Source organism: Balaenoptera musculus, chromosome X, assembly GCF_009873245.2.
Source record: "Balaenoptera musculus isolate JJ_BM4_2016_0621 chromosome X, mBalMus1.pri.v3, whole genome shotgun sequence".
Taxonomy (NCBI): Eukaryota; Metazoa; Chordata; class Mammalia; order Artiodactyla; family Balaenopteridae; genus Balaenoptera; species Balaenoptera musculus.
In genome coordinates, this window is record NC_045806.1 from 12,716,727 (window position 1) to 12,788,815 (window position 72,089).

General features: G+C 42.5%; 1 protein-coding gene across 1 annotated transcript; it reads left to right on the top strand.

Moving 5' to 3' along the window:
• The first annotated feature begins 10,829 nt into the window (after window positions 1-10,829).
• GRPR (gastrin releasing peptide receptor) lies at window positions 10,830-47,789 on the top strand. Its single transcript, XM_036839949.1, has 3 exons — window positions 10,830-11,394; window positions 45,435-45,786; window positions 47,219-47,789. Exons 1-3 carry the CDS (start codon window positions 10,982-10,984, stop codon window positions 47,606-47,608), a joined length of 1,155 nt encoding a protein of 384 aa, XP_036695844.1. The 5' UTR covers window positions 10,830-10,981; the 3' UTR covers window positions 47,609-47,789.
• Window positions 47,790-72,089: the final 24,300 nt, after the last annotated feature.

The following is a 72,089-nucleotide window of genomic DNA, read 5'->3' on the forward strand; positions in this document are numbered from 1 at the left end:
TGTAAAAGAGATGTTAATAGTCCTATATTATAGGGTGGCTGTAAGGACTCCATGAGGGAACACGTATAAAACATCTGGAGTCAATGTTAGTTCTTTCTATTATTTTATCCTTTGTCCTCGCCCCTTCCCATAGATCCTGTACTATTCATTATCTGGCAATTTACAAGAAAAGGATGAGAAAACTTGCTAAGAGAAATAGAAAGGTAAATGCTGGTAGTAGATTTCAAGCAGGGGGAAAATGGAGTGTTTAGTTGTCGTTGAAGTATAAGAAGGCCCTTTCTAGAATTTTAGCATAAGGGTCTAAAACAATCATTTGAGCCTATACAACTCATACGGGAAAATAGGGATATAGGCAAAGCCACTTCTAGTTTTTTGGACTCCTTGATAAAGAGCCTGGGTTAGGACACCTAGTCTTAAAAAGGAATTTGGTCTAAAAATTGGTCTCACATTTTTGAGTTCTGTAGGACACAAGCAGAATTTAAAATACACTAATGTGGCCATGGAGAGGAACGAGAAAGGATATGAGAGAGAGAGAGGGACGGGGTAGTAAAAAAAAACCAAATCAGTCCATTTCCCCACTGCATCTAAGAGGCATTTTCCTAAGCTGAGAATCCAACAGCCACTCTGAAATCAGTCCCATCCCAAATCATGTGTGCTCCATGCCACTTCAATCTCGGGTCTCCAGATTGATGTGGAATAGAGGAAATGCATATCTGAATCGCCAGAGTGATGCTGCTAGCCTTCTAGGAAGCTCCACTCTATGCCAAGTTCTCAAAGATACATGTGTAGTTACTTGTTTGGCATTATTTTTCATGTTAATAATAAATTACATTTTTGATACTATTTAATTTAGTGGAGAATTTAAAACATATACAAAATAGATGCATTACATGAATCCCCACATTCCCTCACCTTTCTTCAACAATTACCTACTTGGCCAATCCTGTTTCATTTTTGCCCCTACTCACTTCTCCACTTTACATGATTTGGAAATCCTGGCTGTCACGTCATTTCACCCATAACTATTTCAGTAAGTTTCTCTGAAACAAAGGTTGGCAAACTCTGGCCCATGGATCAACCTCCTGTTTTACAAATAAAGTTTATTGGAACACAGCCACGCCCATTCCTTAACCTAATTCCTATTGGCTGCTTTCCCAGAGACCCTATAGTCCACAAAGCCTAAAATATTTACTATTTGGCCCTTTTAGAAAAAGTTGGCTGCCCCTGGTCTAAAAGATAAGGACTTTTAAAAACATAACTACAATACCATGATCGCACCTCAGAAATTAACAATATACACAGTAACTTAAAATTGTTTAGGAATCTATACCTTTTAAATGTCTTCATGTTTGTTATCTCATTTGAATCTCACAACAGCTCTCTGAGATAAAGACGGAAAACCTTAATGCCATGTAAATCCTTTTTATATATTGAAGAAAAGTATAAGCGCAGAGAATTTAAAAGTGACTTTATCGGGCTTCCCTGGTGGCACAGTGGTTGAGAATCTGCCTGCCAATGCAGGGGACACGGGTTCGAACCCTGGTCTGGGAAGATCCCACATGCTGCGGAGCAACTAGGCTCGTGAGCCACAATTACTGAGCCTGTGCGTCTGGAGCCCGTGCTCCGCAACAAGAGACGCCGCGATAATGAGAGGCCCGCGCACCGCGATGAAGAGTGGTCCCCACTTGCCGCAACTAGAGAAAGCCCTCGCACAGAAACGAAGACCCAACACAGCCATAAATAAATAAAAATAAATTAATTAATTAATTTAAAAAAAAGAAGTTACATTGCTAGCTTAAGAAGAAAGAAAGAAAAAAAAAAGTGACTTTATCAAAGGTAGGCAGCTAATAAGCAATTTGAGTAAGACCTTGTCTCTGATATATTGTGTTAAGACCAGGGGAAGCTTGAATTCTGCAGTATGTGAATGATAAATTCCCCGTGTATTTCTCAGTTGTTCCATTTTGAGAGTATTTGACTTGAAGAACCTAGTATGGGATATATATTTCAGACATGACTTGGAGTTCGTTTGAGGTGAGCCTCCTTCAAGCAGTAAAAATAACAGAGTTTTGATATTGAGTGAGAGTTCCCATGGAACCACTCTGAGTTTGAAGTGCTATAGTGGCATCTAGAGAAAAATCTATGGGTAATCCTGTTTCCTAGCATCTTCCTTAGAGAAGAACATGGTGTATTATTTCACAGGCCAAAGAAAAAGGGTGAAATGTGAGGTGTGGAGATTCGCTTTAGCTACACGAGCACTCAGAGTCGGGGGGTACATCCCAGCTTTTTTGGTCCCATAAAGCTGGCTGGATATAAAATAAAAGCCAGACTTTCTGATGAGAAGCCTGATGGCATTTTTATTGGTTTGCCTATGAGATTATACTTCACCTTTGAGAAGAAAATTCAAGAGAGCATATCAAAGTGGGAAATGGTCACAGAAAGTCCAATCGGACTTCAGAAAGTATAAGAAAATTAGTTTCCATTTTCACATGACCTAAAACTCTCTATACAATTAAATGTCATCACCAAAACAGTGTCCAGATTCTTTAAACAGAAAGCTTGCTTATGTTTATAAACTTGCTTTCTTTAAAGAAATTGCAAATGTTGTCCTAGTTAGGCAATTATCTCCTTGAGGGTAGGGACCATTGCTTGTTAATTTTTGTATTTCCAGGGTCTAGAACTGGGTCTGGTAGGGAATGACACTTAATATAAGTAATTTTGAATGGTTACATAATGTGAACATCATTACTTTGGGTGTGAATACAATCATATTTCTGGTAATTAAAAGGAATCTATCCCCCCTAAATAATAACTTTACAGTGGAGAATCCTGGCCTACACAGCCTTAACAAAGTGTTCAAGATTAACATGGCCACTGATAAATCATATGGATATCATGTACTCTGTGTTGGCTGAGTAATAGCCCCCAGTGATATCCAGGTCCTGATCCCTGGAACCTGTGACTATGTTATATGGCAAACCTTATGTGGCGGGACTTCCTTGGTGGCGCAGTGGTTAAGAATCTGCCTGCCAATGTAGGGGATACGGGTTCGATCCCTGGTCCGGGAAGATCCCACGTGCTGCGGAGCAACTAAGCCCGCGCGCCACTACTACTGAAGCCCGCATTCTGAAACTACTGAAGCCCGCACACCTAGAGCCCGTACTCCGCAACAAGAGAAGCCACCGCAGTGAGAAGCCCACGCACCACAACAAAGAGTAGCCCCCGCTCGCTGCAACTGGAGAAAGCCTTCACGCAGCAACAAAGACCCATCGCAGCCAAAAATAAATAAATAAATAAATTTATTAAAAAATAATAAAATTACTATTAAAAACAAACAAACAAACAAAAAACCTTATGTGGCAAAGGGCACTTTGCAGATGCAGTCAAGATGGGGAGATTATTCTAGGTTATCTGGGTGGGCTCAGTGTAATCACAAGAGTCCTTATAAGAGGGAGGCAAAGAAAGATTTGCCTGTGGAAGAAGAGGAGGCAATGTGATGACATAAGCAGAGACTGGAGTGATGTGGCCACCAGCCAAGGAATGATGGGGGCCTCTAGAGCCTTCAGCAGGAACCAGGCCTGCCAACAGCTTGATTTTAGCCTGTAAAACTTATTTCAGACTTTCATCCTTCAGATTGTAAAAGAATAAATTTCTGTTTTAAGCCACTAAATTCATAGTAATTTATTATAGTAGCAACTAATACATACTCCCTGATATGATGCGATGAGAAGAGCACCTCACCTCTATGGTTTTCTACCCCAAATTCACATCTCCAGTCTCACAATGAAAAGATGTCAGACAAACCCAAATGGAGGGATATTCTACAAAATTCCCGACCAGTACTCTTCAAAGGTGTCAAGGCCACGAAAAACAGGAATGTCTGAGAAACTGTCACAGATAAGAGGAGACTAAGGAATCATGATGCGTAAATGCAGTGTGGTATCTCGGATTGGATAATGGAACAGAAAATGACTGGTAGAAAACCTGGTGAAATCTGAATAAAGTCCATAGTTTAGATGATAGTCTTGTGCCCATGCTAATTTCTTAGTTTTATAGATGCTAACAATAGAGGAAGCTGGGAGAAGGGTATATGGGAACTCTTTGTAGTATGGTGGCAACTTTTCTATAAACCTTAAGTTATTTCAAAATAAAATGATTAAAAAGGAATTCATCCCAGCAACATGTTGTCTTGTCAGACATCTATTAGTAGAGGTATAGACATAATACAGGGGATGTGTTTCAGGGGGGCCTGGGGTCTCACTGATCGGATTCTTCCAGGAGAGAAGAAGAGCTGGAAAGAGAGATGGCTGAGGGCAGAGGGGAAGGTGCCACTTTATGTTGCCTTAGGTGCCACTGGGTGATACTAATGCCTCAAGTTGTCCTGAAGCATAGGCCAAGGGAAAATGCTCTGTATTTTATGGATGGGGAATCCATGGCACAGGACAGTTCAGTGGCAAATAATGTTCACTGAATTGACTTGACTTGCCCAAGCTCACTGACCAGATGGGGAAATGGGATATAAATAGTCTAATTTTCAGCTACATGGTGGCCAGGCAAGAAAGTTCAGCTCATTTATAATTTTTTAAAAATACACATATTTTAGCCAGATAAGAAACTCTGGTGGTACTGAATAACAAATGGATTTCGGTCTCTGTAACTTTTCTAGATTTGACCACACTTTCCTTCACACTCTAACCACTCAAGGTTCAACCTGGTTTATAGCACTCGCCTTTTCTGGTATTTCTTTTCTGTTTTATTTTGTCGTTTTGGTGGTTCCCCCCACCCTTCATCCATTCTACTTACCAGGTGTTCCACAGCTATCACTGCATAACAAATTACCATAAAGAAGTGGATTAAAACCAGAAACATTTATTAACTCACAGTGTCTGTGGGTGAGAAATTCGAGAGTGTTTTGACTGGATGGTTCTGGCTTAGAGTATCTCTTGAGATCGTGGTCAAGATGTTGGCTGGGGCTGCAGTCATCTGAAGGCTTGACTGGGGCTGGAGGATCCATTTCCAAGATGACTTACTCACAGAGCTGTGGACGGGAGGCCTCAGTTCCTCAGCCTGTGGATTTGTCCATAGGGTCACTTGAGTGTCCTCACAATATGGCGGCTGACTTCCTTCAGAGCAGGTAATCTAAGAGACAGTGCACGGAGGGAGCTGCAATGTCCTTTGTCATCTAATCTTGGAAGTTACACGCTATCACTGCTGCTTCATTCTGTTTGTTGGAAGCCAGTCACTGAGTGCAGCTCATATCCAAGGGGAGGAAAATTTATCTCCACCTCTTGAAGGAAAGAGTACCAAGAACTGGTGGAATATGTTAAAACCGCCATGCGAGGTGTTCTGTCAGCCTCGGGTCTGACTGAGAGTCTGGTCTTCCACTCCAGGCCTTCTCTGGGCATCGACCTGTCCTTCTGCAGCTTTGTGTGGCACAAAATGAAACTTGACTCTTTCTTTCAGAAGACTCCCCCCATCTCTCCTGAGTTTCCAAGCACCATGAAAAGTCACAGAATGTTAAGAAAAAAGAAGGGAACTTGAAGTGATCCCAGCATTACAGGATCTGGATACAGTCATCCGTCTCTTTTGTTCTTTCTGCAGTGCTAAAATTTGACATCTCTGATTCTTCTCAAGCAAGGGTTGCTGCAATCTTTTCAGCAGCTTCTCCATGGTGCTGCCACAAATGTAATATTGCAATCATGTTTGGTACCCACTGATTTTCAGCACATGACCTTTTCCTCAAAGCCTAACTTCACTTGATTCTTGGTGATTTCTCTGTACAGTTAAACTATTGTCATTCATCATCCTAGTTCCCAGCCAGTCCTCTTAATTATTTACCTCTCCGCCTCCAGACTTCAGCTGTCATTTCCGTTGACTTCCTTCCTTTCCCTTGTTCATATCGTGAGCTCGATATGCCTGAAACCAGATTCAGCATTTCCCTCCAGAGTGGCTTCCCTCTTGTTCTTGCTGTTTATACTGAGTCACAAGGCTAAAAAATTTCACCATCTTGGGCTTCTCCATTGCCTGTGTTCCCTACATTTGTAATGGGATTCTGGCCCCTGTCTTGTGGCAAAAACAGCTTGCCTGCCATGCAGTCTGGGACAACTCCCAGCCATTATCAGGGGGATATCAAAAACCCCAAATGACGGATTCTTCAGTCAGCTTCCAGTTGGTCCAGTTGCTGGTTTCATTCTGAACTTGAGATCCTAGTTTCCTGTCTGTTCCCAGTTCCTGCCCTGGTTTCTTAACCTTTTCTGCCAGAGCTCCCTAACGCCTAGAGCAGTACTTTTCAAACTTTAACGTGCACATGAATCCCTGGGGAGCTTGTTAAAATGCAAATTATGATTAAGGAGATCTGGGGTGGTGCCTGCGTTTCTGCATTTCTCACAAGCTCTACGGTGATACCCAAGCTGCTGTCTCAAGGACCACACTTTGGGTATCAAGGGCCCGTAGCAATAATCTCCTAAATGTGCTTCCTTGCTCACCCTCTCCCTCCGCAGAGGGCAGGCACAAGGACTGAGATGTTGCCGTGATCTCTGGGTCACACACTGCCTGCATCACTGTCCCCAGCGTAGCAGAGGGCTGGAATCCCTTCGGGACCTCATGAAAAACAGTGATTCTTGGGTTCCATCCCTGGAGATCTCATTCAGTAGGTCTGGGGTATGGCCTCAGAATCTGTATTTTTAAGAAGCACTCCAGGCAATCTTGAGTTTTTTTGAAGAACCAGTGTTTTATAGACTGAAGTCCAACCAGAGACCTTAAATGTAAAGTCTTCCCCAGCAGATCCAATCTCCTTTTTCTCATTTATTACTCTCCTCTACAGCTTTGTTCCAGACTATCTCACAGACAGACCCAAAGCCTCCCCTTCTCTTTACTCTGGTTCCACCTACAAATTCTACCCACTCTATAATTAATTTATCTTTTCTGTGTATGTTCATTGTCAGTCTACCAAGAATGCCAGCTGCTGGAAGACACAGTGCCATGCACATAGCTAGTGGGCAGAGACTTTGTCTTTACTCTCTTTGGTCCTGTTGAGTCCACCCATCCTCCCAAATTCTACCAAGTGACTGTGCCCCGCCCCCATATTAAAAAAAAAAAATCCAATTTTCTGGAAGAATGGAAAATGTGACTCTCTTGACTGAAATAGAAGTGACGCTCCTGCCCCGACACATAAGAAAGGATGCTGAGTCACACTCCAATTCTATTCAGAAACTGGAGTCCCTGAGGACGGGGACTTTGTATTATGTTTGTTCTATGTCATTTTCATAAATCAAAGGCATCTCATGCTCACCATTAAATAAAAAGCTAAGCAAATGTCTAAGTATGTTTGGTGATCTGCTGGAAGGTGACACATAGTGGTAGGGATGGAAAGAGTCATTATAGCTAATTAGTTGAAATGACATCAAAATTCTCTAATTAGCTTTTTAAAACATCCTTGCTCCCAGAAAATATTAGGTGTTGAACCTCAATATATCCTCACTCCTAAAATACCATCAGAACAGTCTATAGTGTTGTGGGACACCTAACACCAACAACAGCCATGAGGAATCACTGCTAACTCTCGGCATCAGTGTAACTTACACGGGAAGAAACACTAACAGCCCAGTTGGATTTAAGAGGTGTGGTTGACTCAGCACACGGGGGTGTCTAAAGAAATGAAGGGAAACAACAAAACAACATCTGGGAGTCCTCTTTGTGAACCAAAAACATGCCCTTCAGACCAAACTTCTTAACAAGAATACAAGATCCATCACAATTTCACCCAAACCTGCCTCAGGCTGCTCTTCACACTGCTCTTTCCCTGCCCCCTCTCTTCCAATCTGGATGCCCTTTCTGGGCTTGAAGCTGTTCCCTGCTCAATGCCATGCTCTTTCCGTTAAGCCTCCATCCTAGGTGCATACTATTTTCTCTGTTCAAAGGGTTCTGCCAAACAGCCTTTAAGATCAAATGTCGGGACTTCCCTGGTGGTCCAGTGGTGAAGAGTCCGCCTTGCAATTCAGGGAACGCGAGTTCGATCCCTGGTCAGGGAACTGGGATCTCACATGCCGCGGGGCAACTGGGCCCGTGTGCTGCGGCTGCTGAGTTCGCGCGCCTCAACTAGTGCCCGCGTGCCACAGACTACAGAGCCCACGCGCTCTGGAGCCTGCACGCCACAACTAGAGAAGAGAAAACCCGCTCGCCACAACTAGAGAGAAGCTCGCGCGCCTCAACGAAGATCCCGCGTGCAGCAACTAAGACCTGATGCAGCCAAAAATAAATAAAATAAATAAATAAATCTTTAAAAAAAAGAAAGATCAAATGTCACCTTCTCTGGAGAAAAGGGAGGGGATGGGGTCTAAATGCTGCGACTTTTTTTTTTTAAAGAAGCCAGTTTATTTCTATTTTAACAATACTCAAGGAACTTTCAGAAGGTTAAAAGGCCCAAAGGTGCCCGGGTTTAATATAATAATATAGCCAGGTTCTGGCTTTTGCTACCTCTGTTTCGAAATGCTCAGGACTACCCTGGGCACTTCAATGCCTCACTAATTCTTCTAGTCCAAGAGTGGTGAATTTCTCTGAGTTTTGGCATAATTCCTACAAGGCTGTCCCTCCAGTAATGACAACAAAAACAACGCCAGAAGCAATGATTGTCATTGAGAGGAAGAAAGGTAAATGATCAGAGAAGAAAGCCACCACAGCAATTTCAAGAAGCAGAATTATGAATACGGTATAGAACGAACAGAAGCATTTGCAGAATCTGTGTGAAAACCCTTCTTGGCATTATTCTTTGAAACCAGGTCCTCTGACTCTAAGCTTGAGTAGTTGGGATCATGACGGGTCTTATAATAACATGTATCTTCATGTTATTTTTCTCAGGCTCTTACACAGTGCCTGGAAACTGGCAGGTATTTGATAAATGTCTTTCAAGTAAATGGAGGACTGGCTGCTATGATAGAACTTTTAGCCTATTGATCTGAGGTCAGTCGCTCTTCTGACTTTACTGGGCTTTTCCAAAGTAAAATCACAAAAATAGTCTCTTTCAATCACAACAATAATAATAGGTTTAATAATAGCAGCTGATTATTACTTGAGCACTTACTATGTGCCAAATACTATGAAGTCTTAACACGGGTAATTTCATTTAACTTCACGAATTATCCCCGCTTTACAGATGAGGAGCTTGAGGCTTAAGACACCAAGTAACTTGCCAAGGTAATGAATGAGGGAGCCAGGACTTAAGTACGGAGTCCATGTACAGCATTATTAAGCTCTACTGCCTGTAACTCATCAACACCACTAGGCTTGTGGTTACTGACTCATTACTGGTGCTACTGATCACCACTGAGAAGCTCTTCCCCCTCCGGGCCTGTAACATTAGAGTCTCTACTGCTGGCTGAGAGGAGCACAAGCCCTTGGGTTTATGGAAGAAGCATGGCAGCCGCCTCAGTGTTGTAAGCTGCCGTTGGAAATTTCCATGACAACACACTTGGTGGGCCCTGGCATGGTGATGAGTGCAAGCTTCTTTATTCCTTATGAATCCTGAAAAACCAAACTTTCAGTGGCAGCGCCTGCTAGTAACTGGCTTCCTGTGATGTATCTGGAAGAGCTTGAAGAGCTTCACGTAAGTCTTGAAGATTCACCCTTGTAGTGTATTTATACATTTTTGCTAAAGGTCTAAGCTTAAATCTAATAGTACCTCCTCAGTAAAGCCTTTCCTGGCACCTGTCAACTCTAAGTTATTCTTTCCACTCCCCAATTCCTTGGTATTCTATCTGTAACTCCTTTACAGTTCATTTCCCACTCAGAGCTTACGAGGAAATTTGCTATAAAACGCAGCAAACATTAATTAAAAATTGCAAATAGCTGCACCAGAATGCCAATTCATGTACCTTTTAGATCCAATGAGAAAATTCCTCTGGAAAAGACTACTTATCTGTGAGAGTTAGAACACAGCTGGCTTCTGATTTTATTTCTCTCTGGTAAAGGGAAAAAGAATGGCCTGGCAGATCTACAGGACAGAGCGTGTGTGCATTCTGCTTTCTGCTTTCTGCTGTTCCCAGATGTCAGGTGCTGAAGGTTTAAGGCAGGAGTCCTGTGCCTATTTGCCCTCAGTAGCAGTCCCTGTTCAAATAGGCAGTGGGAAGGCTGAGTGGGCCCACTCACATGTGGACGCCTTGCTCATCTGTGTGCAATTTAATTCAGGGACAGACCTCATTTTATAGCAACCTTAACATGTCATTCTAATGTATTGGAAAAGATGAGAAAATGGGATGTGAGTCTGGATTTGGAGCCTAGTATCAGAAAGATTTCCAGTGCTTTGCAGAGTGCTGTGTCTGAAAAAGAGAAGCCCAAATTATCTGCTAGGACCCGCAGACTGCTGGGCTAGTCTCATCTGGGCAGAGCAGGCAGCCGGGCAGTGACTGAAGTGTCCAGCAGGGGGCTGGCACTCTCTGCCTGTAAGTAGCCCTGTTCCTTTTCAGAGCCTCAGCTCAGCAGAGCTGCCGTTTGCTGGTGAAGCCGGTGACGTGCAAAGCGTTCCTGCCTATAGCATTTCAGGCTTTCTCGGTGCAGTTTTTTTCTACCCTCTTTAAACCTTCAGGTTCTAAATATCGGGAAAGACGGGAAATGCCGTGTGAAAATAGCAGGCCAAAAGTTCTTAGTAAACTGCAGCCAGGGAGACTCAGACTACTAGAATGGAGGTAGAAGGAGTTGGTACAGAGTGGGTTTGATTCTAAGCCCTTCGGGAGCTGAGTTTTTGTGGGTGTTTTGCTGTTAACTTACTGAATTTAGAGATGTATTGCGTTGGTCACGTAAAGACCAGAGCAGCACCAGCATCAAAATAGTGACAATTTTGAATGCCATAGTCTCTATGTACTCAGAGTATTTTTATTAAAGAAGATAAAGAGCCCAGCATAGATTTTATCATCATCTTCACCAAACTGCAAAGTCAAAAGTTAAGCAACAGCATCTAAGGGCACTTTTTAGGTGGGAAAGAATCTAGAGGATGGCTCTGAATGACTGTTTGCTTCTAAACTTGGAAGTGGACCATTTCGTACACTGCAACATCTCTAATCACAGTGTGGATCTCCCCATGAACGACGACTGGTTCCACCCGGGGGTCCTGTATGTCATCCCTGCAATTTATGGGGTCATCATTCTGATAGGCCTCGTTGGCAACATCACCCTGATCAAGATCTTCTGTACCGTGAAGTCCATGCGAAATGTACCGAACCTATTCATCTCCAGCCTGGCTTTGGGAGACCTGCTCCTCCTGGTAACCTGTGCGCCCGTAGATGCCAGCAGGTACCTGGCCGACAGATGGCTGTTTGGCAGGATTGGTTGCAAACTGATCCCTTTTATCCAGCTTACCTCAGTAGGGGTGTCTGTCTTCACACTCACAGCTCTCTCAGCAGACAGGTAAGTCCTGGAGGACAGCGACCTTCTCTCTGAGGGTGGTAGGTGCCTCGGTAAATGAGCTACCACATCGGGACAAACGGGGCTGTTTGTGCGCAGGGAAGTTTCACTCAAACTCCAATTCCCTTCCAGGCATGTTTCTGTTCTAGGGACTACTTCTTGAGTTTGACATAATGGTTTCAGAAAGAAAAGTCAGTGGATGGGGGGTGGGGAGAAAAAAGATCTCTGAGTATAAGATTGAGGTGCATTTTCTGGAGACAGCTGATTTAGCCTTGCTTCTTCCTAACTTCTCACTCCCTGCAAAATTAATTGACTGGTGAGGAAAAAAAAAAAAAAAAATCACACCTAACAGAGTTTAAACCCCAGGTAAATGTTTCTTGGAAGCAATTCAAAGTCTTCAGAGAACAGAAAAGTCCCACTGCATTTCTTCTTCAAATATTCTTTCAGAAATAACCAAGAGGAGAAAATAAGCAGCATTTCCTTGAAATCCATTCTCTTCAGACAGTTTAACTTTTCTCACAGCTGATGTTGTATTTGGTTCTCTGGAACTGAACAGTTTGTGTGCTGGTTTTTCTAAGTATCTCTTAGGTGAAATCAAGCATTATTTGGATTTTTTCTTTCCTTGAGAAAGCTCCATTCAAGGTTGATTTCAAATTTTAGTATCTTTATTGATGTACTTCCATATACAATACTTCTAGGGTTTTTGTTTTTTGGGCGGGGGGAGGGAGTCCAGTACAGTGTTTTATTCTGGGAAGTATACATATTTGTGAACTGCATTTCTTGTGTGAACATATTGCTTAAAAATTCACATTTATTCATTCTTAAACATTCATATTCATTCTTTGAGCATTTATCAGGTGTCTATCATGTAAAAAACACTTCCTTGAAATAACCAGTCAGGAAATATCTGCAGAGTGTTCACATAAATTGCTGAGCATGTCTTATGTACTTCTGGGCTCTAGAACTGGACACAGTAATGAATAGGCTTCAGACACATTGTCGACCATATGGTCAAATTAAGAAAAACTGGTGCAAGGAACCAGAGACTATCAATTTTTATTTTAAAATCAACTGTATGTTATGGTGCTAAAGATACAAAGGGCTTTGAGAGTGTACTGAGGAAGGCATAGAAGCAGCTCTTGAAAATTTATACTCTGAAGAAAATGTCCCGCATTTTAATACATACGGTGCTGGCTTCTCACTTTGTAGAGGAACAAACAGTCCCCAGGTGATCTGGGTTTGTGGAGTAATGGACAAATAAAGATAGTGTTATCAGTATTTGTAGACATGTGTTTATACTTAGCTGCCTGAAGTACACTGCTCAGCACACACAACTTTTTCAGACTGAAAAATAATAGCCCAGGAATGAGGTTTGCACATGGCGCCCACTAGACAGGGTTTCTCGGTTCCTGCCACTCACCACCAGCTTGCTCTAACCCTGAACATATGCCCACCAAGGCCTGATGACCACAGGCAGTCTCACTGTTGAGCCAGGGCAGGCAAACTGTGGAGCTGGCAGCAGGTCTGTGGCTGGTTACCAGTGGCCAAGGGCACCTCAGGATGACAGTCATTTTCTTGATGGGATCATGAGATTTTGGTTTCCGGGTTGGTGAGTGCAGTGGTACAGATGGCGTTTCCTGTCTTCCTGGGATGGGGTGGGGAGTGGGGGAGAGGAAAGTGAGGGAGTGCAATGGAAAGATACAGCTGCAGGGAACTCTTCTCCAGGGTTTCAAAGCAGACCAAATTCCCCATCAGCAGAAAGGCTCTCTCAAAAGCCAGGCTGCACCATTTGGCAGCTCTGGTGTGTTCTCAGTAAGTTTACAGTTACCGCACGTCTTTCCCAAGTTCAGAAATTACTGTAAGCTACCATATAACTAACTTTTTGTGTTTTGCTAAGGCCTAAAAAAGCTGACCGATTACCTGAATCACAAGTAGTGCCTCTAACCAATTTCAACAAGAATAGGTATTGAGCTAGTTAAAATATATAAGACTGTACTTATCTATGTGTCTCATCTTTAAAAGCTATTGGAGTTTTATAACAACCTCATGAGGTTGGCAGGGCAAATACACACACGTGCACACACACACACACAATATCTGTATTTTTTCTTCTCAACAAGGTATAATTATATACAGTAAACTGAACAAGTGTACAGCTCAATATATTTTCACATATTCTGTATAACAACATAACCACCACCCAGACAGAGATATAGAACAGTTCCAGCACCCCAGGATTTTCCTTTATGTCCCTTTCCAGTTAATACCCAACCCCATAGAGAGGCAATCACTATTCTGAGTTCAATTACCATGTATTATTTTTGCCAGTTCTTTAATCTCATATACATGGAATCATACTTCTTATGCTTATCCTTATGTCTGGGATAGTCATCCACGTTGGTGCACATAGCAATGGTTTATTCTTTTTAATTGTTGTGTAGTGTTCCATTGTATGAATATACCTCAGTTTATTTATCCATTTTAATACTGATGGACATTGGATTTTTTCCAGTTTGGGGTTGATCATAACCTGCTCTGGGTATTCTTATTCATGCCTGTTGGGGAACAAAAGTGTTTCTCTTGGGTATATGCCTGGGAGAGGGATTGCTGGATCATAGGGGCAGGTATTTAGTAAATATTGTCAAAGAGTTTTCCAAAGTGGTAGTCTGTATCTGATGGATTGGCCAAAGGGTGAACCAGAAGACCCTCAAAACTGGATGATCATCGTAATCATTGGGGAGCTTAAAAATATGCAAGTTCTTAGCCCCCATCCTAAATCTACTGACTCAGGATGGATGATAGTCGTCCATCCCTGCCCCCTATAGGTTGACCAGCAATGCGAGTACTCATCCCAGCCTCCCTTCTGCAGCTTTCTCTCCCCCAGGTGAACTTGAGTCTTTGTTAATGTGAAAAGAATAACATTTTTCTAGAAAAGTTTATACTGGGGCACTAAAGGGAAACTTCAAGGCAGTCCCAGAAACCAGAATTCTGTGTTTCACGACACTGACCAATTGCAGATTTGCATTCAAACCCCTTCACTATTGGTCCCAGCCTCCCCCTTGCCCCATGCTATCTTCCCCTCCTTACACACATTGAGATCCTCGTACACGGTTGTTACACCAACAGGTTCCTGGCTCTGCTTCCTTGCTTATGCTGAGTCACATCCACTCTCCAGAATCCTTTCTCCTTTCCTAAATAGAAGACTCTTCTCCCCAACCCATGTGATGTATGGAAGTGGAATGGATATCAACAGCCCTGCATTTTAGGCTTCTTTTTTTCTGCCATTACTACCCATATAAGGGAGTCAGACCAAGTCTCTTAACTCTCTGACCTTAGTTGAATCATCTGTGAGATAATCGACTTGAGCTAGATTATTTCTAAGGTCCTTCCAAATTTTAAACTCATGATTTTTATCTGTCATCTTGCCCATCACTCAGATTCTGACTCAAGCCTCCTCCTTAAAGCCCTAAGTTGGACCATTCTAGTCCAGATTTTCTGGCCCTCTTCTAAACATGAGGCTTATTATCTGATGCATGAATTATCTCGTGACATCTTTCATCTTGCTGTTTTGAAGTATTTCATTCATTTCTCTTTTTTTAGTCTCTCGTATATTCATTGCTTTGACCTTTCAAGTAGATTATTAAGAATGTAGAAGGCAGAGATTTCTTATATATTATATCTTACAGTGCCTCAGATGGTTTCTTGTACCTAATGGGTGATCAAAAAATATTGATTAGGGCTTCCCTGGGGGTGCAGTGGTTAAGAATCTGTCTGCCAATGCAGGGGACACGGGTTCGAGCCCTGGTCCGGGAAGATCCCACATGCCGTGGAGCAACTAAGCCTGTGCACCACAACTACTGAGCCTGCACTCTAGAGCCCGCAAGCCACAACTACTGAGCCCACGTGCTGCAGCTACTGAAGCCCACGCGCCTAGACCCCGTGCTCTACAACACGAGAGGCGACTGCAGTGAGAAGCCTGTGCACCGCAATGGAGAGCAGCCCCCACTCGCCACAACTACAGGGAGCCCACGCACAGCAACGAGGACCCAAAGCAGCCAAAAATAAATAAATAAAATAAATAAATTTATTTTAAAAAATATATATATTGATTAGGGGCTTCCCTGGTGGCACAGTGGTTAAGAATCCGCCTGCCAACGCAGGGGACACGGGTTCGATCCCCGGTCTGGGAAGATCCCATGTGCCGTGGAGCAACTAAGCCCATGCACCACAACTACTGACCCCGCATGCCGCAACTACTGAAGCCTGTGCTCTAGAGCCCGTGCTCCACAACAAGAGAAGCCACCGCAATGAGAAGCCCGCACACTGCAACGAAGAGTAGCCCCCACTCGCCGCAACTGGAGAAAGCCTGTGCGCAGCAATGAAGACCCAACGCAGCCAAAAATAAAATTTAAAAAAATTTTAAAATAAAGTTTAAAAATAACTAAATAAATATTGATTAATTAAAAGTATGGTTAATCATCTGAAAGCATACTCTTAAAAAATATATCACACAGTCACCTGCTTCTTCTCTGTTCCTCTCTATTAAGCTCTCATTATTTGGCCAAATGAGAGAAAATCTATTCTTTGTGAGTCAGTAACTAGATTTGGGGGATGAGATGGGTTGATGGATGGATAGATGGAAAGAGGTGGATGGATAGGAGGTTGGATGGTTGGATGAGTGGATGGGCAGATGGATGGAGAGATAGGTGAATGTTTGGGATGGATGGATATATTTTTTACATACTGGTCTTTGCTACTAGATGCCCATCTCTATACTAGATGCCTCAGTATTATATAAGTGGAATTTAAGACCTAACAGGAAAAGGGTAAGGAGAGTTTGCGTTTTCTTTTCCAGTATAAAAGCAAAGAATAAAGCTGGATTTAATGTTAATAGCATTTATATTACATGCCCAAGTTATATTGTGTCTGCTTCAGTATTATTACTCAGTTTTATTTCTGCTAGAATGGGGCTGACAGAATAAATCCTAAGGCCAGATGTGCTCCACTGTAAAGTGATCCTTCTTTGATTCCATAGAAAAGACTTTTCCTAGGTTTTCCCCTCCCTTGTGATTTGGAATGTGTAAAGAAACAGGAAAGTATTACATTAATGCAACCTTCTTGAAGTACAGATTCTTTGAATTCACTGCAAGGAATTTATGAGATAATGTCGTTTTCAGCCTCTCCTGACATCTAGAGCTGCATGGTCCAACATGGGAGCCACTAACCACATGTGGTTATTTAAATTTAGATTTAATTTATTATTATTATTATTATTATTTTGGCTGCACCACACGGCTTGCGGGATCTCAGTTCCCTGACCAGGGATTGAACCTGGGCCACAGCAGTGAAAGCCCGGAATCCTAACCACTAGGCCATCAGGGAACTCCCAAGATTTAATTTAAATAAAACTAAAAATTCAGTTCCTTAGTCAAACCAGCCACATGTCAAGTGCTCAGTGCCACATGTGATTCTACTGGACAGCACAGATACAAAACATTTCCATAATTGCAGAAAGTTCTGTTGGACAACGCAGAAGAGAGTTTGTTCTGTGCCTTGGGGTCCAAATCTCTTTCCCAGGATCCATGTTAGCTGCTTTCTTTCATTGAGGGTATCAGGAATCCCTCAGGCAAATATCGAATGCCTCCCAGCTGCATGGGCTCTTCCTGTCTGTAAAATATCTTCTATTGGAAGATACTCAAAGATGAAGGGAGAAGAATACAGGCAACCCAATACAATCACCAGTCACAGGCTTGGGGAATTTAGGCATCCCATTGATGAGGTTTTGAGACTTTCTGAAGAATACCTGTGGGGTTCACTTTCCAGTCTGCGCTGTGAACTTCTGTCTGATCCTTCCATTCTCTTTTGCCGGGCCCTCTTCCATCTGCCAGTCTATCTTTTTACCTTCTTATCTCAAACTTCACCAAACACTGCTCTAGCTAAACTCTTATCACCTCCCATACATGCTGCCTGACTTCTACCCGCTTTTACTTCACTTTCCCCTCCCTGATGACTGGGCTCTTCCCTCCATCTATCCAAATGCTACCAATCTTTCAAGGCACAGTTCAAGCCCTTCTCTTCTATGAAGCATTCCCTGACCCTTTGGCTTTCATTGATATTTTCCCCTTTCCTAAGATGCTTTTGCCTGTACTGTTCTTTAAATATCAAATTTATCCTACCTTGTATTACTAGGTCCTTTTTATAGATGTGTTTTCTACTTCCTTCATTATATGAGACGCTCGTGGGGTCTGTGCCTGCTACAACGCCCAGGCCCACCTTACATCTAGTAAGAGGACAATAGCTACAGCTTGGTTGATGTTTAAGCAGCGACAAAATGATAAAGTGTAGCAGCTACAAGTAGAAGTCATCCTCAGGTTCATACCCTTATAAATGGTGCTCTGAGACTCAATTTCCAACATTGGGGGAGGGGGTTCCCCACACATCCAACAAGCAATTCTCAGAACACCAGCTAGGTGTCTGAGAATTCAACTCAATTCTGACACTATCAACCCAGAGATAGCGTCGGATTTCACAGGTTGAGGGCTCAGTCCTACAAGACTGCCCCACCCGCCACTCCCACTTCAGATGCCAGTCACAAACCTGTGCTTCCGACCATCTGGCTAAAAATCAGAGGTCCCCATGACCCCCTGTCCTCAGGTTCCATTAATTTGCTAGAGTGACTCACAGAACTCAGGAAAGCATGTTGCTTATTAAATCACTGGCTTATTGTAAAAGGGTACAATACTTTTATCCTCAGGAACAGCCAGGTGGAAGAGATGCATAGGGCAAAGTATGAGGAAAGGGAGCTTCCCGGCCCTCTCCAGGTGCCACTCTCCCTGCATCTCCACGTGTTCACCAACGCAGAAGCTCTCCGAACCTTGTCCTTTTGGGTGTTTATGGAGGCTTCCTTACGTAGTCATGATTGATTAAACCATTGGCCACTGACAACTGATTCAACCTCCAGCCACATCCCCCTCCCCAGAGGTCTGGGGCTGGGACTGAAAGTTCCAGCCCTCTAATCACGAGTTGAATCACTTGGTGACCAGCCCCCATCCTTAACTGCTTTCCCAAAGTCATTAACATAACAAAAGACACCTTTATCACTCTCAACACACTTAGGAAATTCCAAGGGTTTTAAGAGTGTGAGCCAGGGACTGGACCAAGACCAAATGTATATGAGAAATATGTATTTGGTCATCTGAATGACCAAATATATATTTCTTATAAATCACAATATCTCATCTTGTTTGACACAGAGACCAAAAGAGGTGATGGAATTTGGCCTTGTCACAACAAATTCAGAGTAGAGTCACACTAGAACCCTGCTTTCCTCATTCCAAGTCCCAATTCCTTCAGGGAAACTGAAAACTTTTCTTCAGAAACCATCAAAACAAAGTCTAATTCCATTTCCCTTCTCTGGGCAGTGGGAGCTACTGATCCTGAACTCTACTGTTCTGTGGGAAGATACCCTGAGTGATTCCAAGTTAGCCCTCTTCTGAGGGAATCACCCCAGTGATTCCAAAGCTGCTCTACTGTTCTAGAGCCCAGCTTCACTGATCCCAAGGAGACTGGCCATTTCTCACAAGGGAGGACAATTTAATCTCTCGTAAAGCGTCTTTCCCAGGAAGTCTCTCTGTTGGAGGAGTTTACATGAGTCACCAGTCCATAGCTTCTCTAGGGTATGATTTTTCTGAAGCATATTCTGCCTCTCCAGAAGGAAACTCAGCTCCTGTCTCCCCATGGGGAGGGATCTGTCACAGCTGCTGGCCAGCTCTGGGAGAGCTCAGAGGGCAGGTGCAATGGGAGGGGGGGTTCTCAGCAAGACTCTTTGAGTTGGAGTGCTATGGAGATAAGGGCAGCAAAGAAGTCTGACCTTGTCTCTCACACATTATCTTTTAAAGTGGTAGACTTTTATGTGATTAATTATCATTTTTGGCAACTTAAAATGCATGGAGGCGAGACAGGTCACATGCTTAATCATGAAACATAGAGCATAGACTGAAAGGGCTCCCTGGTGAGGTTTTTTTGAACTGTGCTTGTCAATACCATCCTTTGAAAATAGACTAAATTTGCATTTTTGCACTTGTAAATCCTCCTAGTGTGTGGGGTTTGCATAAATTCCCTCTTAATTAAAACACATGTTGTGCAGAATAAAAGAAAAAAATTTTTCTCCATTCCTTTTTCTACTTCCCTGTAATAGATCAAGGGATCTTTTTTATTACAGTCATCTTTGAAATTCTGGTTATTAAGTATTAGATTAGTATCTGATATTTGCTGCTACATGAAATGATTTGATTTGCCTAGGAACCCCTAAGAGGCTGCAGGTTCATTTTATACATTAAATGTCACCTTCTGTAGGAGGTCTTCATTGGCCACTCAGACTAAAGGAATGACCAACGCTGTTCTATCATCCAATTTCTTCTTTCAGGTTGACTGAGGTGTAACTTACACAGTAAACTTTTAGTCGTGCATTTCTATGAATTTTGACAATCTTCCACAGTCATGTAACCACCACCAGCACAATCAAGATATAGAACATTCCATCAGCCCCCCCAATCCTCTCATGTCCCTCTGTAGTCTATCCTCTTCCTCCACCCAGGAGGGAATTTTTTTTCCACATCCAAACTTTCTTTAGTTTATAACCTCCATTACGCACTACGTTGTTCTTACAGAAAATAAAGCTCCTAGAAAAAGTAAAAGAAAAAAAAGAAAGAAAGAAAATAAATCTCCTGGCAGCCACTGATCTTTTCCAAAATATATGAATGACATCATACAGTGTGCAGTTGTTTGAGTCTGGCTTCTTTCAACTCATGTTGTTGCATGTATCAGTAGTCCCTTCCTTTCTATTGCTGAGTCCATTGCATGGCTAGGCTACAGTTTGTTTATCCGTTCTTCAGTTAATAGGTATTAGGGTTGTTTTCAGTTTTGGATGATGATGAATCAAGCTGTCATAAACATTCACATACAGTTTTTGTATGGATGTATGTCTCCATTTCTCTTTGGTAAATGTCATCCACTATAATCTTTTTGAGAACTATTTTGTTCATTTGTTTGTTTACTTGCTTACTCTCTGTCTCCTACCACTAGAATATATGCTCAAAAAAAAAAAAAAAGAGAGAGAGGCTATGACATTCATTAGCATATTCACTGACACTAGGACAGTCCCTAACCTGTAGTAGGTGCTTGATAAGTATTTATTGAACACATGAATAGATGGATACATGAAGGAAGGAATAAAAGAATGAATGAATTCTGGTAGGTTCTACTATCCGTGTTGCTGCAAATGGCAAAATTTCACTTTTTTATGGCTGAGTAGTATTCCATTGTGTGTGTGTGTGTGTGTGTGTGTGTGTGTGTGTGTGTGTGTGTGTGTGTGTGTGTGTGTGTATATATATATATATATATTACATCTTCTTTATCCATCCGTTGATGGACACTTGGGTTGCTTTCATATCTTAGCAATTATAAATAATGCTGCTATGAACATTGGGGTGCATGTGTCTTTTTGAATTAGTTTTTTGGTTTTTTTGGATATATACCCAGGAATGGAATTAATAGGTCATATGGTAGTTCTATTTTTCGTTTTTTGAGAAACCTCCATACTGTTCTCCACAGTGGGTACACCAATTTACATTCCCACCAACAGTGCAGGAGGGTTCCCTTTCCTCCATACCCTCGCCAGCATTTGTTATTTGTGTTCTTTTTGATGACAGTCCTTCTGACAGACGTGAGGTGATATCTCATTATGGTTTTGATTTGCATTTCCCTAATGCTTAAGGATGTTGAGCATCTTTTCATGTGCCTGTTGGGTGATGTTTTTCTATAGAGAAATTAGAAAGATACCTCAGTCTTCTAGCATGGTTGATTCAAAGTGACTTATTTTTAATGAGAGGTTAGAAAAGTTTCTTTCAGCTTCATAACTCATTATTGGTAATGTCATATAAGTGTTTAAGATTATTATAAAATGTTTAGGATCATCTGAGAAAGCCACTATCAAGTTTCTTTCCTATACGGGCTGTAAAATTTCACAGCATTTCAAGTTTTCTTGTGCCTTGAGTAATCTTAAATACTCATTTAATTGATGACGCCCATTGACCAATTTGCCATGGATGTCTTTGCATTATGAATTTTAAGTTACCTTCATCAATGTTGGTATTTTGTGTGTATGCATGACATGAGTGACTTCACACAAATGTATTTGCTATTTGTAACTTGGCTATAGGTTTCTGCCCTATAAACACAGACACTCTGATAACCTCAATTTTGCTGATATATTTGGGTTTTTAAAAAAATTAATTAATTAATTTTTTTTTTTTTTGGCTTTGTTGGGTCTTCGATGCTGCGTGCGGGCTTTCTCCAGTTGCGGCGAGCGGGGGCTACTCTTCATTGCGGTGCACGGGCTTCTCACTGTGGTGGCTTCTCTTGTTGCGGAGCATGGGCTCTAAGTGCGTGGGCTTCAGTAGTTGTGGCACGCGGGCTCAGTAGTTGTGGCTTGCAGGCTCTAGAGCGCAGGCTCAGTAGTTGTGGCGCATGGGCTTAGTTGCTCCATGGCATGTGGGATCTTCCCGGACCAGGGATGGAACCCATGTCTCCTGCATTGGCAGACGGATACTTAACCACTGTGCCACCAGGGAAGTCCCTATATTTGGGTTTAAATCTACCATTTTATTATTTGGTTTTTGTTGGTCACACCTGTTTCATAATCCTTTTTCCCTCCCTTCTTGCCTTCTTTTAAATTAATTAAACATTTAAATTATTCTATCCTCCCCCCACCTCCCAGCATGAATTTGTAAATTATACAAACTCAATATTCTTTTAGGGGCTACTCTAGTGTTTACAACATGTATCCTTGACTTATTAAAATTTACTATAAATTAGAACTTTCCTACTTCCCAGACAAGGGTAATAGGACACTTTAACTTCATTCTAATTTCCTCCTGCCTTTTTTTTTTGGTTATTGTTATTCTATATTTCAACTCTATCCATATTTTAAAACCCACAAGACGTTATGTTAATTGTTTTTACATACTTACATTTACTCACATATTTACCTTTAGATTTATTCCTGTATTCACCTTTTCTTGCTCTCCACTCCTTCCTGCATCTCTGTGACATCATCTGAGATTATTTCACTTCTGCCCAAAGAACGTCCTTAAGTATTTCACTTAGTATAAGTCTAATGGGGATACATTTTATGGTTTCATTTGTCTGAAAATGTCTTTATTTAATGTAATTTGGAGAGGATATTGTCACTGGGCATAGAATTCTAGCCTGGCTGTTCTTGTCTTCCCCACTTTGAAGTTGCCATTCATTGTCCTCTGACTTCCGCTATGAAGCCAGATGTCAGTTTCATTGTAGCTCCTTTAAAATTATTCATTTTTTTTCTCTTTGACTCATTTTAAGATGTTTCTCTTTATCTTTGGTTTTCAACAGCATTACTATGTTGCACTTAGATTTGGTTTTCTTTGTATTATTCCTGCTTGAGATTCATAGCTTTTTTTTTAAACTTGTGGCTTGATGATTTTAGCCACATTTGGAAAGTTCTCAACCATTACAACTTCAAAGATTGTTTCTGCCCCATTCTCTTTTTCCTCTTCTTCTTTATGCTGTCTACATGTAAATAGAATAACTTCAGGTTAACTTAAAGCTTTTAAAGTTTTTTCCCCTTTTGGTTGTTTTTGCTTTTATTGAGGCAGGCGATTTCATACTTCGGTCAGGCCTCTGTGACTGGGAACTATTTTAAACACAATTTCATTTCACCATTTTGCCCATACATCTCTATTACCTTTTCTGTGTTTTCCGTCCTTTTTTCTCATTGTACTTCAGTCTGGCCATTTTCAGCTCAAAAGTTCTCTCCAGCTGTGTCTAGTCTGCTTCTGAAGCTTCCGTTTAATTCTTAATTTCAGTTACTGTATATTGCAATTCTAGAATTTCCATTTGATTCTATCTTGTCACCTAATTTCTTGAATTAGTCCCGATATATTGTAAAATCCCTCTTTGGTAACTCTAACTTGTGGAACCTCTATAAGTCTGTTTCTATTATATATTTCTTCTCTTATTTTTCGACCATTTTGTTTTCTCTCCCAGTATATGAGGCAATTTTTGTTTGACTACTTGATTTTGTATATGAAGAAGTGTAGATAATTTGGGGCTCTGGATAGTATTATCTTCCAGAAAAGATTAGCTTTTGCTTCTTGTGGGCAGGTAGGAGGTGGTGGTGTATCTGACCTTGTCAGGGATTGAACAGATTGGAGGCTGGGCTTGGTCTTTGTGAGAACTGGTCTATTTATGGTTCAATGCTACTACTAGGATGTACCTCTTTGGGCATCTCAACTGTAAGCCTGGGGTGTTTACCCTGGCTTCTCTCCTTGGTGGGCCCTGAACTCCATTTATTATTCCCCTTCATCCTGAAACTGCTAGAAGCTCTTCTCAGCTCTCAGTTTCTCTTGGTGCTGCTTGAAATTTGGTAAATGCCTTAAGGGGAAAATGATGCTGAATAACAGCTTCATCTCTTTGCACTTCCTTTCTCTCCAGGATTTTGGCCCCTCAAATCCTTACTGCCTTGGTATTTCTCTGATGTTTTCAAAGGGATTTTCTAGCTTTTCCTTTTCTGGAGAGTTGGTCAGCAACAAGCTAGGTTGCCATTATCAGAAGTGGAAAATCCTGTACCACCTCTCTTACAGACCTGATCTGCTGCCCACAAAGCTATCCACATCCCAGTTCCTCTAAAAAGGAGTTCAGAACTACCTAGTCAGACCTTTGAGATCAGCATTCAGAGCCTCAAATTAAATCAGCAATTTAGATGCAGAGAAATGAGCTCTGGCTAACCTCAAAGTGAGTAAGTCAGGAATCTCAGCTGAGGCCTGCGGCAGTGGACACTGCCAAGTATTATAGGTACATCAAAGCCTCTGGGATCTTTCAACTAGGCCAGGTCTCTTAGCCCCAGTAAGCAGGAGCTAGAGCTGACATTTAGTTACGCAGTGATTGATAAAAGCTGAAATTTCGTGGGAAGGACAGCGCCAAAATGTTGCTAAGATATACTTCTTTAAACTTCAGTTCTTTATTACTTTTTCTTTTTTTGTATTGTACCCAGACTAATTGGCCAGTGGTGATAGCTAAAGGTTACATAAGAAAGAAACAGGGGGAAAATGTGAAATACGGCACATAAAGAAGTTTATTTCCAGTGTGAGAAGAATTTACTGTGACAATAGATAATAGGTCCATGTGACTCACTTATTTCTATGCTGTCTACATATAAATAGAATAACTACAGGTCAACTTTAAACTTTTCAAGGTTTCTTTTTTCTCTTTGGTGGTGCTTGTTTTTATTGTCAGGCAATTTCATACCAGGGTCAGGCCTCTGTTATGAGAAATATTTTAAACATAATTTTAAAACAACATAAAATTATGTAAAAACAAAAGTACAGTAGTTTCTCCGTGAGAACATATGGGAAATGCTTATTTATTTTAACATAAATGGTGGACAAAACAGATTGTTAAGAATTTCATTATTATCTTTTCCCTCTCCACTTTAAATGATTGGAAACATCACAGAAGAGCAGAAAAATCAGAATTTGGCATCTTTTCTTTCCTAGATTGTCAACAGAGGTAAAATTGAAGGTTAAAATGATTGGCTCAGGAATACATATATATACTACAAGATGAAGATAAATGTGGTCAATATTTAGTTTTAAGCATTCTTCACTTGTGCTTTAAAAAGCCTGCAAATCCGAAGTGCTGTAGACAAATGTAAGTGACTTGGGGATCCAGAGACGGAGGTTCTAGTCTTGGTTTTCAGCTAACTGGCGGTGGGAACTCTGTGGGCACCAGTTTCCTCTTCTTTAAGTTAAGGAAATGGGACTTGAGGATGCCTAAGTTTTATATTCCATAGTTATATATAAAGCAGGTTTATAATCAAACATATTCTCATATGTCTGTACCACGATGACAGTAGGGCATATACTGACCTAGCATCATCTGTTCTGAGTGTTCCACGAAGGAGAATATACATGTGTGAGTATCATTCTCTTGTTCTTTAAGGGCTTTACCTGGATGTATCTCAGTCCCTCGACCAGATTTTAAATCCTTAGTGGCCAGGGACTTTTATATCCGTAGTGCCAAGGAGAGCCTGAGATACTAAATTAGTATTTAAATGTGCTGATAAATTGACTAAGCATCCTGAGCCATGAGTGTTTAATACTGGAAAACCAGTGCCTGTAGTCTTCACTATCACAAATTAATAAGCCTAACAGGCGGTTCAGTGTGAAATGGAAGACGGTCTTTCCTCCATCTAAAGAAGGAACCAACAGCTCCAGTATGGACAGGCAGAGAGCAACAGAAACGTGAGCTTTGGTCACACATTCAGTGCACATAGGCCAGGGACTGGGGAACTTTTTCCGTAAAGGGCCATATAGTGGATATTTTTGGGTTTTTTTTTTTTTTAATTAATTAATTTATTTATTTATGGCCGTGTTGGGTCTTCGTTTCTGTGCGAGGGCTTTCTCTAGTTGTGGCAAGCGGGGCCACTCTTCATTGCGGTGCGCGGGCCTCTCACTATCGCGGCCTCTCTTGTTGCGGAGCACAGGCTCCAGACGTGCAGGCTCAGTAGTTGTGGCTCACGGGCCCAGTTGCTCCGCGGCATGTGGGATCTTCCCAGACCAGGGCTCGAACCCGTGTCCCCTGCATTGGCAGGCAGATTCTCAACCACTGCGCCACCAGGGAAGCCCGATATTTTTGGTTTTGTGGGCCATGAGGTCCCTGTTGCAACCACTCAACTCTGCCCTTATAGCGCAAAAGCAGCCATAGACATGATGTCAGCAAATGGTCATGGCTGAATTTCAGTAAAACCTTATTTATGGACACTGAAATGGGAATTTTGTGTAATTTTCACATGTTGTGAAGTATTCTTCTTCTTTTGATTTTTTTCCCCAGCCATAAAAAATGTCAAAACCACCCAGCTTGTGGGCCATATGAAAACAGGCAGAAGGCCAGGTTTGGCCAGCCGGCCTTAGGTTGCTGTCCCTGATATACAGGCGTGTACACACTTGCTGAGGCGGTCATTTAGCAGAGAGAGTTTCCTATTTAGATGGAGTGGGACCTAAGGGGATCCATGACCCCCGTCCACTTAGCCAGGACAGACTTCCTAGGGAAGATCATAAAGACAGATCATACAGCTGTGTGATGCTTTACGGTATGAGGCACCGTCACATCAGGCACATTAGCTTTTGGATCATCAAAAAATTGAGAGTCAAGCCAACGTTTTTAAGCCACGTGTCTTTTCCAGCATGCCTGGGTCCTCTGTGACACTAACAGTTGTTTATATAAAGAAAATGAGAGTTTTAAATCCAGGTTTAGCTGGGTTCCAGCTCCCATAGGAGGGAGCATCTTTTCATTATGCGCTCATGTACACAAGTCACCTTAAAATTGTTAAAAAGGGAAATTGTGCTCAGGGAGAATAATTTCCTCAGTACCCCCAGGGATTCTTCTGGGCTTGAAATGGTTAGAGAAATAGGATGTGTTTGGGTCACAGGAGATCTCTTGGGAAAAGCCTAATAAGATGGTGTCCAGACTGATCTGGGGTAAGTGGACTTGAGAGGAGGATTTGGCTAGGAGCGTGGCAGCGGAGGAGTGGGTTATTTTGAGCATTGTGAACCCATTTCCTTACCTGCAAGTAAGACAGTACAGGCCAGACAAATGGGGTGCACAGTTCTAGATTTTTAGTTTTAATTATATGTTTGTTCAATAAGCAAAATAGGCATAAAATGAACAAGACATAGACCCAACCAACCCTTAAGAAACTCGTAGTCCTGTGACCCAGGGTGCATGAGCCTTTTTAATTTCCAGGATGGAATAAGAGAAAATGTCACTGAGTGTCCATGGCTTATGCTTTTCTTGACCTCTTCTGTACCTAGTACAGGACCGTGCAAAAGTAGGTGCCGAAGATATGCTTTTGATTATTAAAAGTGCTAGTTTTTGAGGAGTGGGGATGCTTCGCTTCATTTAGACGGGACGTGTTGTGCTGGAGCTAATCCTAGGAGGGATCTGTGAAAGCAGGGGCGTTGTCCTCTAGTGACCACCAGGGCTCCTCAGAGCTAAATGGACATGGTGCCCAGAGAGGCCAGCTGGTATCTGCAGAGCGCCACCTGCTGCCTAGAGGAGTCGTGGGCAGAAATGCTTAGGCTATAGACCCTATAAAAGATATCAAATTGTATGCTCTGGATTCTGTCCAAAAGACAAAGGAAAGTTGGAAAGAAATATATCAAAACATCACATGTAAGACTTATGGATGATTTTCTTCTTTTTTTTTTTTTAAGAATTCTCTGTCTAAATTTCTACAATGAGCTGTTAACACTTTTATATTAAATTTTTTAACTGAAAAAAGTTGTTCAAATGAACTAACTGCCTCTAGACCACCTTCCTTGACATTGTCTTTGCTGAATCAAAGCAAACTTTTCCAATTGGTTCTTAAGATACCCCCAAAATTTCATGGTGACAGACTTACAAACTCTTTTTCCCTCCCTCCCTCCCTCTTCCTTCTTTCCTTCCTTCCTTCCTTCCCTCCTTCCCTCCCTCCCTCCCTCTTCCTTCCTTCCTTCCCTCCCTCCTTCCCTCTTCCTTCCTTCCTTCCTTCCTTCTGTTATATTTTGGAGGTTCACATTTAATAGAGCACTATTTATAGTAAGGATAAATTCAAAAGCATTGAATTTTGTTGAAGAGATGTCTGAGTTTGAGCTCTGATTCTTCTAATTGTCAACTGTGTGACTTTGGGCAAATTATAAGCCTTAGTTTTCTGATCTGTAAAAAGGGATAAGGGTATTTACTTTTCATATTTCACAGGACTGTTGTAATTTTTGTAACGGTGAAATGAAATAATGTGTTGACTTCTTTATGAAATGTTAGAATTCCCAGTCAAAAAAGTGAGTGTACCATTAGCATGATTGTTGTTTCTGTTCATAAGGGAGCTAAGAGGGTGTGGTTGAAATCTCACCTGATTGATGTTCTAGTGGACAGTCACTTGAAAAGTGTTGGGAGCTGTACCAGGCACACAATAAGTGCTAATAAGTTTTGGTTAAATAAAAATTAAAAAAGAAAAAGAAACTGAGACAGCCTGCTTATACAGAAACAGCTAATTATGGAAGTGGGAGTAGAACACGGGGCTCCCAGTCTCCCTCCAGTCCCTCTCTCTCCCTGTCTTGGGCTCCTTCACCACTAGCGTTACCTCCCTGATGCTGGCAGGATCAGCCTTCTGGGCCAGGAGACCTAATAAGCTACAAAGTTGGGTCACCATATCTCCACGTATAAAATCTCTCACAAAAGGTTATTTAAATATAGTGCTCTTAAATTTTTATAATTAGCCACAATGACTCATATGCCATGATGGTATTTTTGAGCTTTAATGATTCTTTTTTTTTTTTTTTTTTTTTAATGAGAGCCTCTGGGAACTACAGTTTTGTCTTTTTTTTTTTTTAATTTTTTTTTTTTTATTTATGGCTGTGTTGGGTCTTCGTTTCTGTGCGAGGGCTTTCCCCAGTTGCAGCAAGCGGGGGCCACTCTTCATCGCGGTGCGGGGGCCTCTCACTATCGTGGCCTCTCTTGTTGCGGAGCACAGGCTCCAGAAGCGCAGGCTCAGTAATTGTGGCTCACGGGCCTAGTTGCTCCGTGGCATGTGGGATCTTCCCAGACCAGGGCTCGAACCCGTGTCCCCTGCATTGGCAGGCAGATTCTCAACCACTGCGCCACTGGGGAAGCCCAGAGCTTTAATGATTCTTATTTTGAAATTAAAAAAAAAGATAATGTATTTTACTGAGATAATTTAGAAACTTAGAAATCCTATTTTTATCCCCAATAATTTGAAGTATATTTAAAAACTGAAATTGTCTCATTTTCTGTATATGTTTGATAACTTGACTGGACCAAGGGAAGAACTGACATACTGGTTGTGGTTGGTGGACCCCAGAGGTCACTTACAGACCTGGGCTTCCTGTGTTTCTCTGACCGAGGGTGATCCTGGCCAAGGGAAGGTGTGGGGCAGGCCGGAGTGCCCTGAATTAATACTGCAGGACAATTCTCGACCAAAGAGGGACGGGAGTCGGTGGGTAGACACCCCAGCCTCCTCGGCCCTTGGTGGCAAGTTCTGGAATGTGCTCCCCACAGTCTCTCAGGGGTCCCCAGCCGGCCTGTGCTCCAGTTGCCCTGTGTGGTACCCTATATTGCCTTTCATCCCCTCCCTGTGCCACTTCCCCTCTCCCTCCCCGTGCTTCCGGAGAGCCCCTCCCAAATAAACTACATGCACCTAAATCCTTGTCTCAGGGTCTGTTTGGGGGTGAATGACAATTTATATAGACAATTTATTACCCAGAGTCTATTATACCCTCCACGCTAGAGCATGGGTGATTTTTTTTTCTGTCTTTGTGATTTTTTCCCGATTCTCTGTGTATCTTCTATGCCACGCAGTAGAGTAAATGCAGGCCACGTAACTATAATTTGAGATGGGATTTATAAACGTTCTTCAAACTTTTTGGCTCATAAATTGCTGAAAAAGTCTAACAAGTTATAAATATATGTTCCTCTCTCCATAACATTTTTGAGGAATGGCCTTCGAACAACTTGTGCCAGGATGTTTGCACACCTACTGAAATTTAACTGGGTTACTGCTTTCCTTTGTCATTTTAGACATACCCTCTGGCAACTGTAATATTTCATCCTGTTTATACCCCTTCTGATGGGCTCCCTTACAGGATTAGCACCAAGCTTTGGAATTAGATCATCCTGCTGAAACCCATTTTGGGCCCAAGGGTGAATAGTTGCTCAACTCTTTCTGCCAAAGCACCATCAGATGTCCAACAGTTGCTTGTGTTTCTCTTCCCATTTTATACCTCAGCTTCTACATCCCTCAGAGCCCTACACTTCTGAAACCTTCCCCATGTCAGTGGCTCTTTCTCTAGCCTCCTTCCAGCCTTTGGGTTTTAGTCCTTCCCTGATGCCTTTTTACCTCTGCTCCAGTGTCTCACTGAGATGGCCTCTTTAAGCCCTGAGGGTTCTGAATATATGAAAGAGTCCAGACCTCACTGTCGGCCTCAGGCCACAGAGAACTTCAGGGTGTATATATGGGGGTGAAAATGCAGGAGATTAGGTATAACAGACTCAAGGAGGAAGAATAAAAATTTTGTGTCTGTCTAGAAAGATACTACTTTCCCCATGGCTGCAGCAGGCAGGGAAGAGACACTCTGATCCTTTCTTTGGTTTTCTTCCTTAGTTCCAATACCAGTAAAGGGGAGCAGAATTTGCCCCAAAATGTGCCTCATTGGCATAAGGATAATTTTTGACTTTTTTTTTTTTTTTTAAGAAAATAGCGCATTTAGGAGAAGCTCTAAAAACTGAGTAGAAGTTACCCTGTTATAGGAGACATTTACATTTATAAGGGAAATCTCCATTTGTAAGGGTGTCTCCCTTTTGGTACCAGGAAAAAGAGGATGACTCTAAATCTCTAGAAACTTATCAATGTAGAAGGCATGGACTGAAATCTGTAGAATGAGCTTATACTTCTTTACTGTTCTTTGCCTGGTAACCTCCTAGGACCGGCTCCCCCACCCACTTCTTTTGTCTTTAGCTGAAGATGGTATTTAAGGTGATGGCTTGGGCCTTTTCAGGGAGTTACTCAGTCTTCCTGGGTCTCTCCCATGTTGTCAAGGAGGTATACATGTTATTAAACTTCTGTTTGTTTTTCTCCTGTTAAGCTGCCTTTTATTGTACGGGGTCTTAGTCAAGAACCAAGAAGGGTAGAGGGAAAATGATTTTTCTTCCCCTACACTAGAAAGCCCAGGTTGCCTGGTCAACCACAGGACCATCATTATAAGAAGCAGTAGGGCCTGGTGGTAGAGGCTTAGGGGACAGCCGGCATGGGCTCAAATCTTGTTTCCAATGCTTAGCACTGGTGGCCGTGGAAAACTTACTTCGCCTCATTTCCCTCATCTGTAAAAGAGCAATAATATTAGTACCTGCCACGTAGAACTGTTGTGAGGATAAAAAGCAACATTTTAAACAAAATTCATAGCTTAGTTACCTGATCCATAGGAAGTCTCCAGTAAGTTTTAGCTATTTTTATTGTTGTTGTTTTTAACAGAATCAATCTAATTGAAACCCAGGTACAGAATGGTCTTGTTCCTCGGCAATCTGTTACAAGAAAGAAATCCCCACATGATAGTTACAGAGTAAGTCTTTGAAGAAAGTAAATATTTAGAAGTCTAACTGCCTGCAGCCATTGCACCCCAAATGTCTCTTCCATCTGCTGGATGGAGGAATAAACAAAAATACCTTGATTGGGAAACAGAGCCTTCCTTACATAATCAGAGGTAGAATTCTACATACAGGAGGGTGATCTCATTGACTTGAATCCATACTAAAGAGCAAATGACTCATACACACTCCCTTCCTCAAAGCAGGGAGACAGCGGGCTCCTACAGGGGGAGAACACAATGGAGGGGAAATTTTGATTCACAAAGATGTAACTTCAGGATTTTACTCAGAGGTGGTCCTGCGTGGATCCACGATCTGTATCTGGATCTCTCTGAAGAAAATAAGAAAAAGAAAAATTATGAGTACACTTTGTAACGTGGATCTTGATCCTCTGTCTTGGTCTGAGTTTTAAGCTCCCCTCTTCCGGAGACAAGAAGGTCTTCACTGCAGACCCTTAGAAAACTCCCTCAAGCCTTAGCTAAATTTTCTAGAAAGTGTGTTCTGGGACAATGGACCCCAAAGTGGAGTTCACTTCTACTTATTTTAATTTTTATTTAAAAATAAGAATGAATTAAAAGTTAATACTGTGTAGTATCCAAATTGAGGCTCACCCTGTCACTGAGTCCACGTCAGAGGATCCCTTGTCATGTGCAGCTCAGGCAGCAGGAGTGGGGTTCCCGCCATGTACAAGTCTCAACAATGACCTTACTCTTCCCCGCACTTTCAGCTAATGGAGAGGCATTACAGACTGACATCTGCTTGTGCATGATCTAGTTTTAATTAACCTCCCTAAATGAACATTAGCTTAAAAATATTCCTGCCAAAACCAAACAGAGCAAAACAAAACCCCACAGATTGTAGATGATACTAAAATTGCAACTCCAAGAGAACAATATGAACATAACAGAGAAGACACTTCCCTCATTCCTGGTAGAGGTGCTAATCAGATATGACACATTCAATCCCATTGAAATTATAATTATAATAAAGTTTTTCCGATGACAACAGCATTTACTGTTAATAAAATATATACCACATTATTTTAAGATTATTATTTTACTACTTGTTCATCTTTTAAAAATTCTATATTTTAGAGTAAGTTTTCTCCCCAACCTGTTTATGAACTCTTGTATAATACCCACCCACATTCCACAATGAACATTTCCTAGATTTTGTTCTTGCTCTCTTTGTAGCATATATATATGTAAAGTATGTAATAATTATATATCTCTCTAGTATATATATTTGTTTGTTTGTTTTGTTTCTTTTTGCTGAACTCTGGAAAGTAAGGTACAAACATCCTGACCTTTCACTTCTAAGTATGTTTGTGTATTTCCTAAGAACAAGGATACACATAACCCCTACATAACCCCAATGCTGTTATCATACCCAATGAAATTAACAATAATTCCTTAATACCAAGTAATATGTAATCCATGATCAAATTTCCTCCATTGTTCCCAAAATGTCTTTTATAGCTTTTTTTGCCCCCTAAATCCAGGACCAAATCAAGGCACATGCATTGCATTTGGTTATTATATCTCTTTTTTTCCGGTTTTATTATGATATAATTGACACATAACATTGTATAAGTTTAAGGTGTATAACATAATATTTTGACATATGACATATTGTGAAAAAGATTACTTGTTATATCTCTTTAATCTCCTTTAAGGTAGAATAGTAGCTCCCCTACATTCTTCTAAAACAATGATGTTGACTGTTTTGATGAATCCAAGCCAGTTATCTTGTAGAATGTGCCAGAAGTGGATTTGTCTGATTGTTTCTTCATAGTAGATTCAGGTTAAAAATTGGAAACAAGAACACTGCGTAGGCAATGTTATGTCCTTCCCATTGCATTGCATAGGAGGCACAGCATTGCAGATTGTCCTGCTATCAGTGATGCTAAGTTTGATCAGGGCCACATTATGAATTTCCTGGGCCCTTTGCACTTTTACCTTTATGGGATCCTTTCTCCATAAAACATATAAAAAATTATATTTTATAGTTGTATTGGCACAAAGATAAATATAATCCAAGGTGGATTACGTTCATTTTTTTCTTGATTTTAAAAGAAATTAAAACATTTTCCTCAGCCTCTAAAGGTATCATGGGCCCCAGACCCGTGCCTGCCTAATGGAGAAGTTCGCCCTGGGTTTGACCACTTGATTAGAGGGGTGACCTCTGGACCTCCCCAACATAAAGGTGCATTTTCCCTTTGTAATTAAATAGTAATCTGTGGGGAAACTCTTTGAGACTATGTGTATATCTTGTTCCCCTAAAACCTCTCCCTCAGTGGTTTTATTATTTTTGCTTGAATCAGTTATTACATTGAAGGTTGCAGGAATTATGTCCTGTTCAGGGATGAGAATACTGAGGTGCAAGGAGTCTGTGATTTGTCCAAGATCATAAAGCTAGTGGGTAGAATCACCATTAGGAACTAGGTCTCTCTGCTTCCAAATTCACATTAGAGACCCGAGGAAACTGAAGTATATTAAGGAGTGAAAAAGAGCATTGGAGTTATTTGGCCCAGAGAGAAGAACAGAAAAGGATGACTGTAATCTGTTACATAACTAAAGATAACGGTTGGATGGGCACCAAGGACCAGCAAACTCTCCATTTGCAGCATGATAGCTCAAAGGAGATAAGACTCCATTGCTCTGGACTATAGTCATTTTACAAACCAGCTAATAATTGCCTCACATTTCATCAGAAAAGTTCTTGGTGTTATTCTCAGGAGAAAATAAAGCCAATGTTTAATAGTCTTGTCAAATCTTATTAGGTATTAGGATTCTAATTTAAATGCCGACAATGTGTCAATTACCCTAGAGAACATTTAGTTCATTTCGTTTTCTCTTCACCTCAGTCCTCTCCAGGTAGCGTGCATTAGGATTGTAATGGAGGTTTTAAAATATTGTTGTTCAACAATTCCTACAGACTTCGGTAGGTAATTATGAACAAATAAGGGCTGAAATGCTGGATCCTTAAAACTAAACAGACTGCCCGTGTTTGAATAAAAGACATACCTTTCTGTGGGCAAAGGTTTCCAACCCTGGGTGTGGAAGCCAGCTACTTCTACTTGCCAAGAATCCCTTTGACATGTTAATCTTGCACAGAGAATGTTTTTGACCTTTCCGGTGTTTGCATAAGAAAAATGAAGCACGGATGTTTTCAGAAGTGGGAAGCAATTGTCTTTGGCCCCATATTGTCAGAGGAGTGAATTGGTCAGTCTGTGGAAGAATGACTCTTACTAGGTGTGCGAAAGTGAATCTGCTGTCACTTTCTTATGAGAAGTTGAAAATAAAAGACACATCTGCAAGTCACATATTATTAATCTTAATTGATTAGCAAGTATTTGCTGAGCCTCTACTTTGAAATAAGTGGTAAGCGGAACAGGGGACCTGGTGCATTTTCAGTAATACAGAAAGAAGAGAAGAGGAGAAGATATAAGCTTCTGACCTCAGGAACTTATGAGAAAGTCAGGTAGAAAAGACATGTCCATGGAAAGCTAGCAAGCAATTCAAGGTAGTGCAGAGTAAGCGTAACACGAGAAGAGTAAAATTAGACAGGTTGGGAGAAGGAACGGGAATTATCGAGGCCTAGATTGATCAGCAAAAGCTTCAAGATGATACTTATAAGCTGGAATTTGGAAGGACAGGCTTCAGATGAATGGAGACTTCTGGAATCAGGCATGAAGAAAAGGTGGAGGCAAGAAAGTGATGGCGAATTTAAGAATAGGACATAGACTAGTCTCTCTCTTGAGTAGAATCGAAAGTTGTACTTTCAAAGGACCGCAAGGGGGGAATAATCTATGCGAAATGATCCTGGATATAAAATCTGATGATGGCTTTAAATGACCACCATGTCTAATTGTTCTAAATAAGGCTCTTTTGTTGACAAAGAATGGTTGCCACTTAAACTAACTCAAGTGAAAAGGGAACGGGAGAATTGTAAGATTATAACAGAACACCTCTTGGACATTCAAAAGTAGTTTGTGGGCCAGGAACCAAGGACCCTCTGTATGACTTAGAGCCACATCATCTCAGCTTCTTCTGCTTTTATATCTGCCTCATTCTCTTTGTCTCACTCTACCTACTTTGCTTATTCATCTTGCACTGATCCGTTCCTCAACATCATAATATTTTATTTCCAGCATCTATGATTGACTAACTACATCCTCTCAATTTTTCAGTTTAAATGCTTAAGAGAAAGAGAGACTCTTTGGTAGTTGGCCAGGCAGTTTATTGGCTGGTTTCGATTATTGAGTATCCATCCTAGTCCAACCAGTCACCACTCTTAAACGAGAACCGCCCAGTAGGGTCTCCCTTCATTGGGAGCTCCAGGCAGAGCAGCCCAAACCAGAAGATATAGACTGCTATGTTCCAAGCTCTATAGAACCATTAGACTTCCAGGGAACAGTTGGTATGTTCCGTACACATTTGGGAAATGGCTGGTCTATTTTTCTATCTCTAGGAAGGATTTGCCCAAAGCTTTCTTCTGAAAGAGCTGTACTATCCTGAAAAGAGCTGGTCCTAAATTGAATATTGACTTCACCACCTCTGAAACCATCTGAGCTTCAATTTGTTGCCTGTAGAGTGGGGATAATAGCACCTACCTGTTGGAGTTGTCTGGAACATAAATGAGATCATGTCGATGCTGTTCTCTGCTTGGCACAAGGCAAGAGTTTAGTAAATGGGATTTCTGTAATTTCTTTGATATTTTATGAATATTCCGTAATAGAAAACTGTTTGCAATGCATTTTTACTTTTTTTTTTTAAGATTTTTAGAAATTTCATGTAATGTCTGAAACATTTATATTAACATATTTCCATACAAATACAAATATAAGATTTTTAGAAATTTCATGTAATGTCTGAAACATTTATATTAACATATTTCCATACATATTTCCATACAAATACAAATATAAGATTTTTAGAAATTTCATGTAATGTCTGAAACATTTATATTAACATATTTCCAGACAAATAACCCAACGAAAGTTTAGTATTAGTTGTTTTGTTTGTTGTTTTATACTGCAGGTTCTCATTAGGCATCAATTTTATACACATCAGTGTATACATGTCAATCCCAATCGCCCAATTCAGCACACCACCATCCCCACCTCACCGCAGTTTTCCCCCCTTGGTGTCCATATGTCCATTCTCTACATTTGTGTCTCAACTTCTGCCCTGCAAACTGGCTCATCTGTACCATTTTTCTAGGTTCCACATACATGCATTAATATACGATATTTGTTTTTCTCTTTCTGACTTACTTCACTCTGTATGACAGTCTCTAGATCCATCCACGTCTCAACAAATGACTCAATTTCGTTCCTTTTTATGGCTGAGTAATATTCCATTGTATATATGTACCACTTCTTCTTTATCCATTCGTCTGTTGATGGGCATTTAGGTTGCTTCCATGACCTGGCTATTGTAAATAGTGCTGCAATGAACATTGGGGTGCATGTGTCTTTTTGAATTACGGTTTTCTCTGGGTATATGTCCAGTAGTGGGATTGCTGGGTCATATGGTAATTCTATTTTTAGTTTTTTAAGGAACCTCCATATTGTTCTCCATAGTGGCTGTATCAATTTACATTCCCACCAACAGTGCAAGAGGGTTCCCTTTTCTCCACACCCTCTCCAGCATTTGTTGTTTGTAGATTTTCTGATGATGCCCATTCTAACAGGAGTGAGGTGATATCTCATTGTAGTTTTGATTTGCATTTCTCTAATAATTAGTGATGTTGAGCATCTTTTCATGTGCTTCGTGGCCGTCTGTATGTCTTCTTTGGAGAAATGTCTATTTAGGTCTTCTGCCCATTTTTGGATTGGGGTGTTTGTTTCTTTGATATTGAGCTGAATGAGCTGTTTATATATTCTGGAGATTAATCCTTTGTCCGTTGATTCATTTGCAAATATTTTCTCCCATTCTGAGGGTTGTCTTTTCGTCTTGTTTATGGTTTCCTTTGCTGTGCAAAAGCTTTGAAGTTTCATTAGGTCCCACTTGTTTATTTTTGTTTTTATTTCCATTACTCTAGGAGGTGGATCCAAAAAGATCTTGCTGTGATTTATGTCAAAGAGTGTTCTTCCTATGTTTTCCTCTAAGAGTTTTATAGTGTCCAGTCTTATATTTAGGTCTCTAATCCATTTTGAGTTTATTTTTGTGTATGGTGTTAGGGAGTATTCTAATTTCATTCTTTTACATGTAGCTGTCCAGTTTTCCCAGCACCACTTATTGAAGAGACTGTCTTTTCTCCATTGTATATCTTTGCCTCCTTTGTCATAGATTAGTTGACCATAGGTGCGTGGGTTAATCTCTGGGCTTTCTATCTTGTTCCATTGATCTATGTTTCTGTTTTTTGTGCCAGTACCATATTGTCTTGATTACTGTAGCTTTGTAGTATAGTCTGAAGTCAGGGAGTCTGATTCCTCCAGCTCCATTTTTTTGCCTCAAGACTGCTTTGGCTATTCGGGGTCTTTTGTGTCTCCATACAAATTTTAAGATGATTTGTTCTAGCTCCGTAAAAAATGCCATTGGTAATTTGATAGGGATTGCATTGAATCTGTAGATTGCTTGGGTAGTATACTCATTTTCACAATGTTGATTCTTCCAATCCAAGAACATGGTATATCTCTCCATCTGTTGGTATCATCTTTAATTTCTTTCATCAGTGTCTTATAGTTTTCTGCATACAGGTCTTTTGTCTCCCTAGGTAGGTTTATTCCTAGGTATTTTATTCTTTTTGTTGCAATGGTAAATGGGAGTGTTTCCATAATTTCTCTTTCAGATTTTTCATCATTAGTGTATAGGAATGCAAGAGATTTCTGTGCATTAATTTTGTATCCTGCAACTTTACCATATTCATTAATTAGCTCTAGCAGTTTTCTGGTGGCAGTTTTAGGATTCTCTATGTATAGTATCATGTCATCCGCAAACAGTGACAGTTTTACTTCTTCTTTTCCAATTTGTATTCCTTTTATTTCTTTTTCTTCTCTGATTGCCGTGGCTAGGACTTCCAGAACTATGTTGAATAATAGTGGTGAGAGTGGACATCCTTGTCTCGTTCCTGATCTTAGAGGAAATGGTTTCAGTTTTTCACCATTGAGAATGATGTTTGCTGTGGGTTTGTCATATATGGCCTTTATTATGTTGAGGTAGTTTCCCTCTATGCCCACTTCCTGGAGAGTTTTTATCATAAATGGGTGTTGAATTTTGTCAAAAGCTTTTTCTGCATCTATTGAGATGATCATATGGTTTTTATTCTTCAATTTGTTAATATGGTGTATCACATTGATTGATTTGCGTATATTGAAGAATCCTTGCATCCCTGGGATAAATCCCACTTGATCGTGGTGTATGATCCTTTTAATGTGTTGTTGGATTCTGTTTGCTAGTATTTTGTTGAGGATTTTTGCATCTATATTCATCAGTGATATTGGTCTGTAATTTTCTTTTTTTGTAGTGTCTTTGTCTGGTTTTGGTATCAGGGTGATGGTGGCTTCATAGAATGAGTTTGGGAGTGTTCCTTCCTCTGCAATTTTTTGGAAGAGTTTGAGAAGGATGGGTGTTAGCTCTTCTCTAAATGTTTGATAGAATTCACCTGTGAAGCCATCTGGTCCTGGACTTTTGTTTGTTGGAAGATTTTTAATCACAGTTTCAATTTCATTACTTGTGATTGGTCTGTTCATATTTTCTGTTTCTTCCTGATTCAGTCTTGGAAGGTTATACCTTTCTAAGAATTTGTCCATTTCTTCCAGGTTGTCCATTTTATTGGCATAAAGTTGCTTGTAGTAGTCTCTTAGGATACTTTGTATTTCTGCGGTGTCTGTTGTAACTTCTCCTTTTTCATTTCTGATTTTATTGATTTGAGTCCTCTCCCTCTTTTTCTTGATGAGTCTGGCTAATGGCTTATCAATTTTGTTTATCTTCTCAAAGAACCAACTTTTAGTTTTATTGATCTTTGCTATTGTTTTCTTTGTTTCTATTTCATTTATTTCTGCTCTGATCTTTATGATTTCTTTCCTTCTGCTAACTTTGGGTTTTGTTTGTTCTTCTTTCTCTAGTTTCTTTAGGTGTAAGGTTAGATTGTTTACTTGAGATTTTTCTTGTTTCTTTAGGTAGGCTTGTATAGCTATAAACTTCCCTCTTAGAACCGCTTTTGCTGCATCCCATAGGTTTTGGGTCGTCGTGTTTTCATTGTCATTTGTCTCTAGGTATTTTTTTATTTCCTCTTTGATTTCTTCAGTGATCTCTTGGTTATTTAGTAACGTATTGTTTAGCCTCCATGTGTTTGTCTTTTTTACGTTTTTTTCCCTGTAATTCATTTCTAATCTCATAGCGTTGTGGTCAGAAAAGATGCTTGATATGATTTCAATTTTCTTAAATTTATTGAGGCTTGATTTGTGACCCAAGATGTGATCTATCCTGGAGAATGTTCCGTGCGCACTTGAGAAGAACGTGTAATCTGCTGTTTTTGGATGGAATGTCCTATATATATCAATTAAATCTATCTGGTCTATTGTGTCATTTAAAGCTTCTGTTTCCTTATTTATTTTCATTCTGGATGATCTGTCCATTGGTGTAAATGAGGTGTTAAAGTCCCCCACTATTATTGTGTTACTGTCGATTTCCTCTTTTATAGCTGTTAGCAGTTGCCTTATGTATTGAGGTGCTCCTATGTTGGGTGCATATATATTTATAATTGTTATATCTTCTTCTTGGATTGATCCCTGGATCATTATGTAGTGTCCTTCCTTGTCTCTTGTAACATTCTTTATTTTAAAGTCTATTTTACCTGATATGAGTATAGCTACTCCAGCTTTCTTTTGATTTCCATTTGCATGGAATATCTTTTTCCATCCCCTCACTTTCAGTCTGTATGTGTCCCTAGGTCTAAAGTGGGTCTCTTGTAGACAGCATATATATGGGTCTTGTTTTTGTATCCATTCAGCCAGTCTATGTCTTTTGGTTGGGGCATTTAATCCATTCACGTTTAAGGTAATTATCGATATGTATGTTCCTATGACCATTTTCTTAATTGTTTTGGGTTTGTTTTTGTAGGTCCTTTTCTTCTCTTGTGTTTCCCACTTAGAGAAGTTCCTTTAGCATTTGTTGTAGAGCTGGTTTGGTGGTGCTGAATTCTCTTAGCTTTTGCTTGTCTGTAAAGCTTTTGATTTCTCCATCAAATCTAAATGAGATCCTTGCCGGGTAGAGTAATCTTGGTTGTAGGTTCTTCCCTTTCATCACTTTAAGTATATCATGCCACTCCCTTCTGGCTTGCAGAGTTTCTGCTGAGAAATCAGCTGTTAACCTTATGGGAGTTCCCTTGTATGTTATTTGTCGTTTTTCCCTTGCTGCTTTCAATAATTTTTCTTTGTCTTTAATTTTTGCCACTTTGATTACTATGTGTCTCGGCGTGTTTCTCCTTGGGTTTATTCTGTATGGGACTCTCTGCGCTTCCTGGACTTGGGTGGCTATTTCCTTTCCCATGTTAGGGAAGTTTTCGACTATAATCTCTTCAAATATTTTCTCTGGTCCTTTCTCTCTCTCTTCTCCTTCTGGGACCCCTATAATGCGAATGTTGTTGCGTGTAATGTTGTCCCAGAGGTCTCTTAGGCTGTCTTCATTTCTTTTCATTCTTTTTTCTTTAGTCTGTTCCGCAGCAGTGAATTCCACCATTCTGTCTTCCAGGTCACTTATCCGTTCTTCTGCCTCAGTTATTCTGCTATTGATTCCTTCTAGTGTAGTTTTCATTTCAGTTATTGTATTGGTCATCTCTGTTTGTTTGTTCTTTAATTCTTCTAGGTCTTTGTTAATCATTTCTTGCATCTTCTCAATCTTTGCCTCCATTCTTATTCCGAGGTCCTGGATCATCTTCTGTATCATTATTCTGAATTCTTTTTCTGGAAGGTTGCCTATCTCCACTTCATTTAGTTGTTTTTCTGGGGTTTTTTCTTGTTCCTTCATCTGGTACATAGCCCTCTGCCTTTTCATCTTGTCTATCTTTCTGTAACTGTGGTTTTTGGTCCACAGGCTGCAGGATTGTAGTTTTTCTTGCTTCTGCTGTCTGCCCTCTGGTGGTTGAGGCTATCTAAGAGGCTTGATGGGAGGCTCTGGTGGTGGGTAGAGCTGACTCATTTTTACTTATTTTTTAATTGTACAAATGATATATGAATATATCTGAATATTTTAAAGCAAACCCTAGACATTATATTATTTCACTGATAAATATTTTAGGGTGTGTTTTTGGTTTTTTGGGTTTTTTTTGGCTGTGTTGGGTCTTCGTTGCAGTGCGCGGGCTTCTCATTGCGGTGGCTTCTCTTATTGCGGAGCATGGGCTCTAGGCGCGCGGGCTTCAGTAGTTGCGGCTCACAGGCTCTAGAGCGCAGGCTCAGTAGTTGTGCGCACGGGCTTAGTTGCTCCGCAACATGTGGGATCTTCCCGGACCAGAGCTCAAACCCATGTCCCCTGCGTTGGCAGGCGGATTCTTAACCACTGTGCCACCAGGGAAGTCCTAGGGTGTGTTTTTAATAAATAAAGTTTTTTAAAAAGGACAGAACCACAATACCACTATTATACCTAATACATTAAAAATAATTCCTTGATATCACCAGTACTAAATCTATATTTGATTTTCTTCAATAGTCTCAAAAATATCTTTTTATGGTTGTTTGGTTTGGATCAAAATCCAAAAAGAGTCTACATATTGCACTACTGATATCAGTCAGTCTATAAACCATTTTCTCTGCTCTTTTATGCCATATATTTGTTGAAAAAATGGGGTCATTATTCCTGTAGAATTTTCCATTCAGGATTTGACTGACTGCATCATCTAGCAGGTTCTTCTATCCCCACATTTCTTGAAAACTGGTACATAGATCTAGAGGCTTATTTAGATTTAGATTCAAATTATTTCTCTGGCAAAACTATAAAAGAAATATTTTATACTATCTTTTATGTTTTAAAAGTTGTGAATTTGAAATAGTGGCTCAATAGTTCCCATGGCATTTTGCAGTTAGGAATACAAGACTCCCAAGAGAGAAGGAGGTAAGCCATTCGCTCTGGTTTCTGCTTCATGCCTGAGGGAACCACCTTCCCTTGGAGAGTTAATGGTACTTGTGACTGCTATCTGCCAGAAAATGTAGATGGAAGTCATAACTACCAGTTTATCTCTAATTGATTTATCAGAGATATCTTTAGTCATATACATCTTTGGCTGAGGATATTCACATATCTTTCATTAAAAATATCAATTCCTTGCCTACATTCTAAACTAGGAATTAAAATGTTTGAAATGACTAGTGACTAGAGAAAGCACCACAGGAGAGTAGAACCTCCTTTGAAATTTTTTTTTTTAATAAGTGTTTTTGTTTTTTGTTTTTTGTTTCGTTTTGTTTTTTTCGCCATGCCGTGTGGCAAGTGGGATCTTAGTTCCCGGACCAGGGATCGAACCCGCCCCCCTCCCCTGTGTTGCAAGCGCGGAGTCTTAATCACTGGACAGCCAGGGAAGTCCCTGTAATTGTTTTAAATGCACTAATACAAATTATGGACAGAAAAGCAAACCCAGGTACACAGAAGCAGGACTACAGTGTTGTTCTGGAGTGTTGGGGATATCTGATAAATAGTCGCCTTTTCTCCCCTACCGGAAGTGGGAACAGAGAACTAGATATAGAAATAAGACAGATGACAATAAAAATAATTACTTCTATATCTCATAAAGCTGTTTGGAGAATGTGACCTAGGTGCCCAGCAATAATGAACTTGCAGACACTCTGATCTCCTATATTAGATATGCTACTCCCCTTGTCAGGGACACTTAGATAAGCACAGGCCTCTCTGAGCCCAAAGCACATGCCAGGTTCTTTTTCCCAAACTCACCACTCAAAACTCACTCCCGGGCTTCCCTGGTGGCGCAGTGGTTGAGAATCTGCCTGCTAATGCAGGGGACACGGGTTCGAGCCCTGGTCTGGGAAAATCCCACATGCCGCGGAGCAACTAGGCCCGTGAGCCACAACTACTGAGCCTGCGCGTCTGGAGCCTGTGCTCTGCAGCAAGAGAGGCCGTGATAGTGAGAGGCCCGCGCACCGCGATGAAGAGTGGCCCCTGCTCGCCGCAACTAGAGAAAGCCCTTGCACAGAAACGAAGACCCAACACAGCCAAAAATAAATAAATAAATAAATAAAATTAAAAAAAAAAAAAACTCACTCCCCCTTCCCTGGAGGGATGCAGAAAGTGAGTGAGGAGTCAGGGTGCAGCCAAGAGTGGTAACTCAATGGAGGTTTAATCAACATGGAAATAAGTGGAAATAACTGTTCCTCTCTCACTGAAGTCCACGATATAAAGGAGTATCAGAGGCAGAACCCAGTGTCAGCACGGCGTTTTCAACAATGAACACCCTCACATTTCGGTGGTCCCAACTCATATCACCTTCTACACTATAGCAGCTCATGTGCAGTAGAACAAATGTTTGTGCAGTGTGTGCAAATCGCAGTGCTGGCAGATAGCAAGATAGAAAAAGACCCAGTCTTTGCCCACCAAAGGCTCATCCTCTAGTGGGTTCTCAACAGGTGGACCCAAAATAGGTGTGTGGCCCACTGTGCTAGGCGTTGCGTGGGGAGTTGTAGCAGGCATGGAGATGCTCTGCTCAGACCTCCCTTGAAGAAGAGACTCGCTGTCCAGCTCTCAGCTCCTTCTGGGTCCACTTCACCTTTCAAGCTATGGTCATGCTCTTCTTGGGCAGTTCCTGCCTAGTGACAGAACCAGGTAGCAACTGAGGTCACCTTCTTTTTGGGTGGCCCCAGCCAGTGACCAAGCCAGGTGGTAATACAAGGGCTTGGCCATTTCCACCGAGACAGCACCCCTTCACTGGGCAATCTTTGCTCCTGAGCTTCCCACTGGGCTGGTGTAGGGCGACCAGCTGTCACGGTCACTGGGACTGAGAAGTTTCCCAGGGCATAGGACTTTCAGTGCTAAAACTGGGAAATGCCCAGGCAAACTAGGATGGTTGGTCACCTTGGCTGGTGTAGACCTTGTCAGACCTGCATCAGGGTCTGCCAGCTCCCTCTGCCCAGTCCTGCCTCCTTCCCTTTCCCCACGGGTGTTCATCAACAATAAACTCTGTGTCCTCCTGACTTCATCTCAATGTCTCATTCCCAGAGCACTCGACCCACGACAGGGGCACACGTAGCACAGAAACCAGGAAGGACCTAAATACTGCAAGAGAAGATGAGGCTGAAAGAGAGTAGGAGGGCGGGGGAAAGATTAATTTGATAATTACAGGGATGCTTCTGTGTATGACTTTTTCAGCGGACTATTTGTTCTGCAACCTTTGAAAAAGAAAAGAGGCGTATGTAAATACTCAGTGACTAAAGGTTTCCTAAACTGCATTTGAATACTCAAAATGAAGGCTTTGCCAAAAAGAAAAAAAAGCCAACCTTCTTGTTCCGGCGTCCTTTGTTAAACATGCTTTGTTATTCATTTCTGTGATCTAAGAAGAAAAATAAATGGAGCTTCAGCTTTTCTGAGAAGTATTCTTAAAATCAAGAAAGAATGTGGGCAGAATATTACTGCTGGGGGAAGGGAGCAGCATCCTTCAGGGCCAGGACTAGGATGAGGTGAGCCAGGTACTTGGGGTGCAACATTTAAGGAGGCGCTCACTGTGCGTTCAGAGTGGGCACTTGCATGAACCTGACAGTCAACACCTCCTTAAGTATTGCACCTCAGGGCCCTCACTGGCCTCACCCTAGTCCCGGCCCATGCATCCATAATAGTATTAGACAACTTCCCTCTTCCCTGCCCCAGGTACAAAGCCATCGTCCGGCCAATGGATATCCAGGGCTCTCATGCCCTGATGAAGATCTGCCTCAAAGCTGCACTGATCTGGATCATCTCCATGTTTCTGGCCATCCCAGAGGCTGTGTTTTCTGACCTACATCCCTTCCACGAGGAAAGCACCAACCAGACCTTCATTAGCTGTGCCCCGTACCCACACTCTAATGAGCTGCACCCCAAAATCCACTCCATGGCTTCCTTCCTGGTCTTCTACATCATCCCGCTGTCGATCATCTCTGTTTACTACTACTTCATTGCCAAAAATCTGATCCAGAGTGCATACAACCTACCCGTGGAAGGGAATATACACGTCAAGAAGCAGGTGGGTGCTTAGGAGTGATTCATTTCCTCCTTGGGGATTTGATTCCTTGCGTTTCTTTAGGACTCCACTGACAAGTTCAGTATTTGGGTGGTCATGTTGCCTGATTCTGCAGTAGAAGAGGTGAGTGATCTGTGGCCAGATGGTAAACAGGAACTCCTAGCTTCAGAAGACTAGGCATGCAGGTGTTCTTTAAGAATCTTGTTCTCTTATTAAAGAGACCTAGGCTAGTGAGGTGTTGAGAACCTGAAAGCTTTGGAGTATGGGTTTCTTTTTGAGAAAAATCTGGAAAATGTGTTGTTGTTTTTTAAAAAATAAAATGTTGAGGCTCATAAGGATGTGACTTCTTTAAGCTCCAATCACATTGTTTGGGTAGGAAGACGGTTACCACATGTGATAAAGCAGAAAGGGCAGGAAAACGAGGCTGGTTGAAGAAAAAGCAGTAGTTTGATTAAGATGGGTTCACATTGATTTGAGTTCAAATCCAGGCTTCCTGACTTACTTACCCTCTCTGAGAGTCAGTTTTCTATCCATGATGAGGGTAATAACCCATATATTGTAAGGCTGTTGGAGGATTACAAGAGAGACACATGTACCCCCAGATGGCCCAGAGTGCAGGATGCCCTCCTTAAGCGTTAGGCTCCCTTCCCCAATCCCCCTGTCACCCCCATAATTTCATCCTGTGGTATAAATGGTAGAAACCAGGGGCTCTGGCTTTGTCGTCTTCATCAGTTTTTGTCTTCTAGTCCAAATGTAGATTGTGTGGTATTTATGATGGAAAAGCAGAAAGACTCTCCCTCCATTTAAAACGTGTAGGTGACTCAGTTGGAGGCTTCACCCTCTAAAATTCTTTTTTTCCCTCATCAATTATGGGGGGAAAATGGCAGTTCTCAGTGAAACTGTCTCCCTGCTTGAAAGACCTCTCAATGGTGAACATCCAGTGTACCCGATTCTTTAAAGAGAACAATGTTTCCCCCTTGCCGTAGCAGAGGGAGTTGGGAAAAAAAGGAGATGCTCAGCCCGCTTTTGTCTGAGACCCTTCCTATGTTATATAGGCCAGAAAAAACTTGAGAGTAAAAAAAATAATAATAGGCAGTTATCTTGGTTTGGCGAATGAGGAAGAACAAAGCTGGCTGCTTTTTTAAGCATCAGAGGGAAGAAGAAATTATTAACTGTGGAGCCAAGAAAGACATGAAGTCATATGGCTGATAACTGCACCAATGCCCTCCTGAGGACAAAGAGGGCACTTACTAGAATTTCACTGTGCAGTCCACTCAAGCATGTAATCAACTTTGTTTCAAGAGCTGCTCTCAGAGGCACATTCGAACTATTGAACTTGTTTTCTGTGGCCTTGTGAGCCCGTCCATTTCCCTAATTCATTTTCCCCATCTTCTGCTCTGCCCACCTCTTTGTCTCTGTGTCACTCTCTCCTCAGATCGAATCCCGGAAGCGCCTGGCCAAGACAGTGCTGGTGTTTGTGGGCCTCTTCGCCTTCTGCTGGCTCCCCAACCACGTCATCTACCTGTACCGCTCCTACCACTACTCCGAGGTGGACACCTCCATGCTCCACTTCGTCACCAGCATCTGCGCCCGCCTCCTGGCCTTCACCAACTCCTGCGTGAACCCCTTTGCCCTCTACCTGCTGAGCAAGAGTTTCAGGAAACAGTTCAACACCCAGCTCCTCTGTTGCCGGCCCAGCCTGATGACCCGGTCTCACAGCACCGGCAGAAGCACCACCTGCATGACCTCCTTCAAGAGCACCACCCCCTCCGCGGCCACCTTCAGCCTCATCAACGGAAACATCTGTCACGAGGGGTACGTCTAGACTGACCCTTGACCCTGCCCCCCTAGGGACTCCTGGTTTTGCTTTATGGCTGGTAAGGAACCCTCGCCTCTGTTGTTGTCTCGGTACCCTCCGAAGACCCTTTGGCAGGCTCATGAGTGATGTGGGTGGGTTGGGGAGAGGCCCAAATGGGTCACCATTATGTTTGAAAGGCCCATCAAGGCCTGTGTTTTCCATTTCAACTTGTGAATGCTGCTTCTGACGCAGAGCAAACTTTCCCTTTTTTAGAAAAGGGAACAAATAGGAAACCATTATTTTAAGCATTAAACCCTGACATACAGATGTGCTCAACTAAGTCATAGAAACTATATGAACAACCAGATTTATATAGCAGAGAAATTGTACACTGAATGTCCACTTTGTGAAAGACTTCACCTTGTCATTTCTTTAAGCAGAAGTTAGTGCTTTAAGAATACGATTTGAGTCGTTTTTCAGGAATACTTATAATCACAAACCAAGGAACTTTTTTTTACACTTGTAATATGAAAAGTCAACCCTAGGCGAGTCCCATGTATAAGGGACAGTCCCCAAGCTGATAACACCGGAAGCCAATTTAAAACAAATCCCTGAGTGTCGATTGTTTTTAAAAGACATTGCTGAGGACATAGGAGAAACACTCACCACATCATTTTAAGGCAAAAACACAACGAAACACACTGACACGTATATTGAGGTCCAGGTGTGGCTGGGGAGTGATAGCTCACACTCCGAATTCTAACTCAATGCAGGTCCTTTTTGCTTTTACCCAGTTGCAGTCATCCATGGTGCGGTTCCACCATATCAGAGAAATCCTTCGCGGGGAAAATTGATCATGCTATCCATTCATCAAACATTTATAAAAGTGCATAAAATATAGTATTTATTTTAGGCATATAGGTTTTCAGACAAATGTATTTACTTCTATTTGGCTGTCCTTGTCTGCTACGCTGAAGAAGTAGTTTCACATGAGAAGAAAGGGATCATATTTGAGTGGAAATAGAAACATGTTTACATTTAATGCCTGCTTTACCTAAAGTCTGTGGCAGGAAATGAATTCAATGTCAGTAATATGTGTTTCTGTCTCAGTATGTGTAAGAAAGTTGTGGGGGGAGGTGTCAGCTTTAAGAACTGATTGAAAGACAGCTACAGATACATTAAGTTTCTACTTATGAAGAGTATTTATGAAACAGCCCATGTGCAGAAAAATACTGGATTTAAATCTTTTTTGTTTTCTAAGTGAGTAAAAGGATTTGAGTCGCCTTCTTTGGAAGCCCTGAATCAAGTTTTTCTTGACTCAGAGACAGGCCAATTCTGACAGATTGCAAATGTGTTACCCCACTTTCAGATAAATCCAAATTCTGCAAATGTGCCCTCATGTGTAGCCCTCACACACTAAGTTTTAGTTCTGGTTTTCTCTATCCAGGTGAGATAGAACAGTCAGCTCTCTTTTCCACATGAGATTTTTATAAGATTTCTGTGTCTTGTTACAAGGAAGTGCTCACTGTCTGCAGAGCTTTAGAAGTTGGGACCAGGACTGTTGTAGAGATCTGTATTTATAATTGTATTAGCTGGAGTGAACCTCTGCACTTCTGTTTGCTACATGCACTTACATACCGTACACACCTGCTTTCCTGGTGCTCCATAATTACATGGGACAGTTTGAAAAGAAGACAGGTAGTATAGCTGAAAGAACCAAGATTTTTAGCTTGACATCCCAACTCTGTCTCTAGCCATATATATATGTATATATATATGGCTATCATTTTTTTAAATCTCTAGAATGAGAGGACAGTCCCTTCTATTGCTGAGATCCTCTGAGCCCCATCATTGTTTCTATTTCTGTCTCTTAAGCATTTATGTAGCCACCTGCTCACAGTTGTCCCACTTCTGCCACCTTTGCAGCAACTCCTCTTGAGAAATCCTTCAACCACCATTCTACACTCATGTTCCCAATAGTGGAATGGAAGGAGACAGACAATTCCATCGCTTCGAATAATCTGTATGAATGATATCCCGTTAGCTTGTTATGTTTTGTAATTAGAGCTGAAAGAGACAGAAGAAAACACCTTGCTCAATCTCCTCCTTGTACAAAGAGTACTTTTCCTATTCACACTTCTTCAACCTCCACGCACCTGTTATCTTGAACTGCTGCTCCACAGTTTTACCCTTGGCTTTCTTCAAAACTCTTGAGTATAAGTGACTCCATACATACATATGCTAAAGTGCATAGCATTCTGGGTTCCTATCATGACTTGTTCAAGCATCTCTGATCTCCCTGCTTCCGAAGACGTTTTGGGAGTAGGACTTATCTTAATGCCTCCTTCAGTTAACATCATGGCATAGACTGTGTCTGGCCTCCTTTCTAGCTTCTGGATAAACAGGAGATCGATGTCTGGGTCTAGCTGTGTGTCCTTAGGCAAATCTTATCACCTCTTTGAGACTCTTCAGTGAAAAGGTTGGAGGAGGCCTTTGCCAGCCAGTGACCTAGAGGACTGATCAAATTATTTTGTGAATCAACTGATGGATTGACTCCAACTTTCTCACTGGGAGGAACTCAGCCGGGCCTTTCTCTAGGGAAGTCAAATTTTTATTTCACCTCTGGAACCTAAAATCACGGTGAGGGAGACCCAAGCCCCCACGTGGTATCACCTCTCCGTTAGGGCTGAGTGTGGCAGCGGCTGGAGCTAAGACATTTCACTCCTGGCTTCCAAAGATAATCACGTTTAGAGCTTCTGTCTTTGGTGAGGAAAAAAAAAAATCAATTTTGGCTGTGGAAAACCATCTGTGTTTATTCAGTTGACAGATACTACCTTTCAATCTATCTTAAATGGAGCCTCCCTGAGGCAGGCAGCTCAACAGTGACAGATTAAGCAATAAACAAAGCAGTCCTCCCACCAATGGCTGCTGCTTGGAGGGATTTTCCACAGCAAGACGATCCTGGCCCCACCCTGTTGTTGACGTGATGATTCCCCATAAGTGCAGATGGCTGAACCCTGTTCTTCTGGCTGCCCTCACTCCCCCACTGAACCTGGCCTTCCTCCTCATTAATAAGCCCTGAATTTCCCTGCTTTGCCCCACAAACAATTTGGGTTCATCTTGAAGGATGGAGAACCCTGAGATAAATAAACAGTTTAGAGGCTACTTCACACAAACCAAGTTCAGCTTGTTATGAAAATATACGTTAAATAGAAATAAATAAACTTGTCCACAGGACATGGGCACACTTAAGTTATAAAGTCTTCGTTTGTGCCCAAGTAGCCGTTGGTTATTGGTTTCAGGGTCTACTCATGTGCCAAGTAGCTTCTGGTAATAGTGATTAGCTTTGTCTGGGGACTACAAGTTGAATGACACCCTCAGTCTGTGGACTGCAAGGTGGCTAAGTCACTTTTCCCAGGAGCCAGATAGAAACGATGGCCCCGGGAACCTGACTGTATGAGAGTGGGATAAGTGTACACACGGTGTTGTGAGGAGGTGGGGAGGTGCAAACTTTCTTGCCATTTGTGCCCTTCACACCCACACCAGGAAGGAGCTCCCACTAAAGAGTAGCTTCGAATTAACCCTGGGTTGCTGAGAGGAATGGAGCACATTTGACACATTTGTCTAATATTTGGCTGAATTTTCATAAAATGGATTAAGAGCTGAAAACAAAGGAATTAGTCACTCTCCTGGGAGCAGGCTTTGTGTGAGCTAGTCAGTGAAACCGAGCCCTAACAAGCTGTACTTCACTCTGTATCTGCACGGTCACTTCTCTCAGCCCCGACCTCGACAACTCTGCCCCCCGCCCCCGACACACATACACGCCCAACACAAACACAACAACTGTAATATCAAGCAATCTCTTACCATGATATTTGGCCTTCAAAGACACCCTTTTTTAGGAGCAATCAACAAACCGAACACTGAGAACAAATTTTTCTCATGTGAAAGTTCACGTTAGAAATGTATTCGGTGGGATTTATCTAAATTTTTAAAAAGTTGAAGAGCCCCTCGGTTAAAATATTACATATTCACAATTAATTCAAAAAATACTTTGTATTGACCTAGTGTTCATGGTCTACATTGCCTCATCTAATCCAAGCCTTCGCTGCTGACCAGAGAGCTGCTTTACATCCTTTACTGTGGAAATTTGTAAATGACATTGACTAGTGACCATCCACTATTAGATTAAAAGGCCCAGGGAACTATGAGGCTGAAGCATGAAAGTGTCCCATGAAAGGGACCAGATTGACGTTAAAAAAGATGATTTCATATGGTTCAACGTAACCTGATCTCATTCATTCTCATGGCCCATTCTGTGCTATTGAAGAACAGTGCTGATCATCGCCACCCCAGTTTACAGGATAGTCTGTTGCCCCCCCAAGTGACTCTGTTTAACTTGGCACGAGGGAGTGAATGGAGTCGTCGTTGGTTGCCTCAGGAGAGGCATACTATTGGGAATGGCATTCCGCGTCTGAATGGAGTCCTGTGGCTCTAGAAGTGCTGGAAGGGAGGGGCTCAACTTCCCCAAGCCCCGAGGACGTGCCACATGCAGTGCGGAGCACATTGCTGTTCATCCTAACCAGCACCTTGAAGAGCATTCAGAAGATGAAGCCAAGGCTCAGGGAGATCGCTCCACGATGCCAAGGCCACATGGCACAGCTGAATGACAGAGCATTAACCTGGGCCTGCATCTCTCTTACGTCCTCGTCCAGTCCACTGCTCAGCGTTGCTTCCCAAATCCAGCCCTCGTGAGAAATTCAGTCCATGGAACATAATAGACCGTCCTGTTTCCTACTCTAGATTTTGTCCAAAGGCCTGAACTAGTGATAAAGTCAAAGAATATGCACAAAGGGCATCGAAGATGTTTCTAAGCACATAAGTTAAGGACTCACTGCAGGCAGAGGCTGAAATGCAGCACAAAGTAGGTGGGCAAGGAGGTCCCTTAGTTCAGTTGCCCCCAGAGACACAATTCAGTTGCAATCGAAGGCCCTGGGAAGAATTTCCCACCTGGTTATGTGACTAACTGAGGAGAAAAAAACCTTGGTGAAGTGCCATGTTCAGAGAGAGGACCCCAGTGAGAGGAATCAGTCCAGGCATCCTCCTTCAAATCAGGATTAGTTGGCGAAAAGGTGTCAGGAAGAGGTGGAACCACCCACTTCCCCCTCAAAAGAGTAAGATATGACAGTGGATGGTTTCCTGGAGTCTAGAGACGCAGGCTACATGAATAGCCTTGCATAGAAAACGATCTCCCGGACTAAGGGGCCAAGTCATGGGCTCAGGTATGGACCTAGCTATCTGAGTGCCCAGCCCTAAGTGCCCTGTTATAATCCCAGACACCACTGTCTCTCTGCTCTCTCTGAGCTCTGGTTCTAGAAAATAAGATTATTTTCCTTTTATTACCCAAATTTAAATTTCATTCCCAGAGCTATATAATGCCATGGAAGGACTCACGTAATTTTATGGTCTTTTAAAAGGATCATTTTTTTTTTTTTTTAAGTATTTGTTTATTTATTTATTTACGGCTGTGTTGGGTCTTCGTTTCTGTGTGAGGGCTCTCTCTAGTTGCGGCAAGTGGGGGCCACTCTTCATCGCGGTGCGCGGGCCTCTCACTGTCGCGGCCTCTCTTGCTGCAGAGCACAGGCTCCAGACGCACAGGCTCAGCAATTGTGGCTCACGGGCCCAGCCGTTCCACGGCACGTGGGATCTTCCCAGACCAGGGCTCGAACCCGTGTCCCCTGCATTGGCAGGCAGATTCTCAACCACTGCGCCACCAGGAAAGCCCCTAAAAGGATCATTTTAATGGATAGTAAAACCTCACACACTGAACACCTCATTAATTCCCAGACAAGCTTGAAAATTTTGGTATAATCCAGGATTTCAGTGTTCAAAGTACATTATATAATTTGGGCCTGTTGTGAATCTAAATTTTTCATCACTTTGCTTCAATTTTAGCTACTGATATTGATATATCATTATTGACCATGTACAACATTAAGAAAGTTAAACTGATTTTCTTTAAAAATGTTTTTTCCTTTAATTTGGGCTTAACTGATTCAAACATGACCTTTTGCATCCAAGTCAGCAGGGTTTTGGGTAATAAAATTTGTTGAAATGGTCAATTCAGTGAGTTGTAAAAATACCTGGCACAAACTTCTTTAATGTCGCTTTCCATTTTGTTTTAAATATTATACTCATACTTTGTAAATTATAATTGTACTTGTTACAATTAACTGTAAATATTTATTACATTAAAAATGTGTTCTGTATTAAATAACTCGGAACAAGTTCCAGGTGTGGTACTTAGTATAAATAATGTCATGGCTTGGCTTTGCCTAGACTCCTTAGAGTAATGAATTATTTATAAGAAATTCACAATAATAATGTGAATGATTCAGATCCTTTTAAATGTGCAAACTTAACTGTGTGACCATGTAAAATTTTGTCTATGAATCGTGCTCATTGATTGTACTCTTATTTTTCAAGAAATGTTCCCAATGCTATCACATTGTACCTGGTCTGTATGACATTAAGTCAAATCCAGTGTAGTAAGCTGAATATTCAAGTCACAGAAGATAAGAAATGTGTTTTATTTCTTAATATAATAAAGCATAATTTATGAAATGGACAGATGCATGTATGCAATGTTCAATAAAAATATAGCTGTTGCATGAATGTAGTCTGTGGCTATATGCCCCATAGTTCCTTGGTTCCAGAACCATCTATCAATACACCAGAAGCACCCAGGCTGCTTGTTGCAAAAGACAGATTCTCCAATTCGATCCCTATTGACTCTGGAACATCTGAGGGCGTGGCCTAAAAAAAAAATCTGCATTTTAAAGCACCCTAGGGGATTCCTTAGAACGTGAGAGTTTTGTTTCATTAAACTTTTAAAACACATATTTAACTTTTGAATAAGTAAGCCATTCTCATGATTCAAAATTGAAAACACAGAAAGGTATTCAGTGAAAAGACACTAGGCTACTGCAGTCCCCTGCCCTCACAGTTCTCAGCATCCATCGCCACCTTCCTCCAAAGGGTGGCCATTGTTATTAGTTCCTTACATGTGTATACCCCTGGACATTATTTATGCATATGCAAATAAATACAAATATGTGTTTTCCTGTATCCCACCACCGTTTTACATTTTACAGAAATGGTAGCATATTATATGCATTGTTTTGCCTCTTGCTTGCTTCACTACCCACTGTATCTTGGCAATCTTTCCATATCATTATATAAAGTTCTTCCTCATTCTTTCTTTCTTTTTTTAAAAAATATTTATTTATTTATTTCGTTGCACCGGGTCTTAGTTGCGGCACGCGGGCTCCTTAATTGTGGCGTGCAAACTCTTAGTTGCGGCATGCATGTGGGATCTAGTTCCCTGACCAGGGATCAAACCCAGGCCCCCTGCGTCGGGAGCGTGGAGTCCTAACCACTGCGCCACCAGGGAAGTCCCCTCATTCTTTCTTACACCTACAGAGTATCTCCTAATTTATTTATCCAGTCTGCCATTGATGAACATTTAGGTTGTTTCCAATATTTTGCTATTACGAACATTGTTGCAGTGAATCACATATATAATTTCATGCATGAGCAAGTGTTGGGAAAAAAAATCCTAAATGTGGAACTGTGGAACCAAAGACCATGTATCTTAATAATTTTGACAGTTATTCCAAATTTTTCTCTTTAGGGCTTGAATACCAAAGTTTGAGAGCCTCTGCTTTCTGGGATAATCCTAGTCATCAGAGAGCAGGAAAGCCGCAAAGAAACGACACAACAGCTGGCCGCAAATGGGGGCTGTCCATGCTCCCTGCGCCCTAGGTGAGAAGGGGTAACCAGGCATGCCCATCAGATGTGGTCAGCCAATTCCCGGAGGGGCACACTGCCAGCCAGGCCCAGGGGCTCCAGCGTGTGGAGGTGTGTATAACCACCACCGTGGGGTCATCTTGGGAGAAGACTCTCTATTCCCAGGTATATCACCACCTCCCCTGCCACGCACCCCACCCCCATGAAGTATAGCACGTACACCCCCTGGTTAAATTGTAAATGCCCTCTGAAAGTGTCAACGCTTTAAATAGCTAAAAGTGATGATTCATATTTGTGCCTGAAGTAGACTCTGTATCTCTAGTTTCCCTGGATTACATGGGAAGACGGCAAGACTAAAATCTTTGAGGCACCCAGGGCATAAAAACCCAAATTGACATTTAAGATTGATCCATGTTAATTGCTCAGAGCTCCACCCAAAGCACAGGTGATTTTTCCTATTAGAAACTCTGAAGCATGCTGCCTACTATGTCAGAAAAGAAAGCTTTATTAATGCACAGATTGTAGTTTGAGAATTTAATATTCTCTTAGAGTCATGGATTATTGGAGTTGGAAGACACCCCAGAGAATGCCCAGACCCAACGCCACATCTCACAAAGGAGGAAGTTAAAGGAAAGTGTCATGATTTGTGTTTCCACACGTCATCAGGCTTTGGGAAAATGAAAACTAATTGGCTTGGAGATGACGTGGATGAGGAGAGGTTCATCAGGCCCTTCTGCTAGAGGGAAGGTGAATCACGCAGGACTATCCCGTAACACACCAGGCAGAGAACCTTCCTGTTCACTGGGTTCAATATTGAGAAACAAGAGAAATGGGATAATACGTTGTCAAGAAAATGACACAAAAGCAGGAGTCCTGCCCCTTAAATATGGACTGAACTGTGTTCAGTATTATAGAAATGAATTTATAAAAGCACAGCCCCCTTCCCAGAGCTGAGATCAAGGAGGTCAAGCATTTTGCTATCACTTGTCAACTTTGGCACCTACCCAGTGTGTTTCCCAGTGTGTCCCTCCCACCTCAGTGCCTCTCAGAGGGACTAGACTAGCTCTGACTCACTAGTGTGCCGTTTGCTAGAACAGTCTATGTTGGTGTGTCCACTCTTGGGGAGTCTTCCAGGATATTGCAAAAGTATGGTCAGTGGACCAGCAGTGTCGCCATCACCTGGTAGCTAGTTGAAAATGCAGACTCTTGTGCCCGGCCTCACACCTATTGCATCGGAATTCTACCAGATGCCCAAGTGAATCCCATGCATATTCAATTTGTGGTCACTGGCAGAGGACATCATTTACTGTGAAGAAATCCACATTGGGCTTGATATTTTTTTCTGTGCCATCTGGTGATGTCTACACATTTCCCCAAAGCACCTGGGTTGAGAGCCTTGGAATCCCTTTCCTAATGTGGCCTGAGTTCAATTCAACACCTTAGTCATTTGGACCTAAACTCTGTCCATACAGAGTGGCAAGGTCCCCCAGCATCCCACCCCTGCTCAGAGCTGGGAGTATATGAGTTGAGGACAGACATCAGCCTTGCAGGACTGCTCGCTCTTATCGACCTAGAGTCATCTTAGAACTCACCACACAATTGATTATTTTTCCTTTCTGGTGGTACACAAATGAGGTCAACCAACAGTGGCTGTTGTCTGTTGTACTCGTCATGCCTTGCTCAGAAAGACTAATTTTACCTGATAGCAACTAATGGGACATGTCATGCTTCCCATGTTCCCATGAGAAACCTTTGTAAAACAACAACAACAACAACAAAAAGTTGTATCTGCTTGTTGCTTAATGTTTCTTTTAAAGAACTGAGAGCTATCTGCCCATTAAACCCACCTCAAAGAAGGTACTGCTTTCCTGATTAGATGTTGCTTTTCCAATTTTACCTAGGTCAAAAGAGGTTGTTAAAAGTCCAGTGTAGGGCTTCCCTGGTGGCGCAGTGGTTGAGAATCTGCCTGCTAATGCAGGGGACACGGGTTCGAGCCCTGGTCTGGGAAGATCCCACATGCCACGGAGCAGCTGGGCCCGTGAGCCACAACTACTGAGCCTGCGCGTCTGGAGCCTGTGCCCCGCAACTGGAGGGGCCGCGATAGTGAAAGGCCCGTGCACCGCGATGAAGAGCGGTCCCCGCACCGCAATGAAGAGTGGCCCCCGCTTGCCGCAACTAGAGAAAGCCCTCGCACGAACCGAAGACCCAACACAGCCAAAAATAAATGAATAAATAAATAAAGTAGCTATTAAAAAAAAAAAAAAAAAAAAAGTTAAAAAAAAAAAAAAAAAAAAAAAAAGTCCAGTGTACCTGCCTTTTCAGAAGTGGAATCCTGACTGCAGGCAAAACCTTCTTTGCTGTTCCTTTAAAGCAGGAGGTGCAGTTCTGCTTGAACAAATGAAAAAGAAAAACATCTCACAAGCCAAGGGCTAAAACCAGTTGGGTCCTATCTGAATGCTGTGACAAGAATGAAGGGGCATCACCCCCTTACTGGTCTCTAGGTCTCTTGAAGTTTCTTGAAGTTTCTGCCTTGTTGCACATTTTAAGAGAACACAGAAAAGGGATCACTCCAAATTATTCAGGTGCCTAATAACGAAAGCCAGTCCTCCTTTGATGCCAACTGGTTATTTATATTCAAGACCAAAATCACTGTCTCTCAAGATCCTTCACCTCTTTTTGTGTCCCCTTTGCCTTCTAAGGGCCGTCAAAACACCCGCAATCACTTAAATTCAAAACCTCACCATCGTCTCTGGCTCCAGCCATTCGGCATCACCCACATCCAACTAGCCCCCAACGGCTGCAAATGACCATCCAAAATGTCTCTGGTAGCAGCCGTTTCCCAAAGGCTATGTTCTTCCGGTTCAAAAAGACTTCTCCTTCTGCTCCAGGACCCCACACTTCTCCATGATCCACAAACTAAAGGAGTAAGTCCCCAGAGCAGGGGTCTCTGAGGCTGGATAGTGGAGGCCATTCTGATGGGTTGGTACCCATGTCACGCCCAAGTTGTTATAATTTTGACCCTCACCCCTGAATCTGCCCAGCCACATGTCACTGCCCTAGATAAGATATACTCCTTGTTTTGCTTAAACCCTTGCAAATAGTCCCTAACAGGTGCTTATTTTCTATCTATTCTTCACATTTCTTCTGGATTATGCTTCCTTACGTACACCTCTAATCACGTTGCTCTCATGCCCACATTCTGTTACTGTCCCTTTTCCTGGGACAAAATCCAATGTTTCCGGCCTGGATGTCAACTCCCTACTCCCCAAGCTTATCTCCCATGCGCTACCCTTCCCCCTGCACCTAGAGACTTCTTCTGTCCACACCTTGCTCCTGAGTGGTTCCTGACACCTCTTCAGCCCAGTGCTTCTCAACCTGGGCCACCCTTAGAATCATCTGGGGAGCTTTAACAAATCCTGATGCCCAGGCCCTGCCCCAGAACAACTGAGTCAGAATCTCTGGGTTGGGGGGGAGAACCAGGCATCCCTATTCCAAGCTCCCCAAGTGATCGCAATGAGCAGACAAGGTTGAGGACCACCTCACCTGGAATGCCCTCTTGGATCTCAGCTGGCCCGAATCCACCCCGTTCCTCAAAGCTCAGCTCCGGTGTTCTCCCTCTGAGAAGCCCTCCTGCTTTCCTGTGCTCACACAGCACTTCCTCTATGGGTCCCAGCTTTTATCATATCCTGCCTTGAATTATATTTACTTGTGTGAATGCTGGTCTCTCCTGGTAGATCAGGGACTGACAGTCATTTTCTATAAAGGGCCAGAGAGTAAATATTTTAGGCACTGTGGGACATACAGTCTCTGTCAAGACTACTCAACTGTGCCCTTGTAGCATAAAAGTAGCCACAGATAATACATAATGGATGAATGTGGCTGTGTTTTAAGTAATCTGTATTTGCAAAAACAGGTGGTGGGCTAGATTTGGCCTGAGAGCTGTCGTTGCTGACCTCTGCATGAGACTAACATAGTACTTTAGGGGCAGGAATCTTTTCTCCTCCCTCCCTCCCTTCCTTCCTTGCTTCCTTCCTCCCTCCCTTCCTTCCTTCCCTCCTCCTCCCCTTCCTCCCCCTCCCCTCCCCCACTCCTCCCCCCTCCCCACTTCCCTTCCTCTCCTCCTCCCCCTCCTCCTTCCCATCCCCCTCCTCCTCCTCCTCAAAAAAATCCAAAAAATCCCTTTGTGGAGCTCTATGTGGTCAGTCTCTCACAACCACAGCCTCGAGCATGAGCAGGCAAAGTGAGGTAGGAAGAGTCAGGGTTCATCAATTCTGCCTTTTAGGCAAATATTAATATTTACCTAACTTATTCCCTATAGAGCTGTCAAACAAATGATTCCATCTACAGTGCACAGAATCACTCACCGACAGTGAGAATGCATTTCCTATGCCAGGACTAATTTCCAGCAGTACGTGGACTCCCTTCTACCTTGCTGTAGGCTGGAGAGCATCTTGAGAAAGTTAATAAGGTGCAGGCATCTGAATAGAAGTCAGTGTCTGTAAGAGGCAGCTGTCCAGTTTACAAACCCAGACTGGAGGAAAGCGCTCTGATTAGCAGCACCAACTGACATTGACCTAATCCACCCTTATTAAAAAAACTATGCCTGCTCCAGACATGAGTGGAAGGAACCAGGTCTCCCTGGCCTGTAACCACAGACAGGTGAGGCTTCTGAGAGCTCCTTAATGTGGGTGGTCAAATTTGTTATAAGGTGTCTTAATCCACTCGGGCTACTGTAACAAAAATACCATTGACTGCGTAGCTTATAAACAACAGAAATTCATTTCTTACAGCTCTGGAGGCTGGGAAGTCCAAGATCAAGGTGCTGGAGATTTGGTGTCTGGTAAGAGCCCACTTCCTGGTTCAGAGATGGGGCCCTCTAGCTGTGTCCTCACACAGTGGAAGGGGCAAGAGAGCTTCCTCAGGCTGCTTTTTGTAAGGGCACTAATCCTGTTCATGAGGACTCTACCCTCGTGACCTAGTCCTGTCCCAAAGGCCACCCTTCGTAATATCATCACCTTGGAGGCTAGGATCTCAACATATGAATTTGGGTGGCGGCGGGGTGTGAGGACAAAGACATAGGGGTTCATTTCCATTAGGAAATATGCTGGTGAAAGAGGTGCAAAGACAAAAGTAAACTTTCTCACACACACTCCCAGAGAGTGGCTTATTTAAAATAAAACCACTCTCACGCTATCCCAGTCATCCCAGCCTTGTATCTCTTAATTCCCCTTTCTTCTCTCTACTTCAAAATGTATCTCAGGCAGTAAGAAGAAAGACTGTACACACTACTGGACTGGAATACACAGAGCAATAAGAATACCAAAGTAAATGAAAAATATGAATAAAGAAAAAATGATAATATTTAGCGACCACATGATCATCTATATATGCAATGTCAGGTCACCTTGAAAGCACAGAGGCTCATAACACCTTGAGGCGCTACCCCTTCACTGTAGAAAGTTCATATATTCGAACTGAAGTTACGTAAGAGGCTAAGTCTGGTTGGTGAAGAGAGGGGATGGGTCAACTTGCTGTTTCTCCCACAGCGTGCCACCTGACCTGGGCCTCTTGCCTTGAGGGCCAGCTGCCTCATCGCTCATCACTCCAGGACAAGGAACCATTTTCTGTCAGGTTTACAGAAAGGGAAACTGTTTAAAAGTTTGCAGGGATGTGGCATTTCCCAGGAAGCCTTTAATCAAGGAGACAGGAGCCAAAATGAGGACGCCCATGTAGGAGGACTGGAGAGACCAACCCCGCAGAGCACAGACAACCCCCAGAGCCCAGCCTACGGCTGCCCCGAGACCTCCAGGGCCCAGGCAGGCCCGGGAGGCTGAGCAACCCCTCACTTGCCCTTCAGGAGTCTCAGGATCAGGTGGGTGCCCTCAGGTCAGCGGAGGGCGGAGCGTGAGCCTCTGACAGCCATCAGGGCGAGGACCCGGAATGAGGAATGAGGGAGGCACTCAGAACAGTGGGGTCCCATAGAGCCCTGCCCTGGCTGTCGCCCATGGAGGTCTGGAACAGCCGTGGCTGGATTTGGGTCACCCTGACTGCCAACTCGGAGGTTCCAGAAAGGTGAGGATCTTGATCCGAGGGGAGCAGCCCCAGGTCAGCTGAGGGTGGCATGACACCACAGTGCTCGGGGGCAAGGTGAGGATGGAGAATGAGGAGTGGGGGAACCACCCCCCAGGACATAGGCGGCCCCGCGAGTCTCTCCCCTCCCGCCTCAGCGGGCCACCGGGGGAAGCCCAGGGAAGAATCATCAGGTTGAGGCGCCTCCTCGATTTTGCCTGCAGGGTCACAGGGAGAGGAGGGCTTTGGTTTAGCGGAGTGGCTCCAGTTCTATAGCGGTTCAACAAGAATGAAGGTTAGGGGTCTGAGCGATGTGAGAGGATCCCCCGCAACGAGCAGAGAGGTTCACACCGAGCCCCAGTTGTTCTTATCCCTGGAACGCCCACGGCAGAGCGCGCAGGTCAGGAGCCCTTCATTTTTGCCTGGAGAGTCACAGGGATTGGAGGGCCTTGGGATAAGGGGAGGCCCCAGTTTTGCAGAGGGAGGAGCTTTAGCCCCAATTGGTGCCCCAGTTAGGGCCCTGAGTACTAAAGGGCTTCTCCCCAAAACAGGGGGCCTGTCAGAGTCCCATCCCTGTTCTTGGTCTTAGGAGACCTGAGGCGGGGGTAACGAGATGTGCCACGCCCAATGTCCTAAGGACTCATTGAAGTGAGGACCTTGGTTGGAGGCTGATGAACCCAGATCCGCAGAGGGAGGAGTCCCGATACTTATCAGTGGGGTCCCAAACAGACCTGCCCCTGCTGTCGGCCCTCAGAGGCCCTGCACAGCCTTGAATGGATGTGGTTCACCCTTTCTCCTTGGGGAATCCAAAAGGTGGGGGACCGTGGTCTGCTGGACACAGACTCAGGAAAGTGGAGGGTAGATAAAATATCTTAGTATTCTTTGGCCTTTAGGCTCTCCAAGGATTGAGAACCCTTAATCACAACACTAGCAGGGAAAAACAGGAGCGTGACAAAATCAGGAGTGCCTTTTCTTTTCTGGGTTAAGATTAATAAACAAAGTCAGAAACTTCAAGACATCAGTGCATTGAGGTTATCCAGAGGGATTTGATATCACTCTTTTTTTTTTTTTTAACTCTGGAATCTATAGTGCATATAGAAAAGCATATAAAATATTCATGTAGAGTTTAAAGAATAATTACGTGAACACCTATGTGCCCACTTGTGGATTAAGAAATAAAACATTGCCAATACCTCAGCAACCCCCAGTGGTCCTTTCCCAATGGCATATCCCTTCCTACCTGGTATGGATTGAATGATTGTGCCCCCCAAAATCTGTATGTTGAAGCCCGAATGTCATGGTAGTTGGAGGTGGAGCCTTTGGGGAAGTAATTAGGTCTTGAGGGTGGAGTCCTCACGATGGGATTAGTAGCCTTAAAAGAAGAGGAAGAGAGCTAGCCCTCTCTCCACCTTGTGAGGACATGACAAGAAGACAGCCATCAACAAGCCAGAAAGAGAGCCCTAGCGAAGAACCAAATCCGCTTGCACCTTGATCTTGGACCTCGCAGCCTCCAGAATTCTGAGAGATAGATGTTTGTTGTTTAAGCGCCCCAGTCTATAGTAATTTGTTATAGCAGCCGGAGCTAAGACACTACCCCAGAGGTAACCACTATTTTGAATCTTGTGTTACTTGTTTTCTTACTTTTCTTTTTCCCAACTTTGAATGTGTTCCTGAACAATTTAATCCTTTGTCCAGTTTTACCTGCTTTTGAACTTTGAGTGGAACTACATTGTAGGTAATCATCTGTGACTCGCTTTCTTTCTTCTCTATTATGTTTGTGATATTCACCTCTGTTGAAGCATGTGCTTCTAGTTTGTTCATCCTCATTGCTGTATAGCATTCTGTTTTGTGCCAGTCTCAGCCTATCAATAACCAATGTTGTGGTTGGACTCGCCCTTGTAGTTTTTATTATGATGGCACGATGCCCTTCAGCAATAACCATCAGGAAACTCTGAAAAAATAAAGGTTTATTACTTACAGGACCTGGAAATTACACAGCACACCTGGGGCCACACAACGAGGTCATAGGTAGAGGGAGAGGGAGGGGGGGAGAGAGAGAGAGGGAGAGAGAACACAGGACTCGGGTTCTGCTTTTGTTGGGGTCAGGGGTGGGGTCGGGGCACTAGGGTTTTGAGGGCTCACTCTTTATTGGTGAATTTAAAACATAAGTGGGGGGATTTAAAGCACAGGAAGAGAAAACAAAAAGCAGCCCAAATGGTCAGTTATTGAAATCAACCAAGATCTCTAAAACAAAGGAACCTGGAGGGGTGAGGGCGGGGGTGTCGGGGGTCGGCTGGGCTCTTTATCTAGTCTTGTGGCTGGTGATGTGTTTATTCAAGATAGCCCTCTTTGAAGTGGGCTGTCAAAGTCAGGTCCTTGCAGTACAAAAACAAAAGCCAACTGTCAGGGCTTACACTACACATTCCAGTGTCTAAATATACCATAATGTATTTATCCACTTTACTTTGGTTAATATTTGAGTTGTTTAATGCTGCTGTGAATATTTTTGTAGATATCCTCTGGTTCACCTGCACAAGAGTTTTTCTAAGTTTCATATTTAGTTGTGGAATACTGGGCCATAGGGCATGCATAAGTTTAACTTTACTAGGTGATGCCTAACTCTTTCCAAAGTGGTGGTACTCATTTTCACCACAGTAGGAGAGAATGTGTTGATCTATATTTTTCACCAATGTTTGGTATCTTTCCACTTTTTCATTTTTGTTCGTTTGATGTGTAGTGATGTCTCATTGGGGTTTTAGTTTGCATTTCTCTGTTTACTAATGAGGTTGGTGGCCTTTCCAGATGTTCATTGCCCATTTGGATATTCTCTTGTGAAATGTCTGTTTAAATTCTGTACTCATTTTTCATGTGGGTGATTTCCATATTGATTTTTATATGAGTTCTTTATATATTCTGGATATATTCCTCACACAGTTAATATGTTTTGTAAATATCATCTCATACTACATGACTTTTGTTTTTTTCATAATTTTTATGGTGAGTTTTAAAGAAGTCTTTAATTTTAAGAATTTCTCTCAAATTTATCAGTGCCTTCCTTAAAATTTTGTGGTTTTTATTTCTTGTTTACGAAATCCTGCCCTACTTTAAGATGATAAAATATTCTTTCATATATTCTTCTGAAGCTTTGTTATTTTGCCTTTCATATTATTTCTTTAATTCAACTGGCATGAATCTTTGGAAAAGTTGTGAGAAGTGTATTACATTTCTAGTTTATCCATATTCAATATCAATTACTGAAAAATTCATCCTTTCCCCAATGATCTGTGCCTCCAGTCATGTACTAAGAGTCCACACATTCGTGTATTTGAGGGCTCTGTGTTTTTCTATTGGTTTATTTGTTTATCCCTGAGCCAACACTACATTGTTTTAATCATTATAGCTTTATAGTAAGCCTTGCTATCTGGGAGGGTAAATCCCTCCATCTTGATAGCGACAGAGTAAAGAGACAAATTAGGTAATTAAATAGTTAATCCCACGAGGGTACTGTAAGTAAAGAAAAAAGTATGGGAGACCCCTGTAAGTTAATGATCACTCAAGAAAACAGGTTTACTTAACCACAAAACCAAGCAGGCTTGCTTAGCAACAAAACCATGTGACAGAAGCACGAGGCATGCCCCCAAACAATAAAACAATGGTGGCATGAGACCCACATCCTGCCCAGTGAGCTAAGTTAATGATCCCTAGGACATGCTCTCTGTACACATAAAAAACAATAATTTATGGAAAGGTGCTCATTGTACAGAGACCTGAAATAATTTTTACAGACCTGGCTTGACCATGTAGGGACAAAAAAACTCCCCTGCCCAACCTGGAGGAGAAGCTGATGATGCAAGCATGACGTCTACTCAAGAATGAAGAAGAAAGTGGTCTTTCACAGCCCCCCACCCCCACTTTTCCTTGGAGTATAAAACTGTAGCCCCCAAAGTTCTGGGGGCACGGCACCCTCTCACCCACCTGCCCGCTTGTAAGCCTCACAAGCGTCCTATTCTAATAAATCACTTCTTAGCTATCACTTTGCCTCTCACTGAATTCTTTCTGCACTGAGACATAAAGGACTGGGCTCCTCGGAGCCCCCCGAAATGACCCATATCGGTTTCGATCTCACTCTTCTTCTTCAAAAGTTTCTTTTTTCTTCTTGGCCCTTTATACTCTTCCACATAAATTTATTTTATTTTTACTTAATTTATATTTTTGGTGAAGGAAAGTGCTGCATTTATTGTAAGACACCAGACAATGAGTCCAGGACAGCTAATGTTCAAAAACCCCTGAGCTCCCCAATGGGTTTCAGGGAGGCATTTTTAAAGGCAAGGTGAGGGAAGGGAGTCCCAGGGTATGCGATCAGCTCGTGCACAATTCTCTGATAGGTTTATGGTGAGGTAAGAGGGCGGTGTCACAGGGGTTAACATCATCAATCCCGAGGCTCCAGTAAGTCTGGGGGGTACGTGCTCATGGTCATCAAGTAGTTAACCTCTTCCATTTGGTGGTGGCTTCAGCATCTGTAAAACAACTCAGGAAATCTGCATCGCATACTGTTATCTAGGTACTTCAGAGAGGAGCCAAAGCAGAGGACTTGGAGGGAGGGGTCTGGCCCGGGAAGACCCCATAGGTCCTGCTTGGTTACAACAGCATCACACTGCTTGTGTTCAAGAAACCCTTATTTTGGGCTTCCCTGGTGGCACAGTGGTTGAGAGTCTGCCTGCCAATGCAGGGGACACGGGTTCGAGCCCTGGTCTGGGAAGATCCCACATGCCGCAGAGCGGCTAGGCCCGTGAGCCACGACTACTGAGCCTGCGCGTCTGGAGCCCGTGCTCCGCAACAAGAGAGGCCGCGAGAGTGAGAGGCCCGCGCACCGCGATGAAGAGTGGACCCCGCTCGCTGGAACTGGAGAAAGCCCTCGCACAGAAACGAAGACCCAACAAACCCAAAAATAAATAAATAAATTAATTAAAAGGAAAGGAGGGGGGAAATTGATAAATGAAGATTAGTGTTAAAAAAAAAAAAAAAAAAAGAAACCCTTATTTTACTTAATAATGGCCCGAAAGTTCAAGAGTGGTGATGCTGGCAATTCGGATTTGCCAAAGAGAAGCAATAAAGTTCTTCCTTTCAGTGAAAAGGTGAAAGCTCTTGACTTAATAAAGGAAAAAAAAAAATCATATGCTGAGGTTGCTAAGATATAGTAAGAACAAATGTTCTATGTATGCAGTTGTGAAAAAGGAAAAAGGAAATTTGTGCTAGTTTTGCTGTCACACCTCAAACTGCAAAAGATACGGCCACAGTGTGTGATAAGTGCTTAGTTAAAAGATGGAAAAGGCATTAAATTTGCACAATATTGAGAGAGAGAGAGAGACCACATTTATATAACTTTTATTACAGTATTTTGATATAACTGTTCTATTTTATTGTTATTATTGTTAATCTCTTACCGTGACTAATTTATAAGTTAAACTTTATCACAGGTACACATGTACATGAAAAACTTTATAGAGTCTAGCTCTATCCTCAATTTCAGGCATCCACTGGAGGTCTTAGAACATATCCCCCACAGATAAGGGGGATCTACTTATTTCCTTAGGTATTTAATATTTTTTCATACTCTATAATGGAATTGCAAATTTTTTGTTGTTGGTATATGAAAATACGATTTTTGTTGATTGATCTATCCAGAGACCTACCTAGCTAAAATAATTTACTAGTTCTATTGGTTTGTATGTAGATTCTTTTGACTATTTTTTTAATCTAAATATTCTCATAAACTGCAAATAATAAAAGTTTTACTTTCCTTAAAAACAAAACAAACAAAAAACAAAAAACGGGGCACCAGACATTAAAGCTGGGGCACCTGACGTAAAACCGGGCGAGTGACATAAAACCGGCGCCTGACCTAACTCCGGTGCCTGACGTAAAACCGGGCGCCTGATGTAAAATCGGGCGACTGCCGTAAACCCTGCGCCTGACAGAAACCCAGCACCTGAGGTAAAGCCGACGCCTGACATAAAGCTGGCACCTGACCTAAAACCGGGTACCGGATGTAAAACCGTGACACCTGACGTATTACCGGGTACCTGACGTAAACCTGGGACCTGACATAAAACTGGAACACTTGATGTAAACCCCGGGGCACCTGACCGAAAACCGGGTACCTGGTGTAAAGCTGGGGCACCAGACGTAAAACCGGGCAACTGCCGTAGACCCAGGACCTGACGTAAAGCCAGCGCCTGACGTACAGCCAGACTACTGACGTAAAACCAGCGCCTGACGTACATCCGGCGCCTAACGCAAAGCCAGGTTCCTGACGTAAAACTGGGCACTGATGTAAAAACCATGACACCTGACATATTACCGGGTACCTGACGTAAACCTGGGACCTGACATAAAACTGGGGCACTTGATGTAAACCCGGGGGCACCTGACCTAAAATCGGGTACCTGACGTAAAGCTGGGGCACCTGACCTAAAACCGGGCACCTTGACGTAAAGCCGGCTCCTGACGTAAAACCGGGAGCCTGACGTAAAACCGGGCGACTGCCGTAAACCCGGCGCCCGACAGAAACCCAGCACCTGAGGTAAAGCCGGGCGACTGACGTAAAGCCAGCGCCTGACATAAAGCTGGTACCTGACCTAAAACTGGGTACCGGATGTAAAACCGTGACACCTGATGTATTACCGGGGTCCTGACGTAAACCTGGGACCTAACATAAAACTGGGGCACTTGATGTAAACCCTGGGGAACCTGACGTAAAACCCGGCACCTAACCTAAAACCGGGTACCTGACCTAAATCTGGGGCACGTGACGTAAAACTGGGCGACTGACGTAAAACCAGCGCCCGACGTAACCCCTGGTGCCTGACGGTAAAGCCAGGCGCCTGATGTAAAACTGGGAGACTGCCGTAAACCCGGCACCTGCCGCAAAGCCGAGCGACTGACGTAAAGCCGGGAGCCTGACGTAAAGCTAGCAGTGACGTAAAACTGGGCGCCAGACGTAAAGCTGGTACGTGACGTAAAGCCGTGCGATCAACGCAAAACCAACTCCTGACGTAACCCCGGCGCCTGACGTGAAACCGGGCGACTGCCGTAAACCTGGCGCCTGACGTAAAGTCAGCACCTGACGTAAAATCAGGTGCCTGACGTAAAGCCGGGGGTACCTGGCATAAAACTTGGCAGCAGTCTAAAACTGGGGCACTTGATGTAAACCCCGGGGCACCTAACGGAAAACCCAGCACCTGACGTAAAATCGGGTACGTGACGTAAAGCTAGGGCACCTGACCTAAAACTGGGCACCTTGACGTAAAGCCGGCGCCGGACGTAAAGCCGGGAGCCTGACGTAAAACCGGGCGCCTGACGTAAAGCTGGCACTGACGTAAAACCGGGCACCAGACGTAAAGCTGGCACGTGACGTAAAGCCGGGCGATCGACGCAAAACCGACTCTTGACGTAACCCCGGCGCCTGACGTGAAACCGGGCGACTGCCGTAAACCTGGCGCCTGACGTAAAGCCGGCACCTGACGTAAAATCGGGCGCCTGACGTAAAGCCGGGTACCTGGCATAAAACTCGGCACCAGTCTAAAACTGGGGCACTTGACTTAAATCCAGGGCACCTGACGTAAAGCAGGGGCACCTGCTGTAATAACGGGGCACCAGATGTAAAGCTGGGGGACCAGACATAAAACCGAGCACCTATGTCAAACCGTGGACCTGACGTAATACTGGGGCACCAGAGGTAAAACCGGGCGCCTGACGTAAAACCGGGTATCTGACATGTGTGAAAACTCCCTCCTGGGAGATCCTGGCCCTGGAAGGAAGGCACAGAGATGCCGCCCGCCTGTCTCCTTCGGAGAGAACTCCAGCAGGCTCCCGAATGTGTCAAATCAGACGCCTGCCCCTCAGGCCGATGCTTCAGGACCAGCAAACAGAGCCTCTCCCACACCGTCCGGAGGCAGCTTCGGCACTGGGCCTTGGGCCGGTGAGTCTGAGCGCAATCCTTCCAGAGCTGTTTGCTTCTCGGATGGCTGTAGTGTGGGTCTCCTGAAGTGAGCCCTGTTGGTTTTCAAAGTTAGATATTTGGGGGGCTCATGTCTCAGGTGCAGGTCTTAAAAGCTGGGGGTGCTCCATGTGGAGTTCAAAGCCTTTACAGGGAGAAGCTCGGGGTTTGAGTTCCCTCCTGACTGCGAGTTGCTGCTCAGGGGTGGCGTTTATGGCGATCGGTGTCCGGCCTCTCGTACCCCCTCCCTCTCTTCTCCCTCTCTCCTTCACCTGAGGCGTAGGCGCTGCTCAGCCAGTTTTCAGGTTTTTTTCAAGAGAAAGTTGTTCCATATGTAGCTGTAGGTGCGATGTGTACGTCACTGTCTTGGACTGGAATCTCCTTAATAAGATTTTCTTGAATGTTCTATGTTCCACTGCTGTTGTTTCTTTTAGCAGGAAACTGAGGCCAAAAGTGGGCCAAAAGATTGTAGTACAACACGGGGGCATTTGTATCAAGATACTGGCATCTTGATTTACAAGCCAGCGTCCCATCCTGTTGGTGTTTTGAATCACTTTAAGCAGGATCTTCCACGTAAATTTTAGAATCAGCTTGTCAATATCCAAGATTGTTGGAGTTTTGATTGCTATGAATTTAACTATAGATCAGTTTGAGACTTCGTACCCTGATAATACTGAGTCTTCTAATCCATGGATGTGCTATATTTCTCTAATGATTTGTCTTCTTTCATAATTTTCTTTGAAGCTTTATAATTTACTCCACATTGTTTGTTAGATTTAGAGGCACATATATTTTTGATGGTATCAATATTATACATGGGAATCTCATTCCCTCCCAATTCTTTTTAATTGATAAAAAGAAATGTGAGAGATATATATGTATGTATATATCATACATACAGTTAAGTAATCTTATTAAACTCTCTTAATTGATTTTCGTTTATATGTGCATAGTTTAGACTTTTTTTTATAAACATAAATCACATCCCCTGTAAATGATGATATTTTGTTTCTTCCTTTCCAATTTACCTTATGTTTGTTTTTCATGCCCTACTGCACTGACCAGGACATCAGCACAATGTTTAATGGAAGTGATGAGTGAACCTCTCACCTTGTATCTGAACATCAGAGGGAAGGCTTTTAGAATGTCCTCATTGACTATGATGTTTGCTATAGCTTTTTGTATTAGATTGAAAAATATAAAAATCGGTGACATTTGACCATTTTTGAGTTACAAAAACAGTGATTTCATATATTTTAACATAATAGTTGCTCTTACCAGGTTAAAGTAGTTCCCTCCTATTCTGATGTTTTCTAAAGGTTTGGGATAATTTTTTATATTGATATTATGAATGGTGCTGGGTTTTTTCAAATGCTTTTTCTGCATCTACTGAGTTAACATATATTTTCACGTTTTCTTGTTAATGATTGATTTCTAAGTACTAAAACAGTCTTGTGTTTCTGGATTAAACTCAACATTTCTTATTTAATATTTTGTATTTATGTTCTGGAATGAACATGTCCTGTGAACGTGAATTATGAATTCATGTTGAATGAATTATGAATTATGTCCTGTGACTCTACTTTACTATACTGTTTGTTCAAATATTACCAGTGCCTATTTGCTTTCTCTTTGCCATCCATAATCCTGATTAGATGTATATTAGTTTTCTCATGCTGTTCTCCATATCTTTTAACCTCTCTGCCACATTTTCCTTGTGTTTGTCTTTCTCTGATGCATTCTGGTTAATTTCTTCAGATAAATCTTCCAGTTTACTAGTTTTTTTCTGCAACTGGGTCTGATTTCTGTTAAAGTCCTCTTTTGAGTTGTTTATTTTTAACTTCTAGAAGTTCCATTTCAAATCTGCATGGCCATTTCTCACAATTTCTTGTCCCCTACATGTATTTTTTAAATTATTCATTATTTATTTAAGTATAGTAACCATTAGCTGCTTCATATTCTGTGCCTAATGTGTGAAATCTTTGTAAGTCTGTTACTCCTTGCTCTTATTTCTTTCTGCTGTTTCTCACTCGTGGTACCATACTTTCTTGACTTTTTTTATGATTTCATTTGTCTCTTGCTTGTATTCCTTAAAAATTGTATTTGCTGGAATCCTTGGAGATTTGGAATAAACTTCCTAGTATAGGGAGAATTGGCTTTTGCTTTTTTTTTTATTGGAGTATAATTGCTTCACAATGTTGTGTTAGCTTTTGCTGTACAACGAAGTGATTCAGCTTGGCTTTTACTTTCATCTGCCAGTTGTGGGCACTTATCAAGCCTGTCTTAAACCACTTGATTGGTTTCAGGTTTTGTTGAACACCCATATGTGTTATAAGAAATATGAATTTGGGCTGCCTAGGTTCTAAAGGGGCAGCTTATGATTGCCTTTTCCTGAGGGCATCTCTTCCCTCTCTTCTCAGTGCAAAGATTTAGAGAGCAATTTTCATTGCAGTCCCTTGAGACAGTAGCCCTTTGGGTTCCCAGTGTTATGACTGGGCCTTCTGTTAGACTCTTCCTTTTAGGCAGGCCCTTGGTTTCTTCTCCTATATCCATGCCACACAGGAGTGTGACACTGAAGTTCAAGTTCACATCAGTTTGGCCACCACTCTCAATGTCAAAGACTGCTTTGGT

Excerpts from the sequence above, each read along its gene's own strand:
- GRPR (XM_036839949.1), top strand. The coding sequence starts at position 10,982 with ATGGCTCTGAATGACTGTTTGCTTCTAAACTTGGAAGTGGACCATTTC. Across the intron at positions 11,395-45,434 it reads ACAGCTCTCTCAGCAGACAG|GTACAAAGCCATCGTCCGGC; the intron begins GTAAGTCCTGGA and ends TCCCTGCCCCAG. Across the intron at positions 45,787-47,218 it reads ATATACACGTCAAGAAGCAG|ATCGAATCCCGGAAGCGCCT; the intron begins GTGGGTGCTTAG and ends CTCTCTCCTCAG.